The sequence below is a fragment of the Alnus glutinosa genome, chromosome 6, assembly GCF_958979055.1.
Source record: "Alnus glutinosa chromosome 6, dhAlnGlut1.1, whole genome shotgun sequence".
NCBI classification, from domain to species: Eukaryota; Viridiplantae; Streptophyta; class Magnoliopsida; order Fagales; family Betulaceae; genus Alnus; species Alnus glutinosa.
In genome coordinates this window covers 15,292,014-15,364,102 of record NC_084891.1, presented here as the reverse complement: position 1 = coordinate 15,364,102, position 72,089 = coordinate 15,292,014, and the positions used below count along the sequence as shown (strand labels likewise).

At 37.9% G+C, this 72,089-nt stretch overlaps 1 protein-coding gene and 3 long non-coding RNA genes across 11 annotated transcripts; all 4 read left to right on the top strand.

Moving 5' to 3' along the window:
• Positions 1–17,520: 17,520 nt before the first annotated feature.
• Positions 17,521–19,367, top strand: LOC133870303 (uncharacterized). Its single transcript, XR_009900689.1, has 2 exons — positions 17,521–18,584; positions 19,159–19,367. It is a non-coding gene; the product is annotated as an uncharacterized LOC133870303 (long non-coding RNA).
• Positions 19,368–23,120: 3,753 nt separating this feature from the next.
• Positions 23,121–24,967, top strand: LOC133870299 (uncharacterized). Its single transcript, XR_009900687.1, has 2 exons — positions 23,121–24,184; positions 24,759–24,967. It is a non-coding gene; the product is annotated as an uncharacterized LOC133870299 (long non-coding RNA).
• A 3,678-nt stretch (positions 24,968–28,645) lies between these two features.
• On the top strand, positions 28,646–30,567 carry LOC133870318 (uncharacterized). The gene is made up of 2 exons (XR_009900696.1): positions 28,646–29,784; positions 30,359–30,567. It is a non-coding gene; the product is annotated as an uncharacterized LOC133870318 (long non-coding RNA).
• Positions 30,568–39,624: 9,057 nt separating this feature from the next.
• LOC133870486 (uncharacterized) lies at positions 39,625–56,581 on the top strand. 8 transcript variants are annotated; one of them, XR_009900745.1, is made up of 9 exons: positions 39,625–39,858; positions 41,233–41,447; positions 41,912–41,996; positions 47,331–47,391; positions 47,513–47,642; positions 54,893–54,978; positions 55,136–55,208; positions 55,866–55,905; positions 56,124–56,138. XR_009900745.1 is itself a non-coding variant. In XM_062307628.1 (9 exons), exons 1-9 carry the CDS (start codon positions 39,817–39,819, stop codon positions 56,171–56,173), a joined length of 774 nt encoding a protein of 257 aa, XP_062163612.1. In that variant the 5' UTR covers positions 39,635–39,816; the 3' UTR covers positions 56,174–56,581. The 8 variants fall into 8 exon arrangements, 6 of the variants coding, with proteins under 6 accessions (XP_062163612.1, XP_062163613.1, XP_062163615.1 ...); XM_062307628.1 differs by having other exon boundaries at positions 39,635–39,858; positions 54,893–54,970; positions 56,124–56,581; XM_062307629.1 differs by having other exon boundaries at positions 39,639–39,858; positions 41,236–41,447; positions 54,893–54,970; positions 56,124–56,581.
• The last annotated feature ends 15,508 nt before the right edge of the window (positions 56,582–72,089 follow it).

Sequence of the window (72,089 nt, the reverse complement as noted above, 5' to 3'; positions counted from 1 at the left end):
CAACCTGCCTTTGAAACATCTTGTTTACTAACCTTTGATAAGTGGCACCGGTGTTCTTCAGACAGAAGGGCATCATATTGTAGTAGTAGAGTGCTCGGTCTGTGATGAAATAAGTTTTCTCCTGATCCGCCTCATCCATATAAATTTGGTTATACCCCGAGAAGGCACCCATGAAGCTCAGGAGCTCATGTCCGGATGTTGAGTCTACCAAAAGATCGATCCAAGGCAATGAGAAGCTATCATTCGGGCATGCCTTATTCAAGTTAGTGAAGTCTACATACATTCTCCACTTGCCGTTAGATTTCTTCACTAGCACTACATTAGCTAGCCATTCGGGGTAATCTACCTCTTGGATAAATCCAGCCTTCAGTAACTTTTTGACCTCTTCTGTAATAGCCTGATTTCGCTCTACGGCGAAAGCTCTCCTTCTTTGTTTCACAGGCCAATGATTGGGGTCCACATTCAGCTTGTGGACAATGATCGAGGGATCAATCCCTGGCATGTCTTCGTGGCTCCAAGCAAATATATCACTGTTTCACTTTAAGAACGGCACTAGTTCTTCCTTCATAGGTTGGGGGAGTTGCGAACCTATACAGATCCTCTTCTTAGGATCACCGACCTCAAACTCCTCCAGGTCTTCAACAGGCTCCCCCAACTATGACTGCTATTTTTCTTCTTCCTTGGTTTTCTCCTCGAGATTGTACTTCTCGAGAGAATTCTTCAAAGATAAGTTATAGAATCGTCGAGCTTCCCTCTGATCTCCCTTCACAACTTCGACCCCTTCCTCTGTTGGAAACTTCATACTCAGGTGCGGTGTTGATGTGACTGCTTTTAACTCGTTAAGAGCTGTTCTTCCAAAGATGGCGTTGTAAGCTGAGGGTCTATCTACCAACTAAAATCTCACCATGATGACCTTCTACCTCGGATAGGTCCCAGCGGTGATGGAGAGTTTGATAGATCCGAGAGGCAACACCTTCTCCTCGGTGAAACCTAACAAATGGCATAAGACTGGGACCACCCTATCCCGGGGAATGGCTATTGTCAATGATACCACGAGGGCGTCAGTATGCGGGAGAGAAACTCATGCATAGTCTTCGTCAGAGAACCCCACAACCACAAGATCACATTTTCGGGACTTAAGGGGCTTCTACACCGAGTAGACTTCAAAATCATCTAACTGCCTAGCATAAGCCTTTCGAGCCGAGCTAAATTCTCCTCATCCGCCGAATCCTCCCAAGATCATGTGAATTGTAAGGAGGTCATCGTTTTGTACCTGTCTGGCTCTGCTTCTACTTCTTCTCCGTCTTTCTTCTTCCTGAGGTTGAGGAGTAACCTCATTGGCCCTCTCTCGCCTTTCTTCCCACCTCGATGGATAGTCTCTCCTGTCATACCTATCTTCTTCTCATCTAGGCCTCAGAGCTTGGGCTCGCTCCTGTTGCTGTTGATTTCTCTCACTAACAAGAAATCGAACTAACTTACCATTTTCAATAAGCTTTTTGATCAGCTGCCTCAAGGATACACATTGCTCAATGAGATATCCATACGAGTCATGGAAGGCACAGAACTTGTTAGACAGTCGAGGGTATGGAACTCCCGTGATTGGCTTCAACTTTTGGAAGGTGGGGTCTTTTTGTATCTCCATGAGAACCTCGGTGAGAGTGGCATTCAAAGTGGTCCACTTGTAATCCTCGAAGTTCTTTTTCACCTTTTTATAGTCCGAGGAGTTGTCATCTTGTACTGCCTATGGTTTCTTCATCTTCCTAGATTTCTCCGCAGAAGGCTCTAGTTGCTGCTAAGTAGGGCCTAGGAGGCCTCGAAGTGTCTCCTCCTGGTTAATATACCTGTCCACCTTTATCATGAAAGAATGGAGATCTTTCGATGGTTTCAACGCCAATTCTGTCATCAATGGCCCATCCTTCTTCAACCCTTGAAATATTGCACCGTAGATGAAGTAGTCTGGTGCACTCTCGGTATCTAACTTTTCTTGGTTAAATCTCCATAGATAATCTTTTAACGATTCGTTTGGACCTTGACGTACAGAGAGCAAATATCCACGGGGTTTTCTCCTAACCCTGCCTGACATAAACTATGCCAAGAACTTCTTCTTGAGGGTGTCAAAACTATCAATTGATTTCAGGAGGAGGCTCTTAAGCCAATATCGGGCCTTTCCTAACAAGGTGAGGGAAAAGGCCCGACACTCCACTGCGTCGGGAGTCTTAAGCAAAGACGTATGAGACCGAAAATTATCCAAATGCTCAATTGGATCTTCGCAACCTATAAAAATAGGAATGTTCGGGACTTTAAACTTCTCGGGAAGGTTAAAGTTTGCCACTTCTTCAGTAAACATAGGCTCCATGTTCCGGAAGAGGTTGTCCAATAGGCACTCCTTCCCACTCTATTCCTGGTCCATGGTCTTTGACAGCATATCATACTTCGCGCCCAAGTCGAGGACCATCTGCTGTAACCTGGCCTCAGCTTCCGAAGGTACAGGTGGAGGCTGGTTCTCGGGCAGAACGTTGTTCTCGTTCTGGGGTTCAACCCTTTCTCCAGATCATTCCTGGTGATCACTTGGGGCCACTCGACAGCCTCCAGTCTGACTGTTCTCTCCTCCTTCCAGATGCTGCGACGGTGCAGCTGTTCGAGCAGCTTGCAACAGTGCATTCTGGGCTAATAAATCCTCCATGTTCTTCTGCGCCTAAGCCAATTGTTGATTCAGATTGGCTATTCTGGCCTTAGGGCCAAGGGATCCTTTCTCCTCTTGGGTGCTGTTTTGACCCGGATTTGCACGATGTTTATTCACTATTACGGATTTTTTTTTTTGAAGGAACAATGTCATTCCCACATACGGCACCAAACTATTGGTAAAGTTTCTGGTATGGTGACGTGTTGCTTTGTGATTCGACCTTTGTCTTACAAATTGTACTTTCCTCATACTTGCAAAAACAACAAACAACTAGTCGAGGGTGCCGACTACACCACTTCGATACCTAAGTCAGTTCAAACTCATGACTTTCTATAAAGAATCAAAAATCTCAGAGCTTAGAGAATCAATGTGTAAATACCTGGTGTTGCAATCTTATTTATAGGCTCACAATTATAGACCTACTGGAGTTCTTGAAGCATAATTGGACTAGGAGTTTGAGTCCTAGATTGCATAAGTTTCAGCCTTATCTTCAGGGAGTTTGAGTCAGGAGGTAGAGTCCAGGTTGGGTAGTATTCTGCCTCTTCAATCTTAGTTCCACATTATTAGCAGTCTTATCCCATTCATTATGGGTTATAGACTTGTCCCGAGGTTCCCAGGGTAAGGGCCTTATCACATCGTGTAGAGTTCTAGCTCAAGGGATAAACTCATACTAGTGTTCTGTTAATACTTAATTACTTACTAGTTGAGTTTAAGAAGATACCTCCGAGACGATTGTAGTGTACTTCGACCAATCCTCCGAGGTGTAAATATCTAAGACATGTTCGCTCTAATTAGACTAGGAGATCTCGGGATATTCACGCCCTGTGGAGTCTTTAGGTCCGAAGCGATCAATCCATGAGATATGTGACAGTCCGAGGTGATTAGGCACCGAGAAGATTTCTTCATGTAAAATTATGACAAACCTCCGAGATGTTCTGTCCAAGGTGACCCAGCCGAGTTGAGTCTGTGGGTTGAACCTCCGACTCATCATAGGGTCCACGTGGCTTCGGAGCTGATTATTTCCCCAACACAACTCATAGCTAGAAAATTGAGACAACACATGCTCCAATAAGTGCAAAGTGAGATTAACATAGACTCATGAGGTTTCAATTTTTCTCAAAGCTTGTGTACCCCAAAATTCATAAGAATTATATCAGATGAATACAACCAAGGTTTAAATCAAAATGTACATTTTTCTTTTTTGTGTAGGCTATGCAATGCCTGACTCCCTTAAGCCTAATGGACCTATGAAATGAGTGTTGGGCCAGTGACTTCCAAACCAGATGGTTTTAAGGCACTAGATGTGGAAACATCCCTAATGGCTTAACTACGCAAGTCAAAAAGGATACGGAGCCAAATTAGCCATACAATCAACCAAATTGAATTTCTCATCTTTTTACGCGAACACTCAATGCTTAGTAAGGCAAGAGGTCCGATTACTCAATGAGAAACTCAAACTATGATGATTTTTTTTTTCTTTTTTTTTTTTAAAGCCAAGGTTTCATCAACAAATCATCCTACAAATCTCAAGACACACACTCCTCAATTCAAATCTCATACCTCACAGATCCTATGCTAATGTGCTTGTGATAAACAACTCAAACAAGTGAAGTCTTTCTAATCCAATAAATGAGTCAAAAGACTCAGATTTCTAATGGCATACAGTGTTCAGGATGTTAAACAAACCAATAACATATAAACCACAGTTGCTATGTAATCATGCTTAATCAACAACATAGCACAATATATATATATATTTTTAACAATAAAAATAACAAGGAAACAAATAGAGATGTTTACCCCACCCCCAAACTAAAATAACACATTGTCCCCAATGTGACCAGAAATACAATATCGAATGGACGACGCAAGTCGAGTGTAACATAGGAGAACGCTCCCCCAAACTTGAATGGAAGACACTTGTTTCGAAAAACACAACAAAAAGAAAACAAATAAACAAAATCAAATGACAAGGAAAGGAATGAGGGTTCCAGATCTGTCGAATAATGAAGAACAGATCATAATTCTTTCAATTTTCATCGAAACTTGAATCAATTCAAACCATTACGTCGATCACGATTTTTACATGCAATAAACAATTACAAAACAATTTTAGGACTTGTTTAAAGCATCCTCAAAAATTCGTAATTATAGCAACCCTTGCTGTAAAATTACAGCAACACAGTTTGGTACAATATAAGTAATGAAAAAATACAAAACTTGCTCCTATTGAGTTGAAACATTCCAAATCAGATCATTACATGTTAAAAAAACATGTTTTATGATTGAGAATGATCAATAAAAAATCCTCGGAGCAGTTAAATTAAAATTCAACATAAGCAATATATCATAAAGCTGATAAACACGAAGAACATGTATAAAATCTAAACCAGGTTTTCTTAAAGTTGGCTCTAATACCACTTGTTGGGGGTTATGCGCTAATCAAAGTATGCACAGTGGAATACTGATGTTAGGAAAAATTTCTTCAAGATAAACAAGGCTAGATTAATTAAACTAACATGTTTAGGATACTTGCAATCAAAATCGGCCTCTCCTAGGTTACTAGGGCCAATTGACTTTGGTTGATTTGCTCATTGCATGTTGAAGAACATGTTCTTCATGTTCTTGACTCAACCTCCAAATCTTCTTTTTGATGATTGAATATGACCGTGAGTGTGGACTCACAACTTGAAGCAGTAAATTAGTAAATAATGCTTCAATGTGACCCTCTAATTATAGGCTTGGATTTAGACTTATGATAGGGTTAGGAGATAAACAAGAGTTGTATCAAAGATATGATTGGAATCATAGGAGAACTATAATTCCAATCCTTATTATCTAGGATGCAGAGATAGGACTGGAGTCATAGGAGAACTACAATTCCAATCCCTACTATCAAGGGTTTTAACCCTAACCCATTGCTACCAACTATTCAACATGGGCTTTAGGTTTTATCTCTCAGGCCCAATGCTCCTTTATCTCTACTTAAGTCTTTTGGTATTAATTCCAAGAGCCCATAGCTCTTTAATTGCTGAAGCCCATAGAAATTAATTCCTAAGCCCATAGCTTTTTAATTGCTTAAGCCCATAGGAAATTAATTCCTAAACCCAATCATCTCTAAGTAATGAGCCACTTAGGAATCAAACTCCTTTGGCCCATGTTTTATCAAATAAAACAATCCAAAATAAATAAATCCATAACCGAGGTTCATAGAATATGGTCAATTTACATCAGCTCAAAGAGGGACCTAAAGGGAAAAATACAATTAGCTTTAAATATGTTTGTGACAATATCACACGAACCTATTTAATCACAATTGATTATACTAAACAAATGTGACTATACTCTTAATATGTATTTTCAAATTAATGAATCAATCTCCGCGACGTACTTATTTGTTACATATTACCCATCAATGGAATCATTCAGTAGTCAAACCAAAGTCAATATGTAACAACCCGCACTTTTACAAAAATGCGTAAGTGAAAATTTCGATTTCCACATATCATTATGACATCAACAACGACGTCATTAAAGTATAAATTGACAGCAGAATACATTTTCTTCTTTTACAATAACACATCAGAGCTGACTGAATAACCACAATATATAAAATAATAACTATTTGTTCTGATATAATAAAATACATCCAATTAACAACATACGTACCACATGCGGCACAAACATTACATAACCATTGTATATAACATTTACAAACTAAAGGTCTCATCCATAACCTAGCAGCTCCTGCCTTCATTCCTGCAAAACTCGCATGTGATTATGGTTAACACCACATCCCATACTGTGGTCGAGTGAGTCAACGGTCCTCAACCACATAGTGACACACTGATTTATATAACCATATACAATGAATCCAAATGTTGACAGTTATATTCCTAATTACATAATCACATCCACATATAATCATGCTTGTTCCTTTACTTTAATTATTCACATACTCAAAATCATATCTCTTGTTAACACATCACTAGCACTATCTTCTCCGCTAATTTAACACCTTATTCTACTATCATTTCTTTTCTCTATTATTCCTTCAACCTTTGGTTCATCCGTTGGTCTTACCAGTGTATTGATGCCTTGGTACCTAAACTTTCATTTATCTGTTGGTCTCCTCAATTCACTGACACCTTGGTATCTAAACCTCCAGCCTTTTTGTCAAGATTTATATCACACCACAGTATAATCATTCAAACATCATCATATCCATAATCTCAACCAAAACATGTTACACATATTAAATGCCAGACATCAATTAGCATATAATCAAATAAAACATAGATCACTACATTGATAAAGACTAAACCACACGTATCACCCTCAGTGAGTAAGAAATACTCATAGTTCTTTCTTGCTACAAAAATTGATCCTCAGATATAATTACTGCAATATACATATATAATACAAGCAAATAGTGAATTAGTACAATACACTAAACATAGATTTTAACCCTATACTCATTTCTGATTTCTTATTCCTATTATTGTTTCGATATAGTAACGGCATATAAAATCCTTCAATCACAATGCCACATATGTCATGTGGACATTATAACTGCATTCATTATTAAATTACCAAAATACCCTTTTAAAAATACCAATTTTAACATCACATAACCAACACATAGTTAACACTACACAACCCTAAATTAGCAAATCTACAATATCCCCACATCAGAGTCCATTCGGCCAATTACCACAATTCTAAGATTCCCAACTACTCACAACAACAAAGTTTATATTTAAAACCCAAATCACCCAACTTTTCACACCACCCCAATATTTGGTCAATTAGACTTCAAACGCTTAACCAACAACAGGGGATTAAACTCTACTTTGAAAACCTTATTTTAAAACATAACTTATAACATTAAAGGATAAGAATCTTATCCAAAACATGTAAAATATCTTTTTATGATATTTTGTAAAATATCTCAAAATATCTTTTAGGATATTTTGTAAAATATCTCAAAATATCTTATGGGATATTTTGTAACATACATAATCATAAAACATGTTATTCTTTGTTCGTTTGTAATTGGCTTCATTCTATTGGACAAAATCACTTCTTTGTAATGATGCTTTTAAACAGGGATTCCACTATTCAGAGTGCTTCCAGAAGATTCTGCACAATCTACAAGTCAGAAAAATCGGATCCCTTGCAGTTGTCTGGACGACGTGATATACCGTCCGAATGCCCAACTGTCCAAAGCATCATCCATCCAGACGACGAGAACTTTCTGTCCAAACCTTCCTCTGTGTCAAGAAGCTTCGAACTTCTCCATCTTTCATCCATCCTGACGTTTCAGCAGCACGTCCGGACGACACTCACTGTTCGACCAGCTATGAGATTTCTTTCCAAAACATAGATATGGGAAGATCGCTGCAACCTTCCGGACGCGCTCATCCATAAGGCAAGTATCGCATTCAAAATCCAAATGTTCGGACGCTAGTCTTCATGGTCCAGATGCGCGAGCTACTGATATGGAAATTGCGTGCATCTGATCAACCGTCCGGACGACCATTCCTTTGGTCCGGACGCGCAAAGCCTTAATATGGAAATTGCGTGCAGCTGAAGTGCGACTGTCTGGATGACAGGGCACCACCGTCAAGAAGCGGCTCAAATCAGGAAAGAATTTCATCAAAATTTTAGAAAGCCGATTGTACAGTTGTCCGTCCGGACGCCTTTTGTCTACCATCTGGATGGGGCCTAGGTTTTATCAAGCCAGACACTCAGTTGAACCTGCAACCTATAAATAGAGGTCCCTAGGCTTGAGAACAACAAGAATTTGGTATTGAATTCCTTAATGCTTAGAGAGTTAAATTGCAAGGTTATTGTGCTGAGTAAGTCTCTATGAAGCCATTGTTGTGTGTGTTGTTGCTACACTGATCTGAAGTCTATCTTAGGGGTTGGCCCTAAGGTAAAGGATTCCATTGAAGACCCCTTCAGGTAGGAGATCTGGTTGGGAGGTGTTCGTGTTAGGTTACACGTTAGAGTGCAAGGTACGGCCACTGCATCAGGGGTATGTGAGTGCTACTACTTTGTAACTGGTCTTGTCTTCTGAATAGTGGATATCCTAGGTTTGGCTGCCCTGGAGTGATTTTTCTCATATTGAGCTTCCACTTTGTTAACAAATTTCTTGTGTTGTTTAAATTCCGCATTGATATTATTTGTTAACACTCTATGCACACACACACTTGTTTATATTATAAGTCATTTTAATTTTTCATTCTTTTCGTTTCTTAATCTATTCTACCTCTTATCTTCTAAAGCGTTCTTTCCTTTTCTTATCTTGTTCTACCACTTATGACATAAAAACTAACTTAAGGGCTTTAGAAACTTACCACGAGCAAACTCAAGATAGATGAGATCCAGCCAAAGAGTGTGGTGAAGAGGATCCTTGATTCTTTTCTTGTACCAATCCGAGAGGTAGAGAGAAAGAGTTAGAGATATCTATATATGTTTGTGAATAAGAAAAGAGAGTTCTTCTTCTTTTGAACCGAAACTAAAAGGGAAAGAGCAAGAGCTCTCCATGCTATGCCATCCATGGATGGAGTGATGCCAAGAGGCGTGAAAGAATTGAACTAGAGAAATCAAGAGAAGAGAAGGTAGAGACTTACCAAAAGTTGCCGTCCAAGGGAGAAGAAGATGCAGTCCTTCTTCTTTGATTTCTTCCCTTTTTGATTCTAATCATGCACAACAAAGAAATGGAGAAGGTTGCTGCTGATTTGAGGGAAGATCAGAGCTTCCATGCTCTGATTTCTATTGCAAGAACAAAAGAAGAACACTAAGAGAGAAAGAGAGAACCAAGAGAGAGATTTGAGAGAATTTCTCCCAAAGAAGAAGAAGATGCGATTTGTGAGATGAGCCATCCTTATATAGAGAAATAAATGGTCTAGATCAATCCATTTTGATCTGATCTAATGGCTAGAAGACCAACTTGAAGGGCAAGTTAGTGAGTCATCATAATCATAATTACATTTCATAATATCTCTTATCTTATTAACCTTATCCTATAATTAGGTAATTTTATCCTTAAATATTCACTTGACCTTACAGTAACTATTAAACTACCATACAAGACAAGAATGGACACTTGTCAACTCAAGAAAGCATCAAAAAATCAATAGGGTGACGTGGCAGTGATGTGGCAGAATCTTAGGCTGCTATGCATGCATGTTGTCTAGCGTTCTGGCTTTTGAATCAACAAAAACGGAGTTCGTTTGACCATATTTTTGTTATTCCAAAGTTTAAGGTCCGTTTTAACATGCAAATACACTTATACATATTTTTCAATAAACATTTAATCTCTTTTAACATATGTTGATGAATATTTATGAATAAATATTCATATTTAGTTTATTAGGTCATAAGTCCTATTTTAAGATATTAAATTCAATATCTTAAAATACGGGGTGTTACACAATATACTGTTACTTAGTTCACTACCTCTTTTCATTAATACTCTTGATTTAATTACATGATATATTTTTTGTACCTTGTGAAATTTCATCTCACCTTACAAAAAATAAAGTTTCAGTAATACCACTAAAACACTCAGGCCCGAGCTTTAGGATAATCATTCTTATTTAATCTACACCAAGGAGAATATTCCTTATCGCTTTATTTCATGACAAAGTATTTGGATTCCTTCTTGAAGAAGGTGTTCCCACAGTACTATATGCGATCACCCAATGTACAGAAGTGTTGACCAGAGATTTGATCTCATTCTCGTACATCAAATTAACCTACATTTTACATTTGAGTTCACAATCTTCTTAGGATTTAGAGTAACTGTTATAAGTCACCGTGCATGTACATCATTCTTAATCACAGTGTTGAAAGAATAATGACTCACGTAGTTCGTTCGGTGCATGGCACTACCTTGCACTTATACCAACAAATCAATTCGAAGCCCTTCCTACTTCTCCTAATCAAGATAGATCGTTAATGTTGACATGTTATAGTCTAGATGGATTTCCCACTTCCATTTATGACTATGAACAATCTTTTATAAATTACAAGGAGAATGACTATGATCTTCTGTGTGATAGTTTCATTACTCACACCTTAGTCAAATACAATGTAACTTAGAGAACTTACACGTATATCATATGAAAATATTGAATATATGTGTGCATGTAAAGTAATAATATATATATGTCCAATGTTCAATATTGTACAATTCTAGAAAAGCGACATCAATGCAATTGGAGTTTTGGACACTAGTCTGAACAAACTTAACGATATAACAACCAAACAATCCTTGAGATTCGATACCCTCACATGGACCTATCCTACAATTTGTTCTATTGCGAGTGGTTATTTTATTATTGGTATACTCAAGACCACATCAACATCCGTGGAATTTGCATTCCATCTTCAAACTTCAAGGTCTGTCTTTTCTCTTCTTGGTTTTCTGGTTCCTTGGAACCTTGCAATCATATTACAAACATGTATTAGTACCAAATCCACACACCAAGGATCTAGGTGGATTCTCACTAAAACATTTATATAACCAAAAAGGAAAACTTTGAAGGAATACAATGATCAAGCTTTAATCATTTAGATGTATCATTTGGCTATGTGTGTTGTATATAGTCTTTATTATTAATGTCTAGTTCTGCTGCTACATGTTTATTCCCTGATATGTTATACACATATTATGAGATGTGTTATGTTGATGTTGGCTTATGACTAATTGTCATGCAACTGTGATGATCCGTTATATATATATATATATATATATATATATATATATATATATATATATATATATATATATATATATATATATATATATATATATATATATATATATATATATAAATGGGTCGTTACAGTTTTGGTGTTTTAGCTTCTTTATGCGGCCCTTTTTTTTGCTTTTGCCCAAGATATGGAGGCCCGAGTCGCTTATGGTTATTTGGGATCATTATTGTACCCATTGCCTATTTTTTGTTTACAATTTTATCACTGTTTGTTTTTTTTTTTTTTTGGGCCTATTGTTAGGAGCCCACTCCTTTTGACTTTTTGTTTTGTTGTAGCCCGTCTTTTTCGATTAATGGATGTACTTACAAAAATAAAAATAAAAATCATCTAAATTATTATAGGTATAACAGAAAGCATTCATGTCATACTCTTTGAATCGTAGCCAAATTTTAATTAGAAAACTCACTTTTTTCTATTTTAACTACTCATTTAAAAAAAAAAACACTCTACATCTTGCTCTTAAAATCTTTTTCTACTCCATCTAAATATTTTCTTTATTTTTTCTTTAGTTATAAAACCTCTTCAAATCCATTTAAGATGAGAGAGAATGGAAAAGAAAAATCTTTTTTTTTTTTAATTACTCAAAACATTTGTTGAATATTGTAGCTTTTTGAAAAAGACTCCTCAAATTGGAGAGCCCAATATGGCTTCTATTTTTTTTTTTAAAAAAAAAAATAATATTTTTTTTTTCTAAATAACGAAATTAGCACAAAAGTTAGTGAAAATTAAATATTGACTTCTAACTACCAGGTGTGTGTTTGTGTGCAACAAAATATCTTAAATGCGGAATTTAAAGAAGACAAGATATGTAGTCATACCTTTAACTCTGACACGAAGCCCATCGTGAACGCTTCCCAACCAAGTTTCCTACTTGAAGTGGTCTTCAATGGATTCCTTTACCTTAGGGTTGATCCCTAAGATAGACTTCACACAAACTGTTGAGCATACACTGGCAATGGCTTGAGAGCTAGTGAATATTCGATTCTCCCTAAACACCCTCTCAAAGTACTATGGAATTCGATACAAAATCCATACAATTTACAAGCCTAGAGCCCTCTATTTATAGGCTTAAAGAAAACCTAAATCTGCTGAAAATTGGACACTAGAATATTCTATCTTAGGGATGGAAGATAGCTATGTCCAGACGGTCTTCTGCGATTGCCTTTCAGAAAAAGCGCAATTCTATCCTTATCAGGTCCAATTCCGGATGGCTTGGTCGAGTGATCGGACGGTCTTCGCTATAACTCCTTTCTGCGTTTGAACGGAACACTAGAATATTCTGAAATGTTGGACAGCGTCCGGACGTGTTGCCACATCGTTCGGACGACTTGCAGAGACTTCCCTAACAATCTCGACTTCTGAAATCCAACTCAGTGCAGAATAATGATTGACCTAGCGTCTGGATAGTGTTGCTCTGTCGTCCTGACGTCTTCAACATAATCTGCTAGACACTGCAGGGCGTCTGAACGCCTTCAAAGGCTCATCCGGACGGTTGCATAGAAACCGGTTGATTTGGCTTGGATTTTGCAAGAAATCTTCATGGACATCTTCTAGAAGCTTGTGATCAGTCACATGTTTTGAAATGAACACTGTCTAAATAATTGAAGACTCTGAATAAGAACCGATCATCCTGTTGATATGCAACCATTACATAAAGTGTTTTTGTCATCCAGAATGTAGCCAATATAAAATACTAACAAACTCTCCATTTGGCCATTCTGGAACAAAAAACACTTGACCGGTTTGGAAATACATTCCCTATCTAAAAACCCAAAAATACTCCCCATTTTTGTCACACAAGGACAAAGGGTAAACAGAGTATTAAAAAAGCCATAAGTATGTAAAAATGTCATAACTAAATAAAATTGTTCTTAAAACACAATAAAAAATTAGTCCTCATCATCAGGCTTAGGGTGATGATACTGCAGGCACTTCCTGATTTCAATCTGACACTGTTCAACATGCTCTCCAATAAGATTAACTTCAGGTTGGAGAGCTCCCATTGATGACATAAGCTGAGTAAATGCAGCTTCTATATCAAAGGAAGGAGGCACAACCTGTGATGATGATGTAGCTACTGTGGGGGGAACTGGTGGAGGCTGAGGAACACTGCCTTGAGCCTCATGTCGTAACTGGGCATTAAACTTCATGAGGGTCTGAATGCCAAGAGGATCTAGAATCCGTGATCTGGGCTCAGAGTCTGAAATATCTATCACGACCTGAAGACAGATTTGAGTGATCAAACACCCAAAAGATAGACTCGTGTTCTTCTCATCGCGAACCTCGAGCAAAGTGTGCAAGATATGCTTGCACAAGCAAAAAGGATTCCGCATCACAATGGCATAGAGAAGGGTGGCCTTCTTGAGAGTAAGCTCACTCCGACGAGCTTGAGGCCAAAGGTTGGTTACAACAACCTTTGCTAAGAACCAGTGCATAGGAGCAATAGCACCGATATTGATCTGTGAATGTGACTTGTCCTCTCTCTGTGTTCTCGTGCCAAAGAAATCATGCAGAAAGTCAATGTTGGAAGCCTCATCACCAGAAGGGAAAGGAACTCCTAAGACTAGTAGAACAGGTACCCCGATTATAGCACTAATAAGCTGAGGGTCAATCAGAATCGTCTGTCCTCTGACCATAGTCTGTATGATCAGTCCTCTGTCATCATCCTGGATGATGATCATGTTGCCATAGAATTCCCGCACCAGTTTGGGAAAGGCTGGGTAGGCACAGTTGTACAGGTACTCCCATTGGTTCTCCAGAAGCATCTGACTAATGGGGAGTAGTACTGGATCCCTCAGATCGGCGTGGAGAAGATTCCGCTCCGATAGGACCTGCCGTGATTGCATGCGGTGACGCCTGTCAGCAATAGATTCTTCAATTCTTTGCCTGACTCGGGGAGGAGAGTCGTCTGAAGACATATTTTCTGGGCTAAAAAAAATCATAGAGAAATCCATGAAAACATTAATTCCTGTTAGTCCAAAAAAAAATTTGGGCATTATGATAGCTGTAAAATGGACTATCCCAAAAATTACAACTACATAAAACTCAACCCAAACAATATCAAGATACCACAATTTAGAAAACGACAATATCACAACCTAACAACAGAGAATATGAGCATAAAAATCACATGTTTAAACCACATAGACCCAAAAATAATTAATCCCTTAGAAATAACTATTATAAGCATAAAACTGATAAGAAAACAATAAAAAGGGAAAAAAATATACCTGGGGAGGAGAGAAATCGTAAAAAGGACACGTGCATGTGAGAAATACGCATAAAAATCATAGGGAAAACGCACAAGACGACAAAAAGAACAAGGAAAAGTAGAAGAGTGTTGTGCTGTGCCAGGGGAAAGTGATTTAACCGTACAGGGTTCACCGTCCGGACGGAACTTAAGAGACGTCCGGACGTAGTGCTACGTAAGAGATCGCACTAACACGCCCTTCCGGACAAGGAGAAGGGACGTCTAGATGAATCAACCTTACCTTCCAGACAACCAAAACCACCGTCCGGACGCTTCACAAAAAAATCTGAAAAATGAGGAAAAAGAGCAAAAAAATATTTTCCAAATAAATTTCAGAATACAAATGTATAAAAAATTGATATCGCAGTTTAATTAGCATTTCAAAAAATATACCAAGATTGAGAGTTAAGAGTCATAAGCACCAAAATTTCCCTGCAGATAGACATTTTTCAATAGTAAACTTAACTCAAGCAATGCGTGTGTGTATGAAGGCTTTCACAAAAAGGTATGAAGTTCACTGATATGACCTAAATCACTCAAATTTTCTAAAGATGAGAAAAAATCAATGCTAAATCAGTTAGAAGTCAAACTTTATTTTATTAGAGCTTAGCCACCCTCATCTGATACACTCCCCCTAAGCTGCAGCACTTTCTTGTACTTTATCCTTTAGTGACCGTCTATTTCTACAATGATTTGGTCACTGACTGTTTCTTTAGGGACAAGTTAAGAACAGATTTAGCATAAAAGCAGTGGATCTTTTTTATTTATCCATATTTATTCAGTTTTAAATGCTTTTTATCACTTGGTGCTGCAACCTAGAAAGAATGCCAGAATTTATGGGTTCTAGGTTCAACTAGCGAGTTGGTCAATTTGACCATCTTAGCAAAAAAATCTCTCTCATTTAGAATCTAGAAGCTAAAAGTCAGAGAGGAAAAAAAAAAAAAAACCTTAGAGGAGCCTTGGAAAGTGCATAATTTCATCGCATGAAAAAAGCAACTATCTAGAATGGATACAACTGGGAAACTTTACAAATATCAAGAAAAACTCTCAGTTATATAAAGGCAAAAGTAATTAATGCATCAAAAACTGAGACATCAGTTAAACATACATAACGTATCTAGAAGCTATATGAGGGAACAATAAAACTCTGCATCCTTTAACCCCCCCACCCTTTTTTTTTTAATTAAAAACAAAAACATGCTTCACAATAAAGAGGATAGTATAGAACAAGCATGTAAGGTAAAATCAAACCTAACCTCAGGGAGAGAGGTTTGACAATACCAAGATAGAAAAGCAGCCGCTCGACTTGCTTTTTCTATCATCCCTATTTAATACCTGCAGAATTTCCTCAAGACAAACAAGAGGAAATATAGGGATAGAAAAGATGGTTCCATAACAACATACAACGTTTTCATAAGATGATAAAAAAATAAATAAATAAATAAATAAAAACTATGCAAGTGTACCTAATATGCTCTAGGATTTAGGAATCAAAATCCTAGGCATGTGCGACCTTACCTACTAGGTAGGTCCGCTCCCCCTTGGGGATTGGGTGTCCTCTTCCTTATCTTGTCCTTCATTCTTTAGCTGTAGTGTCAGATATCTGACCAGATCTTGCATGAAAGAATTGACGGAAGATGTTCCTTCATAGGAGATTTCCCTTTCTGCAGTCTTTTGTTTCTCCATATACAGCTTCTTGGGGACCCAAGTCTTTTTTGCTTTAGTAAGCTTCTGTAGCTGCTGATGACTAGGAACATGATTTCTGGGCTGAGATCTATGATGCCTGGGTGGCTTAGATGGGACACCTAGGTCTGATATGGCTGCTAACTCCACATTGGTAACACATGGGAGTTTTAAGAGCCTGCCACTTTTTCTTCCTTTGAACTTGCCGATGAGGGCATTTAGGCCTAATGTGCCTTGGCTCGCCACAGTGATGGCATGTGGGAAGCTTTCTTCTGATAGGAAGCTTGGCCAGAGGCTGAGGGATGACTGGTACTTCCCCATCCATAACAGTTTTTTCCTTATCCACGCTTGAGGGTGGAGACTCGAGAATAACCGGCTTCACAAAAATAGTCTGGGAGGTAGAAGGAATGTAGCGCCCCAGATTTTTAGTAATGCAATTAATGTCTTAAACTAGAATTTAAGATTAAATGAATAGACTGACGGAATTATTCAGTAGACTAATTGGCATAATAATATTAATAAATAATATTAATGTGTAATATGTACAATATATATTTGGTTTATAAATTTATTATGTTTAAATATTATTGAGATAATAATATTACCTATGAAACGAACTAGACTCAAAACGGGTTTAAAATTACACTCTAGTGAATTATTATTAATAAAGACCTAGTGTAAAAATACCTAAATCTGCAATAATATCTGCAGGTGATTCGATGCATTTTCTGATAAAATGCTTACCGACACTCTCTTCCACCGACAGTGTTTATATTTATTTATTCATAAATTGATTATTTTTAATCAGCCGTCCACCTGCTATAATCCATTGCCGACATTCTTGCCGACACTTATTCTTTTAAAACTGTCTGTTTCCCTTCAGAAAATACTCGCACCTCCCATGAACTAAGCTTCTTCCTTCTGATCTTCTTAATTTCCTCCCCCACTGTCTCTTATTCTTTGCTGTCCCGATGCATATGAGGAATTGAGATTGAGAGTAGGAGAGTGAGTTGAGAGAAAGAGATGAGATGAGATGAGAAATAGAAGCAAGCAAGAGATTAAGAGTAAGTAGAGAATTGAGAGAGAAGCAGAATTTGAGAGAGAAAGGAGGAGTGAAATGAAGAGAGAAACAGAGGCAGAGAGGGAGATCCGGCCGATCCTTCAGTAGAGTCCCGGCCGATTGTAGCAGACCGAGAGAGAGAAGATGAGAGACCCGAAGCCGTGAACCCCAAGCAAACCCGAAGATCCGGCGTGAGCCCAGCCAAAACCCACAACTCAGCACCGATGGCTGGCGGACGGCGTCACCCAGCAGAGCCCATCCCATCCCGGCGTGACCCAGGACCCGATCGTGGAGCCGTGAACCACGACCCGTCCAACCCAGCCGTGAAACCATGAACCCAACGAACCCGTGCGTGATCCAGCCATGATCCATGACCCAGCCGTGAAGACCACCGACCCAGAAGCCCATTCCAGCTGCGATTCAGACCAGACCCGTGAACCTCGGCCCAACCCAGACGATCCAGCTGAACCCGTGAACCCCGGCCCAACCCGTGACCCGTGAGCCCAGTCCAGCAAGCAGTAGCTGAGCCCAGTCCAGCCCATCCCAGCAAGCAAGCCCAACCCAGTCGGCCCACGAACCAATTTCAGCCCAGACCCGCTGAGCCTGACCCAGCAGTGATCCAACCATGACCTGAACCCGGAGACCCGACCCGCCGGTGACCCGTCTCCGGCAGAGTCTTCCGGCGATTTTTCCGGTAACCTTTCCGGCGACTTCCCGTGACCAAACTCACCGTTTTCACTAGATTTTCTAGTAAAATCCTTAATGTGAGTTTCTGGGTTTTTAATTAACTTAATGGTATATACTTACATGAAATCAATTAATAAGTATTTTAGATTATAACTTTGATAAATATAGAATTGAATATTTTGATAAATAACTTATTAATGTATATTATATTTATTGAGTGTTTAAATCATATGTAGAATAATATGGAAAATGAATAATCGGTGCTATTAAAAATATTAGAGGATGGTTTAAGTGTTAAAACTAAGAATAATAATAACATTAGGCAAAGAGGTTTTATAAATAGAATTAGGATTTGTGCTAAATGATGTTAACACTTTGTGTGGATATACCTATAATTTTTCAGATGATGACTTGAGAGACTGCATGAATTGGCTGTAAGTATTTCTATACTTACTGAGAACGAAGCTGGTGGTTTTTCCATAATATTGTGTTTATTGTTTTATTTAATTTGTTCATTGCATGTGGCCGATCATGCATAGCATATTGTGTCTAAAATAATAAAATACGGCTGATAAGATAGCCAGTGCATCAGTTGACTTGGGGGGTTAAAAAACCAAAGCTGATGTAGTAGCAAGGGGAAGAAAGGCTCATCAGTGAACCCTAAAAAGTGCGAGTCCGAAGTCTTAATATATAACTAATGCTGGGACCGGTAGGATTCCAGTAAAAACAGGTAAGACTTTAAGTGGGAGGCAACGGACGTGAACGGGTTCTGATAACCTAGAACGAGAGGTCTGAAGAAAGATGATCATAAAATACAAACTAAATGGTTACTACGATGCATATTCATACAACTCATACATTTGCATTATACGCATGGTTATAAAGCCATAACTGCATGTTAAGAGAATTTATTAAGTAAATCAGTATTCACCGTATTATTGGAAACAGTGGACTCACTTTGGTTGTTTTGTGTTTTTGTTCCTATATACATATATTCCGTTAATGCAGGTTAATAGACAAAGACCAGAACTCAAGAGGTTTTATAGCTAAGGACGCATAGTTTATATTTTGTTTGTAGTCTTCTGTGTTTATAGCATTTTATATTGACAAAATTGCTAATGATTTATATGTATTCTTTTGTGTCATTATGGACACCTGTTTCCTTGTATTTGTTATAAGAATTTTCTAATGAATATCTAGAGGTATTTAATTTAAAAGCTCTAATGTGTTATTTAATCCAAGCATGTTGGTTAAAAATATATTCCGCTGCGAGAGTTTATCTCTGATGTAGTAACGTCACGTGGAAACCGGAGGTTTCTGCTTACGAATTTGCTGGCTCAAATTCGGGGCGTTACAGTATGGTATCAGAGCAGTTGTTCTGCGACCTAGTGAACATTCAGTGTCATACTGTAACTTGGGTAAGTTACAGTATGGTGTCAGAGCAGTTTGCTCTGAGGACCTTAAGACTTGACCCTAGATGTCTAAGAATAACACAAGAGCTATAGGTGTAAACCATTTTTATAAAATACTTTGTGTGATGTATTTTAGTGCAGAAACCTTCCACCTTGATGATGATCCTAGCGTAAGGGGATAAGAAATCGGAGGTATGTAAATAGAAGTAATTTCAGAATTAAGATGAGTTGATATCTAGTATTTTTGAGGCATAGTCATAAATGTTTCTTTTTGGAGATATAGATTACAGAATCCAAATGTTTAATACGTTGAAATAATTTATGGATATTAAGTTAGTAAATTTATAAAGCACTCTATAGATATTTCATGTGCTTAGAGATACAACTTTCCCATAACCATAATAAGGATAACCTAAGGATCAGAGATAAATTTTGAGGCTTTGAGGTCTATCCAATTAACCCTAGAATGTAAGGAAAGATATGTTATGATTAATGCATCTATTATTCCAAATCTGGTATCTTTTGAAGATAGGTGTATAAAGCGTAAATTACTGATTTATATATATTTGAGGAAATTAGTTGATCAAATGATTTGATGAGTTTTGGAGAGATTACTTTCCCTATGCATCTGATGAACTTTGGGGAAGTTTATATATCATTGAGGTTTTCTAGAGCTTAAGTTAAATAAAATCTTGATTATATGATTTATTGATTCTCTTAGAAATCCTTACTTGATGGATAAGTTTATGATTAGCAAATTTAAGTATTGATTGACTGCATAACTAAATTGGAGTAATACTAAAGATTTAATCTAATGAAATTTGAGGATGATAGTAATTATGCAGAAATAGAAAGAAGAACATAGTACCATATAAAAATTACACCTTAGTAAAAGATCGAGTAGAAATAAATAGTTCAATAGATTACAGACATATTAGATGATATGAACGGTGCGTAAAAGAATAATTATTGTCTTAACAAGATGAACTGCTTTTGATTCAAAGAAAAATAGACTTGCAAAACAGGACCTTTTCTGCACCATTCCCGGAGAATACTGGTATGCTTATACCTACAGGTATTTCATAATACTGCAGTTAGTTATTTATTTTTGTAAATAAAAATTTCTAGATCGAATAGAATACCTGACTAAGTTTCTGGGCGGAAAACCCTGAGGTTTTGGACTACACGCAAGAGGTCCTGGTGTTGTTCTTGGAGACGATTGGTATTCTGTTCCAAGTCAGCATACCTCTTTTCCAAGTCTTTCGCATAGGAATTCACCACCTTCTTCAACCTTTTATTCTCCTGCTGAAGAACCCGATTCCTTCGCCTAAAGTCCACATACATTCGCTGCAAAGTCAAGATTTGAACTTTCAACGCTTGAATTTCGTTCCCTCGAACTTGCAGACGGCGAGCCATATTGGAAACCGAAGAAGCGCCCTGAATACTAAAAGCCAAAGAGTCATTGATGGCTTGAGCATCAGTCCTATCCGCCAACAACTTTTCATCTCGGGGAGTCATGATGCCTTGAGCTACGGATGCAGCTACTGCATCACTCAGCATCACAGAGTCATTAGTCAGAAGAGGACCTCTCTGAGATAGGAACAATGGACGCCAAATTTCTGGTACTACAGGCGCAGTATTTAGATCAAAATTATTTTGAGAGGATGAAGAAGCCATGTTTAGAAAACTCAGGAAACGAAGATATTCCTCAAAGGATCTGAAGGAGAGAAGATAGAAATGAAGCTGTTGTTCGAAAGATCTGAAGGGAAGGAATGAGAACTTAATCAGTGGATGAGACGCAGTCTAATCAACGTCATTCTGAGCGCAGCTGCCTCTACCACTAGTAGACAGCCCTCGAATCACGAGTTCTCTTTTTTTTTCAAGTTTTCACCCTTTTCACCTTCTCGAATTCCGAATTCACCCAATGACTTTTCCGGATTCATTGCCGCATTTTCCGCAACTAACAGTCGTAGAGGGGCATCCCGTGAATGAGCTGGAAGAGCGTTTCATGATCCACTGTCGGCACCACTTGCACCGTTTCCTCTCAAATCTCTATAAATTCACTCGTCTTCCCTCTTGCAAAGCACACCTTTCAGCTCTCAACCCTTCACACTTTGAGAGCCAAATCTTTCTTCTAATCTGAACTCATCATCGCTTCCTGAGAAGGAAGATGTAGTCCCTTAATCAAATATCCAAACCTATAGTTAGAAAAATGCAGCATCACAACCAGATTCACAAACAACGAAGCAAGATTATTTTTGATCATGTCATCCAGAAGCAAGATTATCCTTGATCATGCTTCTGAGATGAAGTATCTTTCTCTTCCTTCGCATCACCATAAAATTTTCTGGCATCTACTCTCAATCCGGTGATGGCGATCTATGACAGAAGAGAGAGAGCACTACGATATGAGTACCGCACTCATATCCTTTCCTGATTGCTTGCCTCGCCTTCTTGGTTTTCTTCACCTTCCCCACCTTCCTCTCCTTCGAGGCTTCCATGTTCTCGTTTGGCAAGCTTTCCACCAAGATTATCAGAAAACATCATCACAAAAAGGATTTGTTGTACGAGAGATTTTCCTATAATGAGAAATGAATATTTTCCCTTCTTCAAGCTACACATTTGTTTGATCTATTATATTTCTTGTTATAATTCTATATATGATAATTTGTCATTCGGTGTTGTATGCTTGTTTATTTTCATGTTTAATAATTAGATGTTTCACATAAAAAAAATCTGTATCACTAGACTTAAGATTTTAGAATCTAAATCTTTCCTACTTAGTGTAAACTTTATGCGAAGCATAGTTTACGAATTTCGGGGACGAAATTCCATTAAGGGGGGAAGAATGTAGCGCCCCAGATTTTTAGTAATGCAATTAATGTCTTAAACTAGAATTTAAGATTAAATGAATAGACTGACGGAATTATTCAGTAGACTAATTGGCATAATAATATTAATAAATAATATTAATGTGTAATATGTACAATATATATTTGGTTTATAAATTTATTATGTTTAAATATTATTGAGATAATAATATTACCTATGAAACGAACTAGACTCAAAACGGGTTTAAAATTACACTCTAGTGAATTATTATTAATAAAGACCTAGTGTAAAAATACCTAAATCTGCAATAATATCTGCAGGTGATTCGATGCATTTTCTGATAAAATGCTTACCGACACTCTCTTCCACCGACAGTGTTTATATTTATTTATTCATAAATTGATTATTTTTAATCAGCCGTCCACCTGCTATAATCCATTGCCGACATTCTTGCCGACACTTATTCTTTTAAAACTGTCTGTTTCCCTTCAGAAAATACTCGCACCTCCCATGAACTAAGCTTCTTCCTTCTGATCTTCTTAATTTCCTCCCCCACTGTCTCTTATTCTTTGCTGTCCCGATGCATATGAGGAATTGAGATTGAGAGTAGGAGAGTGAGTTGAGAGAAAGAGATGAGATGAGATGAGAAATAGAAGCAAGCAAGAGATTAAGAGTAAGTAGAGAATTGAGAGAGAAGCAGAATTTGAGAGAGAAAGGAGGAGTGAAATGAAGAGAGAAACAGAGGCAGAGAGGGAGATCCGGCCGATCCTTCAGTAGAGTCCCGGCCGATTGTAGCAGACCGAGAGAGAGAAGATGAGAGACCCGAAGCCGTGAACCCCAAGCAAACCCGAAGATCCGGCGTGAGCCCAGCCAAAACCCACAACTCAGCACCGATGGCTGGCGGACGGCGTCACCCAGCAGAGCCCATCCCATCCCGGCGTGACCCAGGACCCGATCGTGGAGCCGTGAACCACGACCCGTCCAACCCAGCCGTGAAACCATGAACCCAACGAACCCGTGCGTGATCCAGCCATGATCCATGACCCAGCCGTGAAGACCACCGACCCAGAAGCCCATTCCAGCTGCGATTCAGACCAGACCCGTGAACCTCGGCCCAACCCAGACGATCCAGCTGAACCCGTGAACCCCGGCCCAACCCGTGACCCGTGAGCCCAGTCCAGCAAGCAGTAGCTGAGCCCAGTCCAGCCCATCCCAGCAAGCAAGCCCAACCCAGTCGGCCCACGAACCAATTTCAGCCCAGACCCGCTGAGCCTGACCCAGCAGTGATCCAACCATGACCTGAACCCGGAGACCCGACCCGCCGGTGACCCGTCTCCGGCAGAGTCTTCCGGCGATTTTTCCGGTAACCTTTCCGGCGACTTCCCGTGACCAAACTCACCGTTTTCACTAGATTTTCTAGTAAAATCCTTAATGTGAGTTTCTGGGTTTTTAATTAACTTAATGGTATATACTTACATGAAATCAATTAATAAGTATTTTAGATTATAACTTTGATAAATATAGAATTGAATATTTTGATAAATAACTTATTAATGTATATTATATTTATTGAGTGTTTAAATCATATGTAGAATAATATGGAAAATGAATAATCGGTGCTATTAAAAATATTAGAGGATGGTTTAAGTGTTAAAACTAAGAATAATAATAACATTAGGCAAAGAGGTTTTATAAATAGAATTAGGATTTGTGCTAAATGATGTTAACACTTTGTGTGGATATACCTATAATTTTTCAGATGATGACTTGAGAGACTGCATGAATTGGCTGTAAGTATTTCTATACTTACTGAGAACGAAGCTGGTGGTTTTTCCATAATATTGTGTTTATTGTTTTATTTAATTTGTTCATTGCATGTGGCCGATCATGCATAGCATATTGTGTCTAAAATAATAAAATACGGCTGATAAGATAGCCAGTGCATCAGTTGACTTGGGGGGTTAAAAAACCAAAGCTGATGTAGTAGCAAGGGGAAGAAAGGCTCATCAGTGAACCCTAAAAAGTGCGAGTCCGAAGTCTTAATATATAACTAATGCTGGGACCGGTAGGATTCCAGTAAAAACAGGTAAGACTTTAAGTGGGAGGCAACGGACGTGAACGGGTTCTGATAACCTAGAACGAGAGGTCTGAAGAAAGATGATCATAAAATACAAACTAAATGGTTACTACGATGCATATTCATACAACTCATACATTTGCATTATACGCATGGTTATAAAGCCATAACTGCATGTTAAGAGAATTTATTAAGTAAATCAGTATTCACCGTATTATTGGAAACAGTGGACTCACTTTGGTTGTTTTGTGTTTTTGTTCCTATATACATATATTCCGTTAATGCAGGTTAATAGACAAAGACCAGAACTCAAGAGGTTTTATAGCTAAGGACGCATAGTTTATATTTTGTTTGTAGTCTTCTGTGTTTATAGCATTTTATATTGACAAAATTGCTAATGATTTATATGTATTCTTTTGTGTCATTATGGACACCTGTTTCCTTGTATTTGTTATAAGAATTTTCTAATGAATATCTAGAGGTATTTAATTTAAAAGCTCTAATGTGTTATTTAATCCAAGCATGTTGGTTAAAAATATATTCCGCTGCGAGAGTTTATCTCTGATGTAGTAACGTCACGTGGAAACCGGAGGTTTCTGCTTACGAATTTGCTGGCTCAAATTCGGGGCGTTACAGTATGGTATCAGAGCAGTTGTTCTGCGACCTAGTGAACATTCAGTGTCATACTGTAACTTGGGTAAGTTACAGTATGGTGTCAGAGCAGTTTGCTCTGAGGACCTTAAGACTTGACCCTAGATGTCTAAGAATAACACAAGAGCTATAGGTGTAAACCATTTTTATAAAATACTTTGTGTGATGTATTTTAGTGCAGAAACCTTCCACCTTGATGATGATCCTAGCGTAAGGGGATAAGAAATCGGAGGTATGTAAATAGAAGTAATTTCAGAATTAAGATGAGTTGATATCTAGTATTTTTGAGGCATAGTCATAAATGTTTCTTTTTGGAGATATAGATTACAGAATCCAAATGTTTAATACGTTGAAATAATTTATGGATATTAAGTTAGTAAATTTATAAAGCACTCTATAGATATTTCATGTGCTTAGAGATACAACTTTCCCATAACCATAATAAGGATAACCTAAGGATCAGAGATAAATTTTGAGGCTTTGAGGTCTATCCAATTAACCCTAGAATGTAAGGAAAGATATGTTATGATTAATGCATCTATTATTCCAAATCTGGTATCTTTTGAAGATAGGTGTATAAAGCGTAAATTACTGATTTATATATATTTGAGGAAATTAGTTGATCAAATGATTTGATGAGTTTTGGAGAGATTACTTTCCCTATGCATCTGATGAACTTTGGGGAAGTTTATATATCATTGAGGTTTTCTAGAGCTTAAGTTAAATAAAATCTTGATTATATGATTTATTGATTCTCTTAGAAATCCTTACTTGATGGATAAGTTTATGATTAGCAAATTTAAGTATTGATTGACTGCATAACTAAATTGGAGTAATACTAAAGATTTAATCTAATGAAATTTGAGGATGATAGTAATTATGCAGAAATAGAAAGAAGAACATAGTACCATATAAAAATTACACCTTAGTAAAAGATCGAGTAGAAATAAATAGTTCAATAGATTACAGACATATTAGATGATATGAACGGTGCGTAAAAGAATAATTATTGTCTTAACAAGATGAACTGCTTTTGATTCAAAGAAAAATAGACTTGCAAAACAGGACCTTTTCTGCACCATTCCCGGAGAATACTGGTATGCTTATACCTACAGGTATTTCATAATACTGCAGTTAGTTATTTATTTTTGTAAATAAAAATTTCTAGATCGAATAGAATACCTGACTAAGTTTCTGGGCGGAAAACCCTGAGGTTTTGGACTACACGCAAGAGGTCCTGGTGTTGTTCTTGGAGACGATTGGTATTCTGTTCCAAGTCAGCATACCTCTTTTCCAAGTCTTTCGCATAGGAATTCACCACCTTCTTCAACCTTTTATTCTCCTGCTGAAGAACCCGATTCCTTCGCCTAAAGTCCACATACATTCGCTGCAAAGTCAAGATTTGAACTTTCAACGCTTGAATTTCGTTCCCTCGAACTTGCAGACGGCGAGCCATATTGGAAACCGAAGAAGCGCCCTGAATACTAAAAGCCAAAGAGTCATTGATGGCTTGAGCATCAGTCCTATCCGCCAACAACTTTTCATCTCGGGGAGTCATGATGCCTTGAGCTACGGATGCAGCTACTGCATCACTCAGCATCACAGAGTCATTAGTCAGAAGAGGACCTCTCTGAGATAGGAACAATGGACGCCAAATTTCTGGTACTACAGGCGCAGTATTTAGATCAAAATTATTTTGAGAGGATGAAGAAGCCATGTTTAGAAAACTCAGGAAACGAAGATATTCCTCAAAGGATCTGAAGGAGAGAAGATAGAAATGAAGCTGTTGTTCGAAAGATCTGAAGGGAAGGAATGAGAACTTAATCAGTGGATGAGACGCAGTCTAATCAACGTCATTCTGAGCGCAGCTGCCTCTACCACTAGTAGACAGCCCTCGAATCACGAGTTCTCTTTTTTTTTCAAGTTTTCACCCTTTTCACCTTCTCGAATTCCGAATTCACCCAATGACTTTTCCGGATTCATTGCCGCATTTTCCGCAACTAACAGTCGTAGAGGGGCATCCCGTGAATGAGCTGGAAGAGCGTTTCATGATCCACTGTCGGCACCACTTGCACCGTTTCCTCTCAAATCTCTATAAATTCACTCGTCTTCCCTCTTGCAAAGCACACCTTTCAGCTCTCAACCCTTCACACTTTGAGAGCCAAATCTTTCTTCTAATCTGAACTCATCATCGCTTCCTGAGAAGGAAGATGTAGTCCCTTAATCAAATATCCAAACCTATAGTTAGAAAAATGCAGCATCACAACCAGATTCACAAACAACGAAGCAAGATTATTTTTGATCATGTCATCCAGAAGCAAGATTATCCTTGATCATGCTTCTGAGATGAAGTATCTTTCTCTTCCTTCGCATCACCATAAAATTTTCTGGCATCTACTCTCAATCCGGTGATGGCGATCTATGACAGAAGAGAGAGAGCACTACGATATGAGTACCGCACTCATATCCTTTCCTGATTGCTTGCCTCGCCTTCTTGGTTTTCTTCACCTTCCCCACCTTCCTCTCCTTCGAGGCTTCCATGTTCTCGTTTGGCAAGCTTTCCACCAAGATTATCAGAAAACATCATCACAAAAAGGATTTGTTGTACGAGAGATTTTCCTATAATGAGAAATGAATATTTTCCCTTCTTCAAGCTACACATTTGTTTGATCTATTATATTTCTTGTTATAATTCTATATATGATAATTTGTCATTCGGTGTTGTATGCTTGTTTATTTTCATGTTTAATAATTAGATGTTTCACATAAAAAAAATCTGTATCACTAGACTTAAGATTTTAGAATCTAAATCTTTCCTACTTAGTGTAAACTTTATGCGAAGCATAGTTTACGAATTTCGGGGACGAAATTCCATTAAGGGGGGAAGAATGTAGCGCCCCAGATTTTTAGTAATGCAATTAATGTCTTAAACTAGAATTTAAGATTAAATGAATAGACTGACGGAATTATTCAGTAGACTAATTGGCATAATAATATTAATAAATAATATTAATGTGTAATATGTACAATATATATTTGGTTTATAAATTTATTATGTTTAAATATTATTGAGATAATAATATTACCTATGAAACGAACTAGACTCAAAACGGGTTTAAAATTACACTCTAGTGAATTATTATTAATAAAGACCTAGTGTAAAAATACCTAAATCTGCAATAATATCTGCAGGTGATTCGATGCATTTTCTGATAAAATGCTTACCGACACTCTCTTCCACCGACAGTGTTTATATTTATTTATTCATAAATTGATTATTTTTAATCAGCCGTCCACCTGCTATAATCCATTGCCGACATTCTTGCCGACACTTATTCTTTTAAAACTGTCTGTTTCCCTTCAGAAAATACTCGCACCTCCCATGAACTAAGCTTCTTCCTTCTGATCTTCTTAATTTCCTCCCCCACTGTCTCTTATTCTTTGCTGTCCCGATGCATATGAGGAATTGAGATTGAGAGTAGGAGAGTGAGTTGAGAGAAAGAGATGAGATGAGATGAGAAATAGAAGCAAGCAAGAGATTAAGAGTAAGTAGAGAATTGAGAGAGAAGCAGAATTTGAGAGAGAAAGGAGGAGTGAAATGAAGAGAGAAACAGAGGCAGAGAGGGAGATCCGGCCGATCCTTCAGTAGAGTCCCGGCCGATTGTAGCAGACCGAGAGAGAGAAGATGAGAGACCCGAAGCCGTGAACCCCAAGCAAACCCGAAGATCCGGCGTGAGCCCAGCCAAAACCCACAACTCAGCACCGATGGCTGGCGGACGGCGTCACCCAGCAGAGCCCATCCCATCCCGGCGTGACCCAGGACCCGATCGTGGAGCCGTGAACCACGACCCGTCCAACCCAGCCGTGAAACCATGAACCCAACGAACCCGTGCGTGATCCAGCCATGATCCATGACCCAGCCGTGAAGACCACCGACCCAGAAGCCCATTCCAGCTGCGATTCAGACCAGACCCGTGAACCTCGGCCCAACCCAGACGATCCAGCTGAACCCGTGAACCCCGGCCCAACCCGTGACCCGTGAGCCCAGTCCAGCAAGCAGTAGCTGAGCCCAGTCCAGCCCATCCCAGCAAGCAAGCCCAACCCAGTCGGCCCACGAACCAATTTCAGCCCAGACCCGCTGAGCCTGACCCAGCAGTGATCCAACCATGACCTGAACCCGGAGACCCGACCCGCCGGTGACCCGTCTCCGGCAGAGTCTTCCGGCGATTTTTCCGGTAACCTTTCCGGCGACTTCCCGTGACCAAACTCACCGTTTTCACTAGATTTTCTAGTAAAATCCTTAATGTGAGTTTCTGGGTTTTTAATTAACTTAATGGTATATACTTACATGAAATCAATTAATAAGTATTTTAGATTATAACTTTGATAAATATAGAATTGAATATTTTGATAAATAACTTATTAATGTATATTATATTTATTGAGTGTTTAAATCATATGTAGAATAATATGGAAAATGAATAATCGGTGCTATTAAAAATATTAGAGGATGGTTTAAGTGTTAAAACTAAGAATAATAATAACATTAGGCAAAGAGGTTTTATAAATAGAATTAGGATTTGTGCTAAATGATGTTAACACTTTGTGTGGATATACCTATAATTTTTCAGATGATGACTTGAGAGACTGCATGAATTGGCTGTAAGTATTTCTATACTTACTGAGAACGAAGCTGGTGGTTTTTCCATAATATTGTGTTTATTGTTTTATTTAATTTGTTCATTGCATGTGGCCGATCATGCATAGCATATTGTGTCTAAAATAATAAAATACGGCTGATAAGATAGCCAGTGCATCAGTTGACTTGGGGGGTTAAAAAACCAAAGCTGATGTAGTAGCAAGGGGAAGAAAGGCTCATCAGTGAACCCTAAAAAGTGCGAGTCCGAAGTCTTAATATATAACTAATGCTGGGACCGGTAGGATTCCAGTAAAAACAGGTAAGACTTTAAGTGGGAGGCAACGGACGTGAACGGGTTCTGATAACCTAGAACGAGAGGTCTGAAGAAAGATGATCATAAAATACAAACTAAATGGTTACTACGATGCATATTCATACAACTCATACATTTGCATTATACGCATGGTTATAAAGCCATAACTGCATGTTAAGAGAATTTATTAAGTAAATCAGTATTCACCGTATTATTGGAAACAGTGGACTCACTTTGGTTGTTTTGTGTTTTTGTTCCTATATACATATATTCCGTTAATGCAGGTTAATAGACAAAGACCAGAACTCAAGAGGTTTTATAGCTAAGGACGCATAGTTTATATTTTGTTTGTAGTCTTCTGTGTTTATAGCATTTTATATTGACAAAATTGCTAATGATTTATATGTATTCTTTTGTGTCATTATGGACACCTGTTTCCTTGTATTTGTTATAAGAATTTTCTAATGAATATCTAGAGGTATTTAATTTAAAAGCTCTAATGTGTTATTTAATCCAAGCATGTTGGTTAAAAATATATTCCGCTGCGAGAGTTTATCTCTGATGTAGTAACGTCACGTGGAAACCGGAGGTTTCTGCTTACGAATTTGCTGGCTCAAATTCGGGGCGTTACAAGGAATATCAGAAGTAGAATGAGGAACATACCCGAGTCCGGTCTTGTCGGTTGGGCACTTCTGAATGGAGAGCATGTGAATTAGCTTCTCTTCTGAGACTATCTCTAGCTGTAACTGTGTCTCCAAAAGCCTCTCTTCTAAATCATTGATCTTTATTAGCATATCGGTCTTCTCAGTCCTGAGGCTGTTAAACTCTAGTACCTGCTGCTTGTATTTCTCCCTCAGCTTTAAGAACTCTACATATTGAAGTTGATAGGCTGACTGCATATTTTCTTCTTCACTATTCTCAGAGTAGTAAGACTGAGAATCCTCCTTTTCTTCATGTGGGGCCACGAAGGCCAGGAATTTTTCTTCCTCAGGAGTCTCTTTTTCCTTCTCAGACTCATCGCTTAGAGTTGCATTAAAGGCTTTCCCTTTTAATTTCTTCAAATTTGCACATTCAGTCCTAATGTGCCCAAAACCTGAACATTCAAAGCATTGTGGACCCCTCAGATCTTTCTTTTCTGCTTCTTCTGACTCAGTTGTGTGGGGAGCCTTTCTTAGTTTGTCAAAGAACTTCTTCTTGAATTTGTTATTTTTCATGAACCACTCGAAGTTCTTGGCTAACATTGCCTCTGCATCTTCATCAATGTCAAAGTCTTCGTCAGATGAGACTCTAGATTTCTTCTTGGATGCCTTAGATGCTTTGAGGGCAATAGTCTTTTCCTTTCTGACTGGAGGTAAGGAGTATTCATATGTCTGAAGAGATCCTACCAACTCTTCAATCTTCATCTCCTCCAGATCTTTGCTTTCTTCTATAGTTGTCACCTTAATCCTAAAACGCTCAGGCAAAGATCTTAGTATCTTTCGGATGAGTTTACATCCGAGATTTGCTTCCCAAGACTCACCATCGAGTTTCTTAGGTCGCTAATCTTAGTGTAGAACTCTCCGAAGGTCTCTTCTTCTAGCATCTTAATCTCTTCAAATTTAGAAATCAATATTTGAAGCTTGGAAGATTTTACCAGTTTTGTGCCTTCATATGTTGTTTCTAGAATTTGTCATGCATCTTTAGCAACTTTACAATTTGAAATTCTTGCGAATTCAGATGGTAAAAGTGCTTGACATAGTGCATGAAGGGCTTTATCATTGGAGAGCCGTGCGCTTGTTTGGGTAATAGTAATTTCGTCTGTTTCTTCTGGTTTAATCCAACCAGTTTCAACAATTTTTCAGACGTCAATTGATTTTAAAAAGAAGCGCATGCGGGCTTTCCAATAGCCATAGTTCGTCCCATCAAAGGGTGGAACTTAATTAAGATTTTAAGACCTGTATAAAAATCAACAAAATAGAAGTCAAGAGATTACACTAAGAAATAAATCTAAAACAGAGTGTACCAGTCTCTGATACCAATTGAAAATTAAATATTGACTTCTAACTACCAGGTGTGTGTGTGTGTAACAAAATATCTTAAATGTGAAATTTAAAGAAGACAAGATATTTGTTACGAAGTGGAAACTCTGTGAAGAGAAAAACCACTCCGGGGCAGCCAAATCCAGGATATCTACTATACTAAAAACAAAGCTAGTTACAAGACACTCGTACTCACATACCCTTATGCAGTAGTCATATCTTTAACTCTGACACGAAGCCCATCGTGAACGCTTCCCAACTAAATCTCCTACTTGAAGGGGTCTTCAATGGATTCCTTTACCTTAGGGCCGATCCCTAAGATAGACTTCACACGAACTATTGAGCACACACCAGCAACGGCTTGAGAGCTAGCGGATCTTCGATTCTCCCTAAACACCCTCACAGCACTATGGAATTTGATACAGAATGCATACAATTTACAAGCCTAGAGCCCTCCATTTATAAGCTTAAAAAACCTAAATCTGCTGAAAATCGGACTCTGGCTGTCAAGCGTCCGGACGGAAGATAGTTACGTCCGGACGGTCTTCTGCGATTGCCTTTAAAAAATAGCGCAATTCTATCCTATCAGGTCGACGTCCAGACAGCTTGGCCGAGCGTCCGGACGGTCTTCGCTATAACTCCTTTCTGCGTTCGAATGGAACACTAGAATATTCTGAAATGCTGGATAGCGTTCGGACAACTTGCAGAGACTTCCCTAACAGTGTCGACTTCTGAAATCCAACTCAATGCATAATAATGATTGACCTAGCGTCCAGACGGTGTTGCTTTGTTGTCCGAACGTCTTCAACATAATCTGCTAGACACTGCGGGGCTTCTGGACACCTTCAAAGGCTCGTCCGGACGGTTGCACAAAAACCGGTTTATTTGGCTTGGATTTTGCAAGAAATCTTCATGGACATCTTCTAGAAGCTTGTGATCAGTCATATGTTTTGAAATGAACACTGTCCGAATAATTGAAGACTCTGAATAAGAACCGACCATCCTGTTAATATGCAACCATTAGATAAAGTGTTTTGTCATCCAGAATGTAGCCAATATAAAATACTAACAGTTAGGACATAAATTTTCTACAAACCGGTTTGTAGGAAATTTCCTACATCCCACATATAAAAAGGACATGCGCCCTTTAAACATGTGAGAAGCACATATTTTTTTATTAATGCTATTAAAAAAGCATGTAAGAAGCACATGCTATTTAAATAACATATGCTTCTCACATGCCAAGGGACACATGTCAATCTTATATGTGGGTTGCAAGAAATTTCCTACAAACCGGTTTGTAGGAAATTTCTGTCCTAAAAGTTAAGGGTGTAATTTCACTTACCCCTTATATTTCATCACTTTTGTAATTGTACCCTCAATCTTTAACAAGTTACAATGTTGGGTCGCTATCTTTAAAAATTTTACAATGTCACCCCTACTAATGGGCTTAGAGTTAAATCAAACAGTATACTAATAAAATATTCCTTATACCATTATAAAACTTTTAAAAATATAAAATTATTCTAATTCATTTTTCTTTAAAAAAAAAAAAATAGAACCCACGGCTTTGTCGTGTGTCACGAGACCCACGACAGGTCACATTGTGACCCGCAACAGTGAGTCAACAAACCAGTCAATTGCAATATATAGGAGTATTTTGAATATTTTTACGTTTTCTATTAGAATTTAGTAGAAAATTTTAACGAAGAAATGACATTGTAAAGTTTTTAAAGATATCTCCAACATTTCAACTTTTTATAAATTAGAAATATGATTTGAAAAGTGAAAGAAAGATGAAGGACAAAGCAAAGTTTGAGTAATGATAAGCAGGGGACGGCTTGCCCGGCCCTTTCCTACGTGGAAAGGGCCTTTTCCCTTTTAACATTTTTTTTTTAAAAAAAAAAAAAAAAAAAAAAAATCTGATTTTGAAACCAGCGTCTTCTTCTATACCCATTTTTTGTCCCCAAAACCATTTTCCTCCCAAATCTTTCTCTCCCTCTCTCCATCTCCTCTCCTCAACCCCACCGCGAAATCAACCACGAGCCCGCCACCTTCGACCACTCACGAGCCCGCCACCGATACGTCACCGTGCGTCCTCCATCTCCAGCCAAAAGTCACCGTGCGTTCTCCATCTCCGGTTCAACTCCGAAGAATCCGACGACCCAACCACCGTACCACCACGAGCATCCCCAGCCGAACCACCGCCGCCGCCGACGAGCCCATCCACCGTAAGGTTTTCTTAGTTTTTTTTTTTTTTTGGATCTTTCCTTTTGATTTTCTCTCCAGATCCCCTTTTTTTGTTGTTTTTGGGTGAGATTTGGGCTGTTTAAGTGCAGATAATGGGTCCTTAACATTTTATTTGTATTTGAAAATGCAGATAATGGGTTATTTGTTTTCCTTTTGATTTTCTCTTCAGATACTGTTTGTTGGCTGTAAATATTGGAATGAGTTTTGTAGTTGCTGGATTTTCTTTGATGTTGTAGTGTTTTCCTTTTAAGTGGCATGGAAATATATATATGTGTCGACATTTGAATAGCTTAGTTGGAAACAGTATTCCCTTTTCCATATGTTCTTCTTCCCTGTGCAGCTGAAGTCTGTTTCCGTTTCCCTCTCAGACCATTGATCTTTTTCTCTGTCTCAGAATTTCTTAAATATCCTAAAAACTCCCCTTCAAGACCACGTGTGTGCTCAATTCTTGCATAGTTTTCATAGATGACGTGTATATAGAAGAAAATGGAAGCTTATATATAGGTCCTGGTGTGAGTTTGAGTTGCCCTATGTCATGGACTTCCGATGGACTCCAAGTTGACCCCCACATTCTCGTCCTTTGGGGACCTTATAGTTAATTGTATAAAGATACTTTCCTGTAAATTATCATCTATAAGTGGATTGAAAACATTCTCAACTAATGATATGGCGTTGTGAAGAACAGGACTGGAAGTGGTAGGATAAGTGCCACTAGGGGAAATGGATTTGCTGGAGGTGGGGGTGGAAGAGTTTCCATCCATGTTTTCAGCAGGCATCATGATACACAAATCTTTGTTCATGGTGAGAATCAGATTATTATTTTATTATTTTGTTTTTTTGATCTCAAGGGAAAGATTCTTTTTAATGAACAGATCCGATTGCAACTTCGAATATGGAATTCAAAGGGATCAATGACTTTATAAAGTTCCTTTTTCTGGTCATTTGGGTGAAGAACTCATATTTGAACAATCATTTGAGCTTTCTAATTTATGTATATTACAACTGGAATATACATTATGATCTACTGATTTTTCGCACATTAATGTTGGTGAAAGATATCAATTAATATGAGGGAAAAAGGAGAAAGATATGGTTATTCAGATTTTTTTTTTTTTTTTTGGGGGGGTGGGGGGAGGGGGTGTGGTGGTTAATACATTGTGGTTTAGTTTGTCATGCACATGTTTTATGAATAGAAAGGTAGGAGTATGCATAAAATGGGTGCTTTTGTTTAAGATGGACTTTTAGCGCATGATAAACCTTATAGCATAAAGCTTTATCTACACAATTATCAGCATGGATGGTATGGCGTAAAGTCCTGATAATCAATAGAGAATGCACAAATCAAGTATGCTATTTGAACAAAAAGGGATTTTTTTTTTCCTTTTCTTTAATTTTTTCAAGCTTGTCCAAGAGAATACTACTTTGTGGACGGTGGATATTCTTTTTTGTTAACTTGATAATTTTTGTTGCTAATACTAGTCGTGGTTTATTGATTGATCAGTTTGAGTGTTTGATCTCACAGACTAGGAGGGAAATGGATTTAACTCTGGAAGTATTGGATTAGTGGTGAATTATGAATTCTTAGTTTCACTAGTTGGTTTAGTTTTAGAGTTACTGGAATTAGAGTGAACGATTTTTTTATATTGAAGTACTTATTTGCTCTACTTAGGTCTTGTCTTGAAAATCTGTCACAATACCTATTTGATGCATAAATTTATACAATATTGATGACGCTTAAATGGGCAAATGGCAGAGTTACTCTAGAATCCTGCAATCATGCCAGAAGCTTAACAAGAGATCAAGAAAGAAGAATTTGATATTGTTCGAGGCTCCACTACTTATCTTCATGTATAAGAATTACATTATTTTGAAAAGTTGTGTTTTAATTCTTCATGTATGAGAACTACATTATTTTCAAAGTTAACAGGTGTTAAAATGAAGACTAGCGAACTTGATTTCTATTTGTTAAAAGTTGTTTGTAATTTTGTGAACATTTGTATTATTTTGTCTTCTGTATTTTAGTATTTGAAAGTATCCCACTCAAGTAATATTCTTGTTCGAATTTGGTGTTGTTGAGTTGAAATTAAAAGCGGTTTGTAATTGGGTGAAAATTTGTATTATTTTGCCTTAATTTTGAGGTTCCAATATTTTCTGTCAAAGCCATTAAGAGATTGAGGCCCTTCTCAAAATTTGCATTTGAAGCATATTGTTGATTGAGTTGTATCAGCAGATTGTCCCATGACTATCCAAATTTGAGATCTCAAAAAAATGAAAGACCAGAATTTGTAAAGGTGATCAAGTGACCCTTTGAGCAAGAATGACAAAATTTATAACTGCAACACCAAAATTGACTTTTAAGAGGCCAGAAGGGGAGAGCTTTCCAAATTAAGCCAAATAATTACCTTACAAAAAGAAAAACATGCTTGTCAAGCATGTGTACTTAATTTCGGTCTAATTGTTGACATAATACAACAACAATCGTATACCATATAGAAGAATGGGTGCACCCTCTCAACAGAAAGAATGAACAAAATTATAGTAAAAATCTGTTCCACCTTGCAAGGGGAAGGAAAAAAAAAAAAAAAATCACGTGTAGTTTCCAAGCTAACATGACATAGAACAGGTTCCATAAACAATTGTTCATATTGAATGGCAGCATTTTCCCATAGGCAGTCCCTCAGCATACCTCTTTTCATCAATCCCTCCCAAGAAGATTTGTGATCTCTATAAGTGAGAACAACATTTTTTAAAGCCTGCACATAATCAACCAGTAAAAATAAGAAAGGTAGCAAGTAAAACCTAGTGTGGAAAAAGAATAGTTAATATATATATTGGGACATTTGAGAGGAAGTTTGTCCAAAATGACTTTGCTTACCACCAACATACTCTCTTTTGCTAGTGGAGAAAAGGCCCACCTGCAAATACATTCCACAACAATATTAGAATTTAGCTCTTACCTGTAGAAGCAGAAGATAAAATAAAGCATTAGTTTAGGCTACATCAGCACTGTCCAAGATGAATATCTGGCTTAGCCAAAATATGTCAAAGCAATAACAAGATAGAATTTTACTGCAATTAGATCCAAAGATATCACTGCTTGATAATGAAGTAGTTCAAGCAAAGGGAAAGTTAAATTAAGAAACAAGAAAAGCATCGACCTACTTTTTTCACATCGAATGATTATCAACCACTTATTACAAACACCACCTCCAATACTTGATCCAATAATCTTAAAATACCAATAAGTTACAAAATATATACACATAACTGAGCAAAGTAAGAGAGAAAAGTGAGAAGACAAAGGAATTTATCCAAACAATATAATATATAATACCCTCGAAACCAAACTCTCAACTTTGTACTACCCAGACATTAAATTGTCCACAACTGAAAACCCAAATTTTGTCGGATATAGGAACATAATCCACCAAACAGAGGAACTTACCCAAACATCTAGCCCATAAGCCATTCAAGTAGTCATGTTGCAGAATCAATACCGAAACTTGATAGTAAAACAACCATTTGCTACCCCAGACACCCAAATTTACAACATAAAGAAAAATCCATAAAATCAAAAGCACATACAGATGTACCACGAATTCAAAGAAAATCATCAGTGATAACATTTTCACTATTCAAAACAAAGATTGAAAAACAAGTGAGAGACCCAAATCTTGAATCTTTACCTCCACACCAAGAAAAGCACCTCAAACTGTCCACAGACAAGGATAACGGAAAATTCAATAAATTAGAAGAAATTAGTCATGCAACTAAGATTTCAGATAAAACCCATCAAGAAAAACAACCACTCTAACGATTCTACAAAAGAACAAAACCCAATTCACTAGAAGGATCAAAATCTTGAATATCAACGAACTAGAAGAAATCAGCAAGTAAACCTAGATTTCAGACAAAACCCATTAAGAAAAGCAACCATTGACAATGATTCTACAAAAAGTACAAAACCCAATTCACGAAAAGGAACAAAATCTTGAGACAAATTAAAAAAATAAAAAAGAATTTAGAGTTACCAGGAGGAGGATCAGGGTCATGTAGTTCAGTGGGTGAAAAGCAAGCTTTGATCTTTCTTTGATTGAAGTAGAAGTCTTGGTGTTGAAGTAGGTGAGAAAGAGCACGGGAGGGAGAGACAACGCGTGAATGAGAGGAAGGGAATATCAAATGGGTTGAGAAAAGAATCGGCGAAACATTGAAGCTTGGCAGACCAGACAAGTGTGTCTGACAAGAGGTTAAAACACTGTAGCCCTACCGAGCTCGTTGCAGACGGATTTTTTTAAGGAAACAACAAAATTTGGCGAGCTCAGTAGGAGTGCTCTAAATGATGTTGCTCTATGTCAAAATAGTAAAATAAAATAAAATACAAACACAGATCAAGACCGAGGCTACAAATTTGCTATTAATCTGTTTCATAGCATACATTCCCAAGAGTGTAGAGATGGAAACAGATTACTAACAGCAATTAAGCAGAAATCACGAATGGGGATTTAATAATCTCATTCCGCTTATCAAATGTCGACACATATATATATTTCCATGCCACTTAAAAGGAAAACACTACAACATCAAAGAAAATCCAGCAACTACAAAACTCATTCCAATATTTACAGCCACCAAACAGTATCTGAAGAGAAAATCAAAAGGAAAACAAATAAGCCATTATCTGCATTTTCAAATACAAATAAAATGTTAAGGACCCATTATCTGCACTTAAACAGCCCAAATCTCGCCCAAAAACAACAAAAAAACGGGATCTGGAGAGAAAATCAAAAGGAAAGATAAAAAAAAAAAAAAAAACTAAGAAAACCTTACTGTGGATGGCCTCATCGGCGATGGTGGTGGTTCGGCTGGGGCTGCTCATGGCGGTACAGTGGTTGGGTCGTCGGATTCTTCGGAGTCGAACCAGAGATGGAGAACGCACGGTGACTTTTGGCCGGAGATGGAGGACGCACGGTGGCGGGCTCGTGAGTGGTCGACGGTGACGGGCTCGTGGTTGATTTCGCGGTGGGGTTGAGGAGAGGAGATGGAGAGAGGGAGGGAAAGATTTGGGGGGAAAATGGTTTTGGGGACAAAAAATGGGTATAGCAGAAGACGCTAGTTTCAAAATCAGATTTTTTTTTTTTTTTTTTTTTTTTTTAAAAAAAAAATGTTAAAAGGGAAAAGGCCCTTTCCACATAGGAAAGGGCCGGGCCAATCATTACTCGCAAAGCTAAATGCTCGTCTCACGGCCAGGTTTAGGGCAATATCCAACGGCCAATAGGCCACATGAACCCCACACATCCTTCGTTTTGCAGGCAAAGTAGGCTCATGAGCTAGGTAATCTTTGAGACGACGTGGTTTTCTCTACATCTAAAAAAAGAAAAAGGGAACGCTGTACCAGGCTACACCACTCTTATCGCTATTCTCTCTGCCCCGCAGGAATCCTTTCTCTTCTCTCTTCGCTCTAAGCTACCAGAAACATGCTGGGGTCGTTTCGGAACCCTTCCCAGTCTGCAAAGAAGGTATCTAATTCCTCTTATCTCTTCTATTTTTTTGTTTTTCCTTGTTTGGTTTCCGAGAAAATGAGGAAAAGGATAGAATGAATATTTATATATATTTAGATATATATTTTATTTTTCATCTAAGCCGGCCGACAGCTGCTCTAGGCTCAGTAGAGTTGAGTTTTATGGTTTATCACTATTGAAATATGTAAAGATCTAGAAATAGAAGCTTTTGATGTAATTTTTAACAAGCCAAACATAAGCTATTTAAATTTACTCAAATGGGTCCATCAAGAACCTCCGTTCGGTTGCCAAGAAATGGGAGGAACCTAAAAGACAACTCAATTCTGAAGCTTTCGTCTTTGTTGCTTTGGAAAATACACAATGAAATTTGCATTTCAATAAGCCATGATTATTTTTAGGGGACTACACTTATTTTGCATTCATCCACCAAACTTGTCCATTTGGGTGTTTCATTTTTGAAATCAGAATTAAATTTTTATTTGGTGTGCGAATTTCGAATTAAATTAGAAAAATATGAATAAAATATGATTTATTTTTGAAAAAGTTGAATAAAATATAAGTTGTTTTTGAAAAAAGCAAAAACAAAATCATATTTGTTTTTGAAATCATGGTATTTTCGATCTGCCATATCTCTTGGCATTTTCTGATAACTTAGAAAATAAATGACTTGACCTACACTAGAATCAAAATATCCATTATACCCCTGTCAAATAAAATAAAAAATAAAAAATAAAAATACTGCCGTGAAAGGAGACCCACGGCACTTTCAATTTGACTGTGGGTCTCCACGGCCAAACCCACAGCCTAGAAGGAGACCCTGGAGGTTTTTTTCAATTTTTTTTTTTTTAAAAAAAAAATCTAAGAGCATACTTACATTTTCACACATCTGATAAGGGTATAGCCGTCCAAATTAATAGAAAATGTTAATGGATGGGGCAAAATGTGTTGAGTATTTTTTCTTTTTTTTTTGGGAGGGGGAGTAATGCTAGGAACCATCTTTTTAGCTTTTAAAATCACCATTGGATCAAAATTCAGTAGTGATCCATCCCAAATTCAATGGTGATTTTAAAAGCCACATCAACTTTGAGAAAAAAAGATGGTTCCTAGCATTCCTTAGGGCGGGCGGGGGTTAGATTGTCACTTTTCAAAAATTTGGTGGGATGATTACAAATCGGGTACCGGTTAAGGGGTCAAGGTAGTTTTTTCTTATTTTTATTACAAACTCCCTTCACTACTGGTTTTTGTTGATTCTTGTTTACTTTTCTTCCTACAATTTCCCAGCCACCACACATTCTCATATGGGTTTACCAATACTGTAGATGTTTTTGTTTTTTTTCTTGCTTAACCAATTGTTTACTTAACCATTTGAAGCAGCAACTGAAGCAAGAAAGAGAATGGTTAGCATTAAGCTTCAGGCCAGAGAACTTCATTCCAGGCCTTGTCATTGGTTTCATTTTTGGGTTGTTATTGGATCTTTCAAAGCCCTCCAAGAATCATATGAGAAAGCAAAATTTCTCACCGGGCAAGCCCCAACAAGAATATCTGGGCTCAAATATCGATGACCAAGAGATGAAAATGGTTTGTCCGTAGGTGCCTTGATTCTTGTTGCTGTTGTTATTATTTTATTGGTAACTTCACTTTCACATGAATATATAATGCTTGTGACTTTGTTATTATAGATTTGTTATTTATTTATTTTTTTATGTGGTAATGTTTGTTAAGATGTTTTGCTATATGGGTCTTATTTGGAAGACAAAAGTGGAAGGTGCTGCTGTTTCTGGTCGTTGAGAATGTGGAACTTGGTGAAATACATTGTTTAGTTACATTAGTTTCTGTTGGATGTATTTGGATTCACGTGTTAATTGAAGTGCCCAGTCATGTTTAGTTATTGTTTGTCGTGAAATTTATATCATGAGCATTACTTTCAAAGAAACAAGCAACGGTACTCACTAATGATTCTAGAAAGTTTTGCCTGCTACATTTATTGAAATCCTGAAGCTGATCTTTGTGACTAATTTCTGATGCTTCCCATGTTCTTCTGTGGTTCCAGTGTTATACTTGAATTTGTATCTTCAAATGCACAACACAATAAAGCCGTTGAAATTTCTATGGGACACCCAAGCGTGAACCTTAAGGTTTTTTATTTTTTATTTTTTTAATTTTTAATTTTTTTTTTTAAAAACATAAATGTTGTTATTCTCTTAGTTCTTTCTGTTGATGTGCATACTCAGCTTAGAGCTGTAGATATTAAAACATGGAAAGAATAAAGGGGACATATTAGAGTTGTTTGACTTGCTCTAGGTATCAGAGTTGATAAGTTCATTTTTTCTGTTATTTAGTTTGCTGAGCTGTAATTCAGTTAGTTAATTTGTTATTCAGTTCTTTTAGTTGTAACAACTTAGTCTTTAGTTAAGCTTCTGTTAGCTTGAAGTCTTCGACTATATATATGTAATTCTCTTTCATTCTTGTAATCAGAACACATTATTCAGATAATACAAATTCTCTTTTTCCAAACACTTTGTATTCTACAAAGCTTTACATGGTATCAGAGCCTACAACAACAACGACGAACGAAATCCCTCGATCCGCTCCTGAATTTCCTTTATCAAACACTGAAATTCCTTCATCTGCTACTACTTCTCCATTTGAATTCACCTTCACTTCTTCAGCTTTCAACAATCATGCAAATCCATTCTATTTGCCTCATGGAGATGGTCCTGGAGCAATTCTAGTTTCTCAACCGTTAATCGGTGAGAGAACTATAATACTTGGAGCAGATCAATGGCAATGGCGCTCACTGCCAAGAACAAATTATCAATTGTTGATGTTCTCTTCCTCAACCTGCAGTTGAAGCTGGTGCTGAGTATCATGCTTGGGTGCATTGCAACAACATGATTCTTTCTTGGATCCTCAACTCTGTTTCTAAGGATTTAGCTGCGAGTGTGATCTACATCAACACTTGTGAAGTAATGTAGTTGGATTTGAAGGAAAGATTTTCTCAGAAGAATGGACCTCGTGTTTTTCAACTACAGAAATCCATCTCAGTTCTCACACATGAGAATTCTTCTGTGAGATCATACTTCACTCAGCTTAAGGCTCTTTGGGATGAACTCAGCAATTATTGACCGATTCCTTCATGTTCTTTTGGAGGAATGAGAGTCGTTGCTGAACATTACCATCAAGAATACATTTATCAATTCCTCATGGAACTAAATGATTCTTTTGCATCCATTTGAGGTCAAATTCTACTCATAGAACCTTTACCTTCTGTGAACATTGTTTTCTATTTTTTAATTCAAGAAGAGAAACAACAAGAGATTTCTGTTAAATCTCTTAGTCATGAATCCATTGCTCTTGTGACTAAATCCACCACACCAATGGCTCGCTTTGTTGAGCAGCCATATCGTAAAGATAAGCCTATATGTACTCATTGTGGAGTATTCGGTCACACTGCTGAGAAGTGCTACAGACTTCACGGTTTTCCACCAGGGTTTAAGTTCACCAAAAATCTCAACAAATCATCTCCTACACATTCTGCAAATCACGTTCAAGAGACCGGTTTGAACACTGTCAATATGCCTTAGCAGAGTGTGTCTCAACAAAATGTGCCTTAGCTGTCTATCACTTCTGATCAATGCCAACAACTTCTGTCTCTTCTGCAGCAACAACCTGCTGCATATCATGCTTCCACAAATATGGCAGGTAGTATCCATGCTTCTTCATCTGATCATCCTCCTCTAGCTTCTAACTCTTCCCAGATATCAGGTTATATTTCTCATCTTTCCAATCTTAATCCTAAGTATTTTGTTTTCTCTTCTTCATACAAAAAGATTCCAAATTTAATCTAAAGCATACTCCTTGGATTATTGACACAGGTGCAACTGATCACATGATCAATTGCCCTTCTCTTTTTACAACTATTACTACTATCGTTTCAACATATGTCAAATTTCCTAATGGTTCCGTTCCTGTTACACACATAGGAACTGTTTTCATTTCAGAAAATCTTACATTGACGAAGTGCTATGTGTTCCCTCTTTCACATTTCAATCTCATTTCTGCTAGAAAAATCATCAAATTTTTGAAAGCTTGCCTAATCTTTCTTGCTGGATATTGTTTTATTCAGAGTTTATGTCCATGGAGGACGATTGGAGTGGGTAAAGAAGAAGGTGACTTATTCTACTTACTGTAGCAACCGAAGGTTTTTCACAATTCAAAATTGTCTTCACTTGTTTGTTTCAATTCAATAAAAGCTTCATCTACTGATGTATGGCATTATAGGCTAGGCCATCCATCAAAATCTAGGATGAAGTTCCTGGAAAACTCTGTTTCTGATATCTCTTGTAATTCAAAGGACGTTTGTTCTATATGTCCTTTAGCTAGACAACACAAATTGCCTTTCTCTGTTCGCACTTTCGTTTCTCACATGTCATTTGAATTGATCCATTGTGACATTTGGGGGCCAATGACTTCTAGTTCAATAAATGGTTCCAATTACTTTCTTTCTATCGTAGATGATTATACACGGTTCACTTGATGAAACACAATTACAATCAAGTTCCATTATTCAATCCTTCTTTAACCTAGTTCATACTCAGTTTAACCTCAAAATCAAATGTTAAGATCTGACAATGGTCCTGAGTTTGAAATGTCTGAATTTTTTTCTGCTCATGGAACCATCCATCAACTAAGTTGTGTTGAAACTCCACAATAAAACGCAATTGTAGAATGCAAACACCAACATTTACTCAATGTTGCTAGATCCTTAAGATTTCAATCTAAAGCACCTTTATCTTTTTGGGGAGATTGTATCTTATCTGCTGCCCATCTCATAAATAGAATTCCAATTCCTATTCTGTCAAACAAAACTCCACATGAAATGCTATTTTCTGTTTCACCCTCATACTCTCATCTTCAAATTTTTGGATGCTTAGCATATATTTCAACCTTATCTCGGCATAGAACAAAGTTTGATTCAAGAGCACACCATGCGTTTTCATTGGTCACCCATTTGGCATTAAAGGATATAAATTCCTTAATCTTCATACAAAATCTGTTGTTATATCTCGCAATGCTGTATTTCATGAAAACATTTTTCCTTTTGCCTTAAATTTGACTCGTTCTTCAGCAGATGGTTGTTTTGTTAATCATCCATCTATTCCATCCACAATTTCTTTTCCCGTTTCTATTCCTGATGATGTCTCTTCATCATCTGTACCTTCTGATTTTCCAATTTCATTGCCTTCCGATTTTTCTCCACAGCATACCATTTTTTTCTCAACATCCTATTCTGATATTTCTTCCACTTCCGAAAATCCTCCAGTACATTCTCCTTTACCAGAACAACTCATACATTCTCTTCACAAATCAACAAGAATTAAACATAAACCTAGTTACTTAAATAATTATCATTGTCAGTTGGCTTCTTTCCCATCACTATCTTCCTCCACCGCACAAGATTCAAGTATACCTTATTCACTATCTACTTTTCTATCCTAAGATAAATTGTCTCCAAGTTACAAACATTTTTGTCTTTCTATTTCCTCTCAATTCGAGCCACAGTTTTACTTTTATCATCAAGCAGTAAAATCTGCTCATTGGCATGATGCTATGTCAGCTGAAATTTCAGCTCTTGAGACAAACAAAACCTGGATTGTCACTGATTTACCACCCAACAAGCACCCAATTGGTTGTTAGTGGGTATATAAAATCAAACACAAGGCAGATAGAAGTATTGAGAGATATAAGGCTTGGCTGGTGGCTAAAAGGTATACTCAATGTGAGGGTGTAGATTACCATGACACATTCTCCCCTATAGCCAAAATGACAACAGTTAGATGCATTTTAGCTCTTGCAGCAGCCAAGAATTGGTTTTACATCAGCTCGATGTGAATAATACTTTTTTGCATGGTGAGTTGAATGAAGAAGTTTATATGACTATGCCTCCTGGTTTTGGTACTAAGGGGGAGTCTAAGGTGTGTCGGTTAACTAAGTCCATTTATGGCTTGAAACAAGCCTCAAGACAATGGTTCTCCAAGTTCTCTTCTACTCTAATTGATCTTGGTTTTATTCAATCCAAAGCCGATTATTAACTCTTCACTTGGCTTCAAGGATCTTCCTATATTGCTTTGCTGATTTATGTTGATGATGTAGCTATTGCAAGCAATGATCCTACTGCAGTATCATCCTTTATTTCTCTGTTGAATGAGAAATTTCGTCTCAAGGATTTGGGATCTTTGAAGTATTTTCTTGGTTTGGAAATAGCAAGAACCTCTGCAGGAATTTCTGTTTGCCAAAGGAAGTATGCTCTAGAAATTTTGGAAGATTCTGGTCTACTAGCTTCCAAAACTGTTCAATTTCCTAAGGAACAGAATTTGAAGTGATCAAGAGAAGCTGTTCTTTCTGATCCTACTGGTTATAGACGTTTAATTGGCTGATTGCTTTACTTGACAATCACTCAGCCTGATCTTGCTTACTCTATTCAAACACGAAGTCAATTCATGGACAATCCATGACAACCACATCTTGATGCTGCTCATATGGTCTTACTAACATATCAAGACTTCTCCAGCTCAAGGGTTTTTTTTTTTTCCTGCCAAAACAGATTTGCAATTAAAGGCTTTTGTGATTCTGATTGGGCTGGGTGTTTGGATACTAGGAAGTGTATAACAGGTTATTGTGTTTTTCTTGGTGATTCCCTTATTTCCTGGAAGCCTAAGAAACAACAAACTATATCTAGATCTTCTGCTGAAGCAGAATATCGATCTATGGCATCCACATGTTGTGAACTTATGTGGCTGTTCTCTTTGCTTAAAGATCTCCTTATTCCTCATTCTCAAGCAGCACATCTTTATTGTGATAGTCAAGCAGCCCTTCATATAGTTGCCAATCTTGTATATCACGAACGTACCAAGCATATAGAAATTGACTATCATCTAATCCGAGAAAAGATTCAGCTTGGTCTCATTAAAACATTTCATATTTCTTCTCAACATCAGTTAGCTGATCTTCTTATGAAGCCTCTCCGCTATGCTGCTTTTCATCATCTCTTGTCCAAGATGTTTGTTAAAGATATCTACCATTCATCTTGAGGGGGAGTATCAGAGTAGATAAGTTCATTTTTTTTTTTCTGTTATTTAGTTTGCTGAGCTGTAATTCAGTTAGTTAATTTGTTATTCAGTTGTTTTAGTTGTTACAGCTTAGTCTATCGTTAAGCTTCAGTTAGCTTGAAGTCTTCGACTATATATATGTAATTCTCTTTCATTCTTGTAATCAGAACACATTATTCAGATAATACAAATTCTCTTTTTCCAAACACTTTGTATTCTACAAAGCTTTACAGTAGGAAGAAGAAAATTATGCCTAAGGATAATTCTCCAAAAGAGTAGTTTGAATTTCTGAAAATAGGGAGGTAGATTTGATGTTTCTGGTACTTGAAGAATTCTCTGATTTCAAGTGGTGAACTCCAGGTTTTGGTAGTTAGACAAGACCTGAAGATGAAATCAGGAAAGATTGCATCTCAATGTGCTCGTAAGATACCAATATTCCTTTTAGAAAGTTTCTCAATTTTTAATTTGCAGCTGCAGTTCTTGCAAACTCTTGATTTCTTCTCTTAGTTAGATGACTAAATATTTATTTTACTAATGTGTAGATGCTGCCACTGGCATGTATGCAGAACTGATGCAAAGGTATCATTGTACTGATTATGATTCTCCTCATCCTTGTGCAGAGGAACCTGCATTCTCATTCCTCAGAGTAGTTGTGCATTTGGCTGAAAATTTGTACACTTCATGCTTCCATCTTTGTTCTACCATGCACCATTTTTTATGTCTTGAATAGTGAATTTCTACAAACAACAAGTACAGAAATTTTGTCCTTCACTTTTGTTTTGATTGGTAATTAGAGAAATTTTAAAAAAAGCGTAGGCGCCCCTGAGCATACAGGAAGTATACAAAATGACACAAAAACAGAAAAACCAAAGAAAAACAAAAAAAAAAACACCCGCAAAGATCCAACCACAATAGAAACCCCGAAACCCCAAAACATCCCAGCAAAAGCCAGCCCACAAACCCTAAGCAACATTACATCACAACAAGAGCCCTCTTGCTTTTGCCCTGGCTAAAACCAAGACTCCTAACATCAAAATTGATATCGCACTCAAGGTTCTTTAGTTCTCTTTTCCCTTTAATCTTAGGAGTGGAAATTGAACCTCAAGATGTTGCCCCTCATCCACATGAGCCATGACATCCAAAAAACCTTTACGTTCCCCTCAAAAGAAATCCCCCCAGCTTGAAGGCACATGTAGCATCAAACACTGCCGAAAACCTACAACCTCTTCAGAATCACCTCCCCTCGAGGATTCTCCCACCTCAATTGGTGGGTGACCAAAGCCTATTAATTTCATACCTAGTGAAGGATTGCATGGAAGAAGGAACCCACGTCATAAAAAGCTGACCGAAGGCTTCCTAACTGCCACAGTCTCAAATGGTGGCGAAAAGTAAATTTTATCCTTCACATATATACCTATATGTTTGAAATAAAATTTAGTTACCTGGTAGAATTTTTTTTTGATAAGTAATTGAAATATATTAAGAGTGTGCAACCCAAGTACATAGGGAGTATATAAGAATAATACCTAATCACAAGAAGACAAAATATCAATAAAATTAGGAAAATTAGAAATGAGTAAACAGTCATTTGCAACTGTCCATTGGTAAAGAATTTTGAAGAAGAAGGCTTTTAGTTCCACCATTGTCCTCTTGCAATTTGCAAAACTTCTATCGTTTCTTTCTTTCTAGATGCATCACATTGATGGAATCATCTTCCACACTGTTGCACTTTGAAAACTGTCAAATTGCCCTCTCCAATTTGCATAGAGATCCACCATCTATCGAGGCATAACCCACTTTAACCCATAAAGATCGAAGACAGTATTGTAGTAGGCCCTATGAGATTCTACCACTAAGATTTTGCTTTCTAAAATTTTTCAAAGTGAGAATCTTCCTTAAAGCGGCTGACCAGGTGAAGAAAGCTACTCTTAAAGGAACCCTACTCTGCCAAATACTCATCTAGGGGAAAGGGGCACTCGTGGGGGATAAGAGCATAATAGAATGATCTGACCTCAAACAACTGATATGAGGCATGGAACCCCTTCTTTTTTCGTCGTCGAGTGGATTTGGGCAACAACAACACTTCGAGTGTTGCCTATGGAGGGAAATGAACGATAGAAGTTTTGAGAACAGTGAGGGAACTTTGGAGGAGATTAAGTCTTTATTTTTCAACATATTGTATCTTTGGATAGCTTCTTTTGTTTATCCTTTGGTGTTTAGTTATCATGATTTTCTTGTTCTTTTGTACTTCCTGTTTACCTTGAGGCGCTTTACGCTTTTAATGATATTTTGATTACTTATCATTTTTTTTTTTTGCATTAATATTAGCACTAGTAGTTTCCATATAGAATAAGCATTGTCTTATTTTAATTGAATTGCCTTCTTTATTTGATTAGGTTGGATATTAGTCTATCAATTACCATGTAGGTTGAATGTTTCCTTCTTAAAATGATCCACTTGTCTTAGTTTTCCATCTTTAGTGGCCGTAGCTTGATGTTATAAGAAGACCAATGGATATTTTTTTGATAAGTAAGAATACTTTATTAAAGAAAGCGTAAGGCGCCCCTAAGTACACAGGAAGTATACACAGGAACAACCAAAGCTAACCCACTAAAACCCAATAGAACCAACACAACCCGAACCCCTCGAAAACGAAGAAAAACCCCAAAACAAACTACAGTAGAAACCAACTAAGAACAAAACAACCCACCACCCACCCACCAAAGCACACAAACCTACATCATGTGTGCCTTGCCTTTCCTACTCCTAGAAGGAACTTTAGCATCACCATAATTGATGGAGCTATGCAAATTTAGTAGCTCCCTTTTTCCTTTAGACTTTTGGCGCGCAATCATCTTCTCCCGCTGAAAATCTTCTTCCATGGCTTCCCTAATTGCCAAGGCCTCTTCCCCAAAAGCCCCTTCCAATGCCCAATCCAAGGGCGATCCATCCCAATTGTCATCTTCCTCCTTCTCCCAAACTACAATCTCCCCGTTGTGATCAAAACCGAAGAATCCAGTTCTCTCAACGGAGCAAGGAGAGATGCAGCCACTCGAAGGAGAGGAAGGTCGTACCACCCCGACCTCCTTGACCTCCAGCGGCAAAACGGGAGGGACTGGAACACTCGGAGGAAGATTAAGAAATCCCTTCCTAAACAGACCCTTTTTCGTTGGAAATTCTGTCTTATTTTTCGCACAAGCCTCTCCACCCGTAACCTTAAGAAGAACAGGTTCTGCGGACAGCTTTGAGGCTTCTAGTGAGTCAGCAAGAAACCCATCATTCCAGACCACTGAACGCCCTGCCCTGAGCTCCCTAGCCCTCCTAAAGTATTGCTGAAATGGTCGACTAGGCCGCAAGGGGGAAGGGGAAAAACGAATCTTCTTCCCTTCCCCAACTCAGAAGCCCCTGAAAGTGAAGGAACAAAAGAGACGGAGAGTTCTGCACCACACAGAAGCCCAGTCGACGCTGGAGGAGCAACCAAAGTCGCCGGCGACGGTGTCTTCACAGTCGGCAGAGGTGGGAAGACGAACAAAGGAACCGACTTAACCAGAGACGGCCCAACCCCAGATCGATCTTCACACAAGGGAACCCCAACGGGAGACTCCGACGGATTGAGATCGCACGGCCCAGAGGAAGCCACCAGCGTCGTCTCCGGCGAGAAGCTCGACGTCCGTAAGGAATTAGGTTTACGCAAGAAGCGGCCTAAACGCAATCCCTTTCGACTTCGTCCGATTCTTGCAAGCCGGCCCAGAATCATCTTTGCAACCCGGCCCAAATCCAAGTTGAAACCTATGACCCGCTTACTCCACGTGCGCAACTTTGAAATTTCAAATTTCAAACTTGCATGTGGAAACGAGGTCTTACCCATCGAACAGTGAGGCTGGTCCTTACCCAACATATCAAACGAAGGAGACTCCAAGGTAGAACAGTCCAACGCCGACCTCCGATTTGCATCTATCACCCTCACCGCCGGAAGAAGGTCAAGCTCACACACTGGCGTAACCAATCTCCCGGACAAACGACCCCCCACGAAAGGCGCCTTCGTCACGCCAGCGGCCGAGCCTGCCTTCAACACCTCCACAAAGGAGGGCCCCTTCGTGAAAGGAACCAAACCCGGCCAAGCCTCTACTTTCTTCCCCTTAATCTCCACCGACTTATGCAAGAACCCATCCCCCCTGCCCATTGATGCAGAAAAGGAAACAGCGGTCTTCCTCAACTCTTCGGAGAATTTGATCCAACCCCACCCTCCACGTCCCTCAGGGATCAAAATAAACCCTTTCCGGCCACCCATCCCGAATGAAGCTGCCTCTAAGAAACGGCCGGCTTGGTTACACCCTCTTCGAGCAATCAAGACTCTCGAACTTTCCCTGAATGATTTGATGAAATCTTGATCTTCCGGAAAATCCACAAGAAGCTCCAATGTCGAAGCCAACCACTCAGAGCAAGGAGAACTAATGAAAATTTCGCCGGAGAAGCTTTTTCTCTTCTCCCCCACCCTTAGCGTCGACGCCCCTTCCAGAACCGAGAAGACAAAAGTCTTCGACTCCACGATAAAGCTTAACTCCATCTCAAAAAACACCCAGAATCCAAGCGGCCGACCCAGAGAATGATCACATTTTCGAACGAAAAGTAGCCACACAGTAACGAACCCCACCGCCAGACGCCCCTACGCGAGCTACTAGCGCGACCCACAAACAATGGACATCGAGGGTGGGGAACGGCAACAGGGCACCCGGGCAACCAACTGTTGTGACAGAGGGACCCTAGACCAATGGATATATTGCAAAACGAAATCTAAGAATGAAATATTAAGTAATAGAGAAAGTTTTTTTGGTTTCTTTTGTTTTCTAAGCTATTTGATAGCTTGTTAATTTTATAGAATTTGAAGTCGTTGAACTTCTTTTCTTTTATCAATCGCTTCCGCTACATCGAGTTACCAGCTAGCCTACGAAGAGAATGTTAGTGACAATGAGGCTGGGGTTTCTTAATTCGGCTGTAAAAGTTGAGCTGCCATTAGAAAAACAACTTGAGCAGCGACAACCTTTTGAGTCGTTGACCAAGCCAATGTGAGATCACACACCACATCTTTAACAATAGCAATTCGTTAATTCAATCAATGTGATGGAGGAGAATGGAGACCCTTTTGGAATGAGTAGTGTAGTTAGCGCAAGACTAGTTGAAGACCACCCTCCACCTCCTTGACAACAAGTGCAACTTGTCCATAGAGCCAAGGAAACGGAGGAAAATGGTGACACTTTGTTTAAGTATCATCCCCCAGAGGAGCCACCATATCCAGATGAAAACTCGAGGTCGAGTTTTTTTCAAGTGGGAGTGACTGATGTAGGACAGAGACCCCCTCCTTTTTTGGTGATTGAGTGGATTTGGGTAGGTGTACATATGGAAACTTTTTCCTGATTGATCACAATTCCAGACGATTTTATTTCCTTATTTTTGCATTAATATTAGGATTATAGTTTCCATAATAGAATAAGCATTGTCTTTTTTTAGTTGAATTTCCTTTATTTGATTAGGCTCCATATTAGTCTATCAATTACCATGTAGGTTAAATGTTTCCTTCTTAAAAGGATTCACTTGCCTTTTAAGTTTAGTTTTCCATCTTTAGGGGTTGTAGGTTGATGTTATAAGAAGATTGAAGGATGTATTGCAAACTGAACTTTGAGAAAAATATTGAGTAATAGAGAAAGTTTTTCAGTTTCTTTTGCTTTCTAAGCTATTTGATAGCTTGTTAATTTGTAGAATTGAAGTCGTCGAGCTTCTTTTCTTTTATCAATCACTTTTGCTATGTCAACGACCCTCTCTTGGAAGGGGTCCAAAAAAGCTTGTCTTCAATGCCTTGTCTCAGCCTATTGGAATACAACAATTGAAGAACGAGAAGGAATTCACCTCCCAATTATGCATTGCTCTGCTAAAACTAGCCATTCCTCTGATGAGCGTCACTAGAAAGCTATAAGTGATTTGCCACATAAGCATCCTTAAGGCAAGCTATCCTGAATAACTCCAGATACAGCTACCATAAGGGCCTGGTCCCTATGCCATACATCATGCCAAAATCTAATCTTAGAACCATCCCCCATCGCAAACCTAGTGAATCTAGAAAACACCCCCTAGCCCCTCTTGATATTTTTTTAGAGACCAACACCATGCAACCCATTTACCTCATTAGAACTTCACCCTCCCCATATGCTACCATATTTAGAATCTACAACCACTCCATAGAGCCTCTCTCACAAAAGTATAGCGCTTGAACCACTTTTCCAAGAAAGCCCAATTAAAAAGGAGTAAATCTCGGAACCCCAATCCTCCTCGGCGTGGAAATCAAAGAACAAACCTTGTTCCAACCTACTAGATGAAATTTGAACTCTTTGCCAATACCACCCCACAAGAAATCCCGCTAAAGCTTCTCTATGTGATTGGCAATGCCCGAAGGGAGAGGAAAAATAGACAAAATAAGTAGGCAAATTTGGGAGGGTGCTCTTAATCAAAGTAATCATGCCACCCTTAGACATGTACAACCACTCCTAGCCAACCAAACAACGCTCAATGTTCTCAATAATACCATTCCAAATGGATTTGAGCTTATAAGAAGCTCCAAGAGGAAGATCAAGATACTTAAAAGGCAAGGAAGACACCTTGCAACCCATGTTGCGTGCCATATCTTCTACAATATTAACATTACCGACATGGACTAGTTCTGATTTAGCCAAATTAATCCAGCGGTGATGATTTTACTTGGTGCCTCCATAACTATGACAAACAACAAAGGAGACAAATGATCTCATTGTCTAAAACCATGAGAACTACTGTAAAAGCCGGACGAATAGTCGTTCACCAACACAGGAAAAATAAATACTATGATCTATCCAGTTACACCATCTCTCCCCAAAATCACACCTCCTTAGCATATACCAAAAAAAAAAAAAAAAAAAAAAAATTCTACTGAACATGATCATAAGCTTTTTCAATATACACTTTGCATAGCACCCCTGGCTCCCCAAATCTGATCTTGCTATTAAGACATTCATTAGCAATGAAAACGGAATCTAGAATTTGCCTTCCCCTTATGAATGCATTCTGAGAGGTCAAAATAAGTTTCTCAAAAATCATTTTCAACATGTTGGCAAGAACTTTGGCAACAATTTTATAAACTCCACCCACTAGACTAATAGGTCGGAAATCCCTAATATCAATAGCCCCTGTTTTTATTTTTTTTCGAAATGAGAGCTATGAAAGTTGTGTTAAGACTTCTTTCAAACTTGTCTCTAGCGTGGAAATCATGGAAAACCTTCATTATATCTTCTTTTAAAACTTCCCAACAAGCTTGGAAGAAAGCCATAGAGTAATAACCATTGGGGTTTGGATACTTATCACTATTTAAGGCTTTCACACCTCAAAGACCTCGTCTTCTTCAAATGCCCTCCCCAATTAATTAGCCTTAATGTCACTAATGGAGTCAAAAGAAAGACCATCCAATTTGGGTCGTCAACTAAATTGTTCAGTATACAACATATCATAGAACTGGACAATGTGTTCTTTGATCTCGGCATGATCTGTAGAAACTGAGCCGTTAACCAATAAAAGATTCAATAGAATTGTTTCTTCTATTCGAGTGGCTACTCGGTGAAAAAATTTGTGCACTTATCCTCTCTATGAGCTACAAAAATTAGTTTCCTTGTTCACTTGCAAGAAAATTAGTTCCTTTCAACTCAAGAAGATCTCACAAATATAATTTCCAGTTTTCCAGTGATGAATACAGAAATGGCAAACATCGAGGGATTATATATTTTCTTACCAGAAATGGTGATACATTAATAGAAGAAGTGCTTCTAGACAAGCCCTCATATTTTAGATATTTGATGATTTTTTAATGTCACGATTTGAAGTTAATCAAGTTTCAACTGCAGCAACCGACCCCTTTTGAGACAATGGGAGCAATGTGGGCAGCCTAAAATAGTTGTTACGTGCAAGAATCAACAAGAAATGTAAGCAGGTGATTCATTGTAAATAATAATCTTCATTTAGATAGAGCAACATCTCTCTCTTTAGATAGAGCAACATCTCTCTCTTCTTGGAATCATTACTCTTTTTATTTTTGGTTGGGGGGGGGGGGGGGGTGTTTTTGGAGCTAAGCTTTCACTTTTTATCAGGAACAAGCTTAAGGATGCAGCTGAGACAATTGGCCTTCCAACTTTTAATGTTGCTGATGCTGGAAGAACACAGGTATTGTTATTTGTGGCATAATGAGAATTGATAGCATCACATTGAAGTTACTTCAATGCAAAAAAGTAGTTAGTCATGAGATCATGTGATAATTTCCAAGAATATCAGCTTCTCAGACATATATGGACCTTGTGAGGAGCCGTAGCTTCATTAATACTACATATCCCTAAAGAAGTATGATTTATGCGTGTAGAGACATTTATCTGCGTATTCTCATGGTTGTGACATTTCTTTAGAAACAAAATGCGTCTTGGAACTTGGAATGAACTTATTTTTTTTGGTGTCCCTTCAGAGAATGATATTATTTATAGGGAGCCTTGGACTGGTCTGTTGTTGTGCAATTGCACATCCCTAATGCTCATGTGGCTATTCCATTCGGAAAATGAATAGTTTCTATTGAAATTAGAAGAATGTGGAATGAAATAACCTTGGAATAGCCATTCTCATGGCCCATAAGGAATGACTATTCAAGTGTTAGATACTTATTAACACCAAGACTATTCTATTCTACATTCTTTTATTCCTAATAAAAGTTATTCATTTTTATAATAGAATAGCCATTCTGCTTGGCTCGTACTAAATGTAACCTAAGTATCTTGAATGGATTAAGTATGCATTATGGGTATCAACTTAAGTTGATTTACATATTTTACTCAGGTTTTGGCTGGATCCAAGACGGTTCTCGCCATTGGACCTGGTATGCTAGTCTCTCTTGTGCTAAATTACTTTTTTGTTGCTTGCTTATTGTACAAATTTAGCAAGACCGTTGAACTGCTCTTCCACTTAATTAAGTCTAGTGAAAATATTTATTTAGGTGTTAAAACAATCAGGTGGTAACTGATCATTGTATAGAAATTGACCTGACCAAAAAATGCCTTGATATTGTGTATCTATTAATTCCTGTTTTTTGAGCAGGACCAAAAGCATCTGTAGATTCAGTGACAGGAAAACTGTGCCTTCTCTGACGTTGTTGAAGAGCCAAGTCCCATCTGACCAAGTCTAAAAGTTAAATTCTAGGTTGATTTGCTGCAGAGCAATTGTTTCTGCATCTCTGATAGGGTAATGTTTGATGTCTAAATATAGAATTCGAGGAAAGAGAAAGGTAGTTTAGTATCAAGTTGGAGCTATTTAGAACTAGCCAATTAAGAATTCTCAGATGTACTAGTACTAGCAAGTGCTTCCTATGTTCTGATCCCAATTTTAGGGGCGGTCCGATTTTGGTTATACATACCATTTCACCTGTAAACTGCCCATTTTCCAAGGCCAACTAGTTTTTTTGTCCAAAACTAGAACCTCTATTGTTCTAGAAGAGGACTGGACTTAGTCAAATGTAAGATTTCAATTTTTATATTTAATATTCTTTATTTTCGCAACTGAAAGGGCTTAAATTGTATCAATGTTTCATTGCGTTACTAATAAAAAAAAAATGTTTCATTGCGTTACTGGACTAGATGAAAGTTGTCGGAATGCTTGCTTCCTTGTTACAATGGGTTTCTAGAAATTGTTGTGACGATGAAGTGGCAAGAATGTGCTGATTAGAGCCTGAACCTCACAATTTCTGTTCTCTCTTTGTGCGAAGTCCCACACAAATACTTCAGAACATGCTTGACACTTTTTCGAACATCACATAATCATTTACACTTTAACGAAAATTGCATTAGTAATGCATTCCTACAAACTTTGGTTGTTCCTTAAGAGCCTAAAAAAAAAAAAAAAAAAGGTTGATCAAATTGAAATGTTCTCGTTTGTTTCGATTGAAAATGTTATGTTTTTCCTATTTTTTTAGATGTTTGGTATGACTAAAAATCGTAATCAAATTGAAAATATTTTTGGCTGACCAAGAAAATCTTTTTTTAATTTTTCGTGAAATGGTTTTCCTTTTTTAAAATTGTGAACTATTTTTGAAGTTTGAGCTTCTAAGGGCACACTCTCTCTTGCATTTCATTTTTTACTACCTCCGGAAGTCGTCGGAATCTATCGTTGGAGCTTGACGGAAACTGTCGGCAATAGTTGGAGTTAGCCGGAATTTGTCGCCTGCCACTACCGGCGGCAGAAATTGCCATCGGCAGTTGCAAGAATCCGTCGTGTAGTCGTTGGAGTTCACAGGAAGTCACAGCCTTTTTTGCCCTTGTTGGAGGTTGCCGACCATTGTCCATAGTCGCTGATTTTCTAATACGAGCCAAACACCAAAAATACGCTGAAAATATATTTAAATGAAAAACATTTTACGTCGAAACAAACAAAGCTTATGTCTACTCGAAAAATAGACTTTAAAACTGCATTCTAAGCACAAGATGGTTACTTGCAAAGCCCAGAGTTAATATTGAAGGCAATTGTTGGGGATTATGCCATAAATCCCAATGTTTTTATGAATGATATCTTAATTTGTAATGAATAAAGCTATTATTCACTTATCAATTTAATTGAGCATATCACATACGGTCACTTTATATGCTTATTATGTTATTTATATTGTTCATGTGAATGGTTCTTCAATTACATTGAATATAGTCTATGGTGTGAGCAACGAGGTTATCACACAAGATCTTAGGTCATAAACCTTGTAATTTTAAAGAATTAAATTCATGATTCAAAAGTGTAAATATAACACCAGAACTATACATCTGTCTATCTGTTTAAGGCTTGATCAAAATATTAAGTACATCAAGGAATGGGTATACAAAATAAGTGTCACATGCAACACAAGCTATATATCAAATGTCTACATAAAATATGGACTATCCATAGTCCAACCCACATACGACTAATACGATGAGCCTTAGTCGTAGTATTCCAAATATAACGCCACTGTGTCTTCGTTGACATTAGCGGTACCTGTAGCCAAAGCATCAATATCTACACAGTTGTGGCGATAGCCACGCCCGCATAGGTGGAAGTGTGAGTCCACGAACTCAATAGTATAAAACTCACTAAGTTTTCACAATAAGTCAACTATTTTCTTTTCTACCTTACGCTTACTATAATAGCTACTATTAGTGAGAATCATTTTTTAAAAGTTTCGTAACTAATATGCTAAACACAGGCACTTCGTATCCATGAGGAATCTTACTACTTATACACTCATTTATACATATACCATATGATTAAACCATACTCGTATACAAGTTTTCCAAACTTTCGGGAATAACAAGCATACATGTACGTCTAAGCAGAAAATGAGCAGCATCATAACCCAACTATGCAGAGCGGGAAATACCTGTATCTAAGAACAGATAAGCTCAATGCCATATAAAACATTTTATGTACTCTAGCCATAACTATATACATATGCTCTGTTCCATTGAAACTCATAGGCCTATTGATACGTCTAGTATGAAATTCCATTTAAATCATCTATGCAATTTAGCTGTAACTGTATACATATGTTCTATTTCATTCAAACTCATAGGCATACTGGTACATCTAGCTATGAAAACATCTTAAAATGTAAATCATGTCACACATCATGTCATGCTGGCCATACATCTGTTTTCTTTGTTTTTTGTTGCTAATGCCGTGAGACTTTATATCCTCTGGTCTTACACTTGCTTTGATTGCTATGTGTCGTTGATTTGAACCCCCGATCTTGTTTTTGATGCTGTGGGGCTTTATACCAAATAGTCTTACACTTGCTATGCCATGGTGATCTTTCAACCATGGTCTTAACGTTCAACGTTAATGATTTCGTTCTATGCTCATGCTCATCACATCTCATACTCATCATGATCATGCTATCATACACATATGTATCGTATAACTTTGTATGCCTTTTTATCCCATTTTCAAATACATCATGAAAACATAATTCTCAACTCATTAGAAATCATCTAAAGGCATAACTTAGATATGTGAAGGTGTTGAAATCAATCACAAGCATATATCATCTCAAAATATCATTGGCTCGGGTTTAAGAAAATTTAGCATTTTGCATATTATAAAACTACAAAACTTAGTATCTTTTCTCAGTGAGTTAAATAGTTACCTAGGCTGCTTGACAATTGGCTATGAAGTAATCCTTCTGGTAAGCCACGGAATGTATCATTGTACAATACATTGTGATGACAATTAATACTAGCACCTAATCTTTTCTAACTCTAAATTCTCACTCTCTTGAATTGCTCAAGAACTAAGACCCATGGAAAACCCATAAATTTCTAGGGCTCCATTTGACAACCCATTAAACTAATAACAATAACCCATAAGATTATCTTAGGGTTAAACACACAAATTGCTAATTTTACAACACAGAGAAAAATCTAGGGTTTTAGGTCTTACCTTGATTTCTCATCGAAAGTGAAACCCAATGCTCGAAGATTGTGTGGAACACTTCAAAATACACAATACCTAAGGAAAATTGAAAGATCAAACTCAAACTCTCAAAAATTTACACAAAATCTAGAGAAACTAGGATTTTTGGAGTTACTTCAAAACTATCGTTGAAAACATAGATCTTGTAGAAAGTCTGGAGAGAATTCGTTTGGGAGAAGAGAAATAGGGAAGAAATGAGCTGAAAATTTGTTTACAACAATTTCTATCGAAGCTTGTCCAAACACCTTAGTGAGTTGTTCGGACATGCGTTGAAAATGCAACTTTCTGTCAAAGCCCGTCTGGACACAAGATTTACCCGTTCGAACACGTGCCGAGAAGTTAACCTACTGCCCAACTCGTTCGCAAGCCGTCCGGACACACCAGAGGACACGATTCTACTGCATGATCCGTCTAGACAGAATTGGTCCATCCGGACACACAACTCAGAAACTCAATTCTAAATGTTTTCTAAGTGTTTTTTTTTTCCTCTCATTTTACCTAATTAATCATTTAATTACTCAAATTCATGTTTTTAACACTTAATTAACATCTTAGACGTTACACTTACACATCAATCATGATGATTTACCTTGTAGGTATAGTAAACGTCCGAATTGGGGAAAATTCATTTCAAAGATATTTGTTGCCTTTTGTATTAGCTGTTCAACACCGCTAATTTTACCATAATCCGATACTTGAATCGAAAGTTATAGTTAAAATACGGAGACGTGCTCATTATGGAATTTTTCCAAAAATAACAGATTTTGACAACTTCTCTTTTCTGCAGCAAACAAATCCAAAATTGAATTGGATTCGGATCTTTCCAAGAATGAGTCTATCGACTTTAACTTCTACAATGAACTTGATGATTTTGAGTGCTTTTCTTATAAAACTTGCAAAATGCAAAAAAATACAAAAATGACACAAAATATCAAATTATAACAAAACTAAGAGATTAACATATGTGAATTAAGGGGCTTGAATGTGTAACATTCAACATTTATCACACCTCCAAACTTACATATTGCTAGTCTCTTAGCAATACAAAGCTGAAAAAAAAATAAAAAAAAATGAATAACTACTCTACTTCCTCTTTTGTGGGAAAAACGATTGCATTTAGCGTATGCAATAAATCTTTTAAACCTCTAGGACTCCCTAGTGGATGAGTGAAGTCTCGTGAGGGTTTGCTAGATATGCTACACACAAACATTATGCAAAATCATGTTATCCATAAGATTGAAGTATCATAAAAACAATGATTCTCATTCATTAGCAAGCTTAACAAAATAAACACCATCTTCAAAACTTTTAAGAATTCCAAAGTCTAAACATTTACCAATAACTGATTGAGACATCACAAGTTCAAATTGGTGTAAAGTGACCTAACACAATTTATGCGGCTTTAAATTAATTCCAATGCAAATGATCAAATACCTCAAAATTCATTGGGATCCCTATTAGATGAAATAACCAACGCATGATGATATTCTTCAATTTATTTATTATTATTTTTTTTTAATTTTTAGGCTGTGCAATGCTTAGCTCCTTTAAATTTTCTAACTGACCCATGTATCGAGTTTAGGCCAATGACTCCCAAACCAGATGATTTTAGGGCATTATCAATCGCTACGAAGCTAAACTTAGCCATATTATCAATCAATCCAAATTTCTCACATTTTGACGTGAATGCTTAATGTTTAATGAGGCAAGATGTCAAGTTACTCAATGAAAAATTCAATTCTTTTTTTTTTTTTTTTTTTTTAATTTATTTATTTTATTTTTATTCTCATGCCAAGATTATTTATCCAATAAGTCATTACTTCACTCCAAGATATTGAAAACAGATAATCGGTTGCATATGTCATACGTCACAAATTGTGTGTTAATGTGCTTGTGTAGATTCAAAGTGAAACATGTGAATTCTCATGTGCCAAAGGTAAATGCCAAGATTTAGATTCCCCTAATGAAATGATCATGTGTTCAAAATTTTAAGCTCGCCAATGAAATCTAAATCACAGTTAAAGTTCAACCAAATTCTTAAAAATAACATGATCATGCATTCACAATATGTACAACAGGACAGCAGAATGTGTTTCCTACCCGCAAACTTAAATGATATATTGTCTATAATGTATAAATAGAGATACAATACTGGGTGAAAAGAAAAAGGTGGGGCGAAAGTACTCCCCCAAAGTTTGACGCAAGAACGCATGTCCTGAAAAACAAAGCACTATTCCAGCTGTGTAATAAAAATAAGTACCATGAAAAACAACAAGAGAAGTGTCAGTAAGATGAAAAAAAAAAAAAAAGACAAATAAAAATAAACAAAAAGAAAAAGACGGAAACAAAGTGGGTTGCCTCCCATAAGCGCTAAATTTAACATCTTCAGCCAGACTCTTCAAAATTTACACCCTATAAGTTAATCAATGAATGTGAGTGCAAAACAACCCTTAGTCAGAATGTCAGGAAGTGAGTCTTCATCAAATTGTTTCAGTATTTCTAGGAAGAAACACTCATTCTCGAACAGCGGTGGCTAGGTGGCATGGAAGATGTTGAGCTATACTCCCACTTTCTCAATGGGCTTTTCGAGATCTTGAAAAAATGGATCTTTGGGCGCATATTCCATTTCAAGAGGAATTGTGTGTGGAATTGGATCTTTCGGGGGTTCAAAAGTTAGAACCAACTCATTCTCCCTTTCCTCCATCTCATTGTCAATTATCCTCTCACTCCTTAGTGGGATGTTGGCTTGGATCAGTTCATCATGAGAAGTACTTGAAGCATCTTCATCAATCATATATTGTTCTTTAGGATTGGCCTCTAATTGACTCTAAAGCTCATCTTCTTCAATCTGATTAGCTATCTGCTCCACTTGGAATCCTAGCTTGGATAGGGATTGAGATTGGGAGTTCACTGCCTGATTGAGAGAGGTCACTGTCTGATTCATCTCGCTCATAAGTTTCAATATTTGATCTTGGAAGTTATAATCCGACCTAGGAGATGGTACGGCCTGAGAGTGCTACTGTGGAGGCCGGTATGTGGAAGAAGGTTGGTAGGGCTACCTATTAGATTGAGCTTGATTGTGCACCCTTGGGGTCGAAATTCCTGTCGCTTGATCTTGCCAAGAGAAATTAGGATGGTTTCTCCATCCCGGATCATATTAATCGGAGTAAGGATTATTCGCAGGTCTAGAGAAAGCAACTGGCTCTAAATAAAAGTGATTAAACTCAAAGTGAGTTGGATAACCATCATATGGGTTCATAGCCAAGGTTTTAAGTCAAGGTCACAAAGAGTAATAAAAGTGACAAATCATAACTAAGTAAAACAAATAAATAAAGGACAGAAATTTCTTAGAAATCGGTTTGTAAGAATTTCATACAACCCACATATAAGATTGACATGTGTCCTTTAGTATGTGAGAAGCACATGTTTTAATAGCTTGTGTTTCTCACATGCTTTTTAATAGCATTAATAATAATAAAAAAAAAAACATGTGCTTCTCACATGTTTAAAGGACACATGCAACTTTTATATGTGAGTTGTATGAAATTTCCCACAAACCGGTTTGTAGGAAATTTCTGTTCATAGACAAGAAGTGGCCATACAACAAGTAAGTAATCCTGTTATTGATGTTCATATTAAAGTAGCATAGTTCTTCACATGTTCTTCTTATAAATCGATCTTGGTTTGAGAATTTTTATTTTCCGATGCGCATATGTCGTTTATGTAATATTCCCAACAACAATTACATGGATGAAATTAGTGGAACTTCATTATTCGAGAAACTTGCACCAGTTATTCCGCCGAAACTTGATTGCTTGAACTGCATGCACTGTTTGTCCGGTGGCCAGGTGGGTCCTGACTACATGAACCACTTTGCACCACTTATGCTTTTTGGTAGATTTTGAACCTCAGTGCCCGTTGTTTTCTTTAGGTCGCCCTCTCACCACTTCAACTCGCATCTTCCTCCACTCGTACGTGCCTCTTTTTTAGGTCTTTTCCACGACCCATCTTGTCATGACTCTCCGTGATTCACGCATTGAATCTAGGAGATATGGTGAAATGAATCTGGATATGTATCATGAGGAATTTCGTTCATAGGTTATCTATTAAAGATGGAAACAACGCAGAAATGAATATAAGGGTTGAGAAGACTTTGGAAGAATAACGTTAGGGTTACTTGCGTGGTGGACGGTGAGATTAAAAGTAGTGGATGGTTGGATTTAATTCTTAGAATCAGAGAAGATAATGCTCCATTTGTTTCGGCGTAAAATGTTTTCTAAAAAATGTTTTCGGTATTTTTCGGTGTTTGGTGCGGGCAAAAATAATAGTTGATGTGAACCTCAACTGACACGCTTTAAGATCCAACAAACAATATTGGAGTATTTGCCCGAAAAAAGCTAAAATTTAGATTTTTGATAGAAAACCCCAACCCAACGTTTATAAATGAAATGCGAACCAAAGGTATAAAGTAACAAACCCCGAACCAATGATCATGATTGAATCACGAACCGAAGGTATCAAATTTAAACGCCACAAGGAAGAATCCTTGATAAGTTCACAAGTTCTCTGAAGAACCAATAGAGGAAACAAACCTCACGTTTTCTTTTATTTTCATTCAATGACACCTCATTACAATGAGTGCAGGCTATTTATAACCTTTTCAGCCCTACATGCCCACTGTAAGGAAAAGGAAACTAACGTATTTCGAAAATAAGAAAATAGATAAAAAAAAAAAAAGGGCTAAAAACATAAGATCCTAAAATTTAGCACTAATAATAGGTAAGTCAATCAGCCAATTAATTGGTATAGAATTGGCTAGTCAATCAGCCAATTAATTGTTATGAAATAGGCAAGTCAATCAGCCAATTAATTGGTATGTAATTGGCAAGTCAATCAGCCAATTAATTGGTATGAAATAGGTAAGTCAATCAGCCAATTAATTGGTATGGAACTGGCAAGTCAATCAGCCAAATAATTGGTATGGAATTGGAAAGTCAATCAGCCAATTAATTGGTCTGAAATTAGAAAGTAATCAGCTACTTTCTCCTTCTAATTCCACGCCCACTCAAGCCATAATCAGTCATTAATCCACGCCATTGCTAAGGAAATTACACCAATCAATAGCTTGGATTAAATTTATTATGCCTTCATCTTCTTTTGGGCCAAGCTTGGAATGCCCCGTTTTAGAATCACTCCAAATCTCTTGAATTATCTCATTAAGTGCTTCTTTGATCTTCTTGGATCTTACACTAGTAATAGGCCCAATTGGAACATGCAATGGATCCTTTAATGGTGCTTGTTGATTCTCATCACGAACTTTGAAGCAGAGCATGTCCTAAAAGAGATATATGAAGGAGTATGAAGAAATCACTCGGGGGGTCGAATGTTAGCTCACGGTTGTACCAAAAAGGGTGCAAACTCAAGTGTAGGCTTTCGCAAATAATAATTCTCAGTAAGTACAAGGTCGATCCACAGGTAATGATCAAACACGAGAGAATAATTTTTATTATTATGTAGAAAAAAAAAATAAGAAGAAGAAATTTGACTTTGGTTTCCACTAGAAAGTGGAGTAATGGAATAAAATTTGAATTAAAAAGTAGACTACGAAACTAAAATAAATAAATTGGCTTCGGAAGAAATTAATGGAAATACTAGGGTTTTAAGGATCCACCTAGCATCGTTTTACGTATTCATGAGACATATAATGATAACTCAATTAGGTAGAATTTCAATTCTTCTAATTGGAAAATACAGCAATAAAGCACTCTTAAAAATAAAATGGTTAATTAGAATTTGATTTTGATAACATGACACAATAAAATAAGCATCTATTATTAATTCAGATGATATCAAATCAAATAGAATAAGCATTTGATATAAATGAAAAATAATAACAAATCAAAATAAATTTATTCTCATGAAACTTCTTTCAAATTAAAATTATCTCTGACATTTAATTATTAAACCATGAAGAACAACAAATAAAATGGTCTCACGAATACATAATAAGAATACTAGGCTTCACCCTCTAGCCCTAGCCAGAGATTTAGCCACTCATGGTATTAAAATACATAACGAAGTATAAATGAAAAGACATGAAAAAGAAAGATCCTAGAGTTTCTTTTATTTCTACGTACACCACCTATGCAAGGTTGGGCTTCACTTTTTTTTTTTTTTTTTTTTTTTTTTTTTTCTTTCATGTTTTGTTTTCTTCTACGTGGGCCTCACGAATTTCTTCTTTATTTCGTTGGTCCTTCACGCCTCTTTCTCCTTCCTTTCTTTCTTCCTTTTGCTTTGTCTTTCATTTATTTGCTCGGCTTGGCTTGGCTTGGCTTGGTTTTCTTAGCTTGGCTTGACTCCTTTTTGTCTACTTCTTTCCTAGGCTTGGCTGGATGATTATGAAAAAATTCAAACAAAACAATTTCCTGCATTAGAATATTTTTTATGCTCAAGATTAATAATTCAACGCTTTTCCTTAATTCATTGTTGCCTTGTAACTTGTCTTCCGCTTTAGGATCTGTAAAATTGTAAACAGCTCGTCGGGGGTGCCTACTGTCCCCACTCCGATGCTTAAGTCAGTTTTTATGGACAAATTTGGGAATATTCAGAGCAGTGTAAACTCAGAGATTAGAATGCAAATTTATACCTAGGGTAGTAGCCTATTTTAGGCACACTGTCCTGAAATTACTGGAGTGATTAAGTGCAATAGGATTAGGAGTCTAAGTCCTAGATTACACAAGCTTCAGACTTATGGGATAAAGGTCTATCCCGAAATATTTGGGATAGGAGTCTTTTGATGATATAGAAAGTCCTGGATAGAGAAATTAATCTGTGAAAATCTGAACATAGTCCCATGAATGCATTGCAACATCTTCTTGTGGAATTCGAGGAGCATATTCGAGTCGGTCTGACATGCTCTAACAATATGTCCGAGGGACAGTGATCCCGAGAGGGTTTACCACCGAGGTACAGAGATCTCAGATGTTTTACACCCTGAGGAGTTTTAAACCCGAGATGCTTGTACTCCGAGATGATTTTATCCCTAAGGTCCTTGAGGTCCGAGGTGTGTTTGCCATGTGACATTGTAGCAAATACCCGAGGCGATATTGATCGAGCTAATCGTGGTTGGGTAGGTCTGGCTAGCTGGGCCCCCAATTTGGGTGTGTGATATGAACTCCACCAACAATTGTGATGAAACCCGATAACAATGATGGTTTGAAACCCCAAGATCATGTAGACAAGATTTGTTGAGCCTTGACCCGTCACCTAATTAGATGAGAAACCAAGACTACGAAGGATTGAAACGCCACACCAAGAAACCTAAGAATCTCTCAAGAATCAAGGTGATAAGTTTGGTTGTTTGAATGCCACAAGATTAACTTGATAAGTTCAAAGAGTTCTTTCAAGAACAAAGAGGAACACAAGACCTCACAATAATGATAATTTTCTGAAAACAATATCTGCCTTACAAAATTCGTAATGCCCATCTATATACTTCGAACAACCCTCCAAGAATAGGAAAATTCATAACTACAGCTTTAAAAGCAACACAAACAACAACATAAACAAGTCCCCACAAAATAACTAAATGACTAAGTTCAATGTATTTAACATAACCAGTCAAGACCAAGTTCATTTCCTTATTTAATATCCTTGAAACTCAACAAGTTCACACCCTTTAATGGTCAAACCATGCTGGTCACGTTTTTCCATGCTAATTAGCCTCTTCAATTGTTTTGATGACATGGACTAAGCCTTGATTATTATTTGAGCCCATTTTGGTCTTTTTAGAGTCAGCCCAATTCTCTTGGATTAGCCCATTTAGTGCTTCCTTGAAACGTTTGGCTCTAAGTCTTGTAATTGGGCCACTAGGAAGTGACAAAGGGTCTTGTGCAACTTCAGCTCCATTCCCACGTGTATGATCAACATGTCCAACTCCTTGGCTTGCATCAGTGTGGGCCTAGTCGAGTTTAGGATTGATAATTTCCCCAACAGTTACCCCGCAATTATCTTATTTGAATTTAGAAGGTAAGAGAATTAATTGTCTATTTTGAATTTTGGAAATCCCTTCTGTATCCGCGCCTGACAGCCGGAATTTTCAAGCCATAATGACGCATCACAGATATCTTCTAGCTAATGATGGTGTCGTACCTCGAATCTCAAGCTTCAAGTTTCTAGGCGTCGCATTGATGGTGGATGTCGACTTTTCTAGACATTGATTTGATAGATGCTTTGGTTTTTGGAGAATTCATTGTCAGGCGCTTCAATTCTCGGGGAAGTGAAATAATGACGTCCCTTCAATTCTCGGATACGTGTGGGGGCATTAAAATTTATCCCCTATAAATATTGACAATTCTCACCATTCATTTTCACTTCTCACTTTCACTTGAGCTCTCTTCTCTCTTCTTTGAATTTTCGGCAAACCCGAAACTTCTTTCTCCAATCTTTCTTTCTCTAGAAATGGCAAACACTCTGAATCCCATTGAACCTTTAGTAGCTCTGAGACTACAACAAGCACCTAATTAGGTCAGGGTTGACCCGGCGTTGAGACCCCTAGAGAATCGCCAAGAGGTGGTTCTTTCTGTGAAACACGAGGGTGTACGCCGGCGGAATTTTGACACTTCGCCGTCCGTCCATTCATTCTTCCAAGATCCAGCCACCAAGTGGATAAATGGCGGCGACATCACTCTATTCTAGAGGATGTTCATGGTTGGTCTACACCTTCCCTTCCCGAAGATTGCACGGGACTTCGTGCTTTTCCTGATGGTGGCTCTGAGCCAAATAATGCCGAATGCATGGAGGTACCTCTTCGCAGGCTACATCCTCTGGAAGACTATGCTCGGGAAAGAGATGAGCATCAACCAATTCTTCAACATCTACCGTCCGAGACAAAAACTGGATGGTACAGTCGAGCTGGTTGTCCGATACCCTCATTTTTTCATCTGGTTGAAGAAAGGATACTCAATCAACAAATTCTGGGAGCAACAAGTATTCTGAGTCTCTGGAGAGTGGGAATGCTTCGAATCTACAGTTCTTATCAAGGATAGAAGGATGCCTTGGGATTGGAGATTTCTGGACAATGAACTGTGCAAGATTCCGTTCATTAGCATTACTAACCGAGCCGATGTTAGTAAGCTAACAACATGGTCTCGAGAAAGATCGAAGGCTAAAGTGTTTGATAAGATCGACTTTGACCAAATCGTCACGGATGCGGCTATGAGGGAACACCTCGGATACATAATCCCCGAAAACAAAACTCTGCTCAACATGAAGGGCAAAGCCAAGCCTCTTGCAGCTTCTCTTCCGAGACGTGTGCCCCTGATGAGAGCAACAAAGCGCCCGATTGAGGAAATCCCGCGAGAAGTAGTATCTGATGCTGAGGCTAAAGATCTTTTTGAAAACCTTGAAGGTTACATCCCGAAGTGCTCACCGACACAAGACACAATGATTCTGCCGACCTTTCGGTTGGTAGATGAATCGAGCCCTACTCAAAGCTCGAGCTCTTCAAGGCAGGACACAATAGCCAGCCGAGCTGCTGATGCTCCTGAGGTTACTGAGTCGGTGTCCGAGGCGACATTGAAGGTGGTTGCCTGTCGAGTGAAGCATAAGGCAAACAGGCAAAAATCCATGAACTGGTGGATCATGCCGAGGCTGAGCTTGTTATGGGTCAGCAGGTTATCGCTCCCGACAAAGAGCCTAGGCTTCAAGCCACCCTTCGGATGACTTTGAAGAGATTGATGAAGAAATAAGTGTCCACACCTCGGAGGGACAAGAGCATCATGGAGAATCTACTCCTCGGACTCCTTCATCTGAAAGTCCAGACGGGTCCACCCCTTGAGGGTGAGGCAGATTTCATCCGTTCTAGATGTGGGGTTGGTGCCGAGGAGGTAGATTCGAGGCTGAATCAATCTCTGCCTTGGAGTGAAGAGGAGCAAACCGAGAATAGACAGCCTTCAACTCAGAGCGAGGAGGATCATACTGGGGGTAGCCAGTAGGTGGGCAATGCCGCAACTCAGGAGCCTGTCCGTCCTGAAAGAAGTCAAAGTCATGCTGTCCCGGATGCTGAGAGGCCGAGTAGTTCTCAGGTAAGACCTCCACTAGAAAATTTGAGCGAGGGCTTACTCGGTGATCCTTTGAAGGCTGTAACTGCTTTGATTTTCGAGGTCTTTATGGGTGAGGCATGAGCGACTTTGCCCAAGAGATTTGCTGGGGGCTTGATGAATGCCCACTACCAGGTGAGCTTTTACTTTTGACTTTTCCTATATATATATATTTTTTTTGTAAGAAAAATTTTTTATACCAACTTGTACTTTCTGTCTGCTTGACTCGGCAGTTTCTAGTGAAGATGACGAAGCTTTGCCACAATTTTCAAAGATTCTCAGCGGCCAATCCTCGTCCTCCTGTTCCCGAGATGCAGATTTGGATACAGAGCCTTGAGGGTGAGGTCGCTCGGCTGAATGAACTGCTGAAGTCCGAGATGAAGAGATCAACGCTCGGGATCAGATCTTGCCGAGGAGAAAAGATTCGAGGAGAAATTCAGGGAGGAGGCCTGGGAAGCCAACGCTTTCTACATCCAAGCGATAGGCAATTTGACTGAGGAGCAAGATCTGCGATATAATTTGGAGGCAAAACTTGGTGCCTCCCGGGCTTATGCCTCTACTTTATCCATGAAACTTTCGGCTACAGAGGCTACAAAAGAGAAGGACGAGTCCAAGAAGGAAGCAGCAATGGCCGAGAAGTTGAAGTCTGAGAAACACTCCGAGAGTCGGTACAAATGGCTTCGACGGAAGTACAACCACTATAAAAATAAGTCGAAGCGTCTCTTGGGGCAGCTTGCCTTTGTTCCAAAGCTTCGGGATTTCAGCTGGGGTCAGGGCTTCAATTGGAGATTAGAAAAATATCGAACCTTAGAGTTGAATTCTGAGATTTATACTTACGAAAAGGCCACTGTTAGCCCCTTTTTGGTCGGGATACAGGACGACACGATAAAAAAGGTCGAGGAATTCGGCAAGAATTTTTTGCCAGATGTTCCAGATTGGAGTGATAATGCTCCCGATCCTTGGAGAAGTATGGTGATCTCCAAGCCTCGAACGTTAGAGTCTCCTGCTAAAGACAATCGAGAAACGGCGTCGGAGGACTTATCTTTTACTCTGTAATTTTTTTTTGATTTTTTCCTTGTTATTTTTTTTTTTTTTTTTTTTTTTTTTTTTTTTTTTTTTTTTTTTTTTTTGTAAAGAATATTTTTGTACTTAATGAAATTTTTTGAATGAAATTCAACTTTTGTCTTCAATTGAATCTTTGAAGTTTTACTTTGATGAGTTAAGTTTTTAAACTAGGTAAATCATAACTTTAGAAAATAGGCTCATGACTTAGATAAACAATATGTTTTTTTTTTTTTTTTAATTATTATTATTATTATTATTGTCTAAGCCGAGGGAGATGACTACTCTTTTTTTTTTTTTGTAGGATTTATTATAGAGGTTTTTTCTCTATAGCCTTTTTGATGTGTCCGAGCTATAACTGCGAGGGCTCGGTCCAAGAGCTTTGTGCTATTTGATGTTTCCTTTTTGCTTTTCTTGTTGGATTGTTCTTCATATGGATATTTTGTAGAGGTTCTCTCCCTGTAAAATTTTTTATAGAGGTTCTTTCCCCATATGTGCTTCATTGAGCTACTCCCCTATAACAAAGTCCATATATGGTGAGCTAAGTTATAACCGAGGAGAGAAGTTAGATCTGCTTTCCCCAAGCTACCCCCCTATAACAAAGTCCATATATATGATGGGCTACGTTATGACCAAGGAGGAAGTTAGGTCAGTTTTCCCCAAGCTACCCCCTTATAACAAAGTCCATATATATGGTGACCCCTTGTTTGTTGAAGCCTTTATCACTTTGTAGAAGAAATTTAATGAAGAAGTGTTTTTTATTGATGAGAGGATAGTCAAACTACAATTGGGTTACATATAGTATTTTTTCAGATGTTCGGTGTTCCATGCTCTCGGGAGTATTTTCCCAGTTTCTGACTTCAGGTGATAAGTGATGTGGGCTAGCTGATATGGGTATGCCCAACAAGGATGATTTAACAAAGGCCCATGCTTCAGCAGAATTAAGTCTACAAGCTCAACAAAATGTAAAGGCCCAAATTGAAGAAATCCTGATGCAGTCTAGAAAGTTCTAAAAACCATTGTGGCCGTCCAATTATCCATCATTTTCAAGACATTCCTAGGTCTAATTTGAATTTCAGAATCTTATCTTTCCAACGAGAAAGGTTTCAATCCATTTGGAGTTGCACCCCAAAAGTTATGACCGGTAGTCAGGCTTCTCGGGAATATGCATTAAGGTGGCTGTTTGTTCCCTTGTCTGCTGCACTAATTGATGATTGTTTTCTGTCATTATTACTTTTTGAACTACATTCGGTGCTTATCCTATGCTTAGAGGGTTGTTCTAAGGTTATATAATACTTGTGTGTGCAAGTGTAAGGTAGATGTAGAGTTTTGTGTTAAACACCAGCGTTTGGCTTGTAAGAGGAGAGTTCTCCTTATATCTCTGTATATCTTTGGTGTAATCCTTAGAGTA

What these genes read in the sequence shown, in the direction of transcription:
- LOC133870486 (XM_062307628.1), top strand. Translation starts at nt 39,817, where the DNA reads ATGCTGGGGTCGTTTCGGAACCCTTCCCAGTCTGCAAAGAAG. An exon ending in ACCCAAGCGTGAACCTTAAG is followed by an intron (nt 41,997 to 47,330) that starts GTTTTTTATTTT and finishes GGTGAACTCCAG; the next exon opens with GTTTTGGTAGTTAGACAAGA. An exon ending in CTGATGCTGGAAGAACACAG is followed by an intron (nt 55,209 to 55,865) that starts GTATTGTTATTT and finishes TATTTTACTCAG; the next exon opens with GTTTTGGCTGGATCCAAGAC.